The following is a 70,834-nucleotide window of genomic DNA, read 5'->3' as shown; positions in this document are numbered from 1 at the left end:
ACAATAATTGAAATGTCACCAGAATAGAATTTCTCCACCCTGCTCCCCAGTAAAACAGTACCATAATATATAGGCGATGATCTCAACCAAGAATCACAAGCAGTGACTTCCTGTCACATCCCTGACTCCATTTCCTGAGGCATCCCAGTGACCCTTACAGGGGTTCATGTCTACATGCTGGCCAAGCTTAATCTTTAGCACTAAAGATACTTAGCAAGCTCATGGCTCAGACTGCTATAATTTTTGAAACATATGGTCACAAAGAGCATTTACAGAGGGTGGTTTTTGTTTTCTTTTTTTTTGTTTTTATGCTCCTGAGCATAGTGGGATGCAGCAGTCTCATTGCCACTCCTGCCATGAATTGTTTCAGGTTTCCTCTTCTTTCCCTGTCACACAGAGAGTTTGTTCGTACTTCCTCTCACTTTCCTCATTGTTCTGGGAGCAGAGGAAATGCCATGCCTGGAATCCAGTGAGAGATGCTGAAGCACATCAGCATTTCCACTGAGAGCATGCCCAGCTGGCCTTCCCAGGTAGAGGGAGGTCTGCTCTGAAATGCAGACGTGAGTTTCATTCTGCAGCCAGCTCTGCTGTCCTTTTGAAGCCCAAACACATAACCCTAACATCTTGCATATGTTAGCCTTATTTTCCCTAAAACAAAGAAAGCTCACCTAGCTGCAAGGTTGCCCTGCTGCAGTCAGCATTGGGACTACAGATCAGAGATATTACACCCAGACCAGGTGGAAACAGTAACTCAGGAACTTTCATCACAATGATATTTTGATACTGCACTCCCTGAAATATCATTAAATGCATATCCATTTTCACCTCTCATGCACTTGCAGGCCTAAGTCACGAGAGCAGCAATCAAGAGAGCTGGCAGGGTGTTTGCATCTATTCTCATCCTGTACTCTCTTATTTCATGATGTGAGTTGACATGGTTTAGCTGATTTTGTATTTCTGACACTTCAAAAATTCATACTAGCAATTACCATAAACAGGAAAACAATGTGGGATAATGACAGTTCTTTTCCCTCTTCCCATCACTAATGCTTAAAAATGTTTCATACCAGCACTTCCGAAGCAGTTATTTTTTTCTTTCTACACATCATGTATGTAAGTTTATAAATATTCTTGTCTTTTTGTGCCTGGCCAGCTCATTTTGCCATGTTCTTTCACAGCTGTGGAAGGTATTGTTAGGAAAATTAATCCACAAGCACCAGAGGTTTATGTCCAAAACGGAGACAGAGGAGTCCCATAACTTTATTGATGAATAAAGGGAGAGGTCATGGGCATTTCCCATGGGGTCTCTCAAATTTATAGAGGATGCAGCCTCTTTTTTATCTCAATTTCCCGGCTGCAGTTCCCTCTGTCTTTCCCCATTGGCTGAGGTACTTGAGAGGTACAGGCTCCCCAAAACGCCTGATGAAACCCCCCTTCGATCATACATTGCTCCCTTTCAATATACATATCTGTATCTCCGCTCTTGTAGTCTATTAACGTAGTCTGGGATAAGTCAATCAAAGGAATTCCTATGGGAATTCTTCCCAATTGTTTCCTTCTATCTCCCAGTATTAGCCTTATCTTACCCCCAGAATCAGTCTGTTTGCAAAGACTCTCCCTTCTCATTCCTTCCAGTGTGAGCTGGGAACAGCATCACACACTGCCCAAGCACCGCAGCGCTGGGCTCAGCTGCAGGCGGGAGGTTCAGCCGCCCGGGGTTACCGCTGGGCAGGCAGGAAGGTTTTCTTTCCCCCAGCCAATTGTCCCAGGCTGCGGCTGTAGATCCGAATCCTCCCCTTCCCTGGGCACCCCTGGGACTCGAGGGAAAACCCACCCGCTYCGCTCGGCTCTTTCTCCGGAACTACAACTCCCATCGCACCCCAGGAGGACTACAGCTCCCAGAGTGCTCTGCGCCGCACCGGGAGGGGACGGCCTAAGATGGCGGCAGGAGAGGAGGAAGGGTCGGCATCGGAGCGGGAGCCGGAGCAGGACCAGGAGCMGGAGCCGGCGGTGGAGGAGCCACGGAGCTTCAAGGACTTGGTGAGGCTGGGCCGGAGCCGCTTGTGCCGCCGGTGCTCGCTGCCGTGTCCCCGGGAGCAGCGCCCCGCTCCCGCTGCGCACACCGGGCCGGTGGAGCCGAGCGCTCCGTGTGCCTGCGGGGACACGTGCGCCGCCGGGCCGGGCAGGAGCTGTGGGCACTCGGCCGCTGCCCCCCGGGTTTGCTGTTGCTGCTCCCATCGCCGCTCCGCTGCCGGCTGCCGGTGTCTTTAGTTGAGTTAACTCGCTATGGCGTGTTTTTTGTTTTCCATGGTCATGGGTCACCCCATGAGATGAACGGAGACAGCTGTGTCTGGGGGGAAGTTCCTTGTGTAAACTAGGGTAAAACCGACCATTTTCCTCCTGATGACAATCATCTCTAAAAGATGATTTTGAAAAAATCCTATGAAGTTACTSGTGGAGGTGGGGATTACTGTGAGCAGCCTGCCCTTTCAGAGTTGCATTGGTGGCCTGGTGGGGTTTGTCTCTGCCAGAGACAAGCTTGGGTCTGTTGCAGCATGTATTTAACTTAACTCTGATTTAATTTAGGTCTTCTTGGTGATGTCTGTTTCCCTTTTCTCTTGTCRCAAATGTTCAGGGAGTGACAGATGTCCTGTGTGAAGCTTGTGACCAGTTAGGATGGAAGGTGCCAACAAAGATCCAAATTGAGGCTATTCCGGTGGCTCTCCAAGGTGAGCAGTGTTTTTCCTTGATCCTGAATCGGGGAATGCGCCAGGAACTCTGTGTGAATAAGTTATGCCGACTGAGAAGGATCAGGGATGAGAATGTTCCAACTTCTTCATTGTTGAGGATCTCTGTCTAGAAGTAGTTTTTGTGTTCATTCTGTGTCCTTCCCAAGTGGAGCTTGAAATACGAGTTTATCCTATAACACTGCCTGCAATCAGAAATGTTAAAATGGATACAAATATTGTTCCTTGAGTGTTCACTAGTGTTGTGTAGTTCTGACACTCTGTGTTAAATAGAATTCTTATGAATCACTTGAACTGCTAGTCCACATGACCATTTTTTTCCTGAAATACCCAAGGATACACAGGAAGCTTCCAGTAGGTTTTGGCCTGTGCTGCTTCTGATGGAGACTTACAGACTGTGTGTGTGTGTGTGTGTGTCTGAAAGTGAAGATGCCTTGGCTGATTCAGTAGTGTGTATAATCTGCTTTGCTGTGAGCAGGTAACTCTTTGGAATTTGATTTCTGAAGTGGGTAATAACCAAACCACGATGCTTTTCTGTAAGCATCTTGGAATCACAAAAAAATAAATTACTGAATTCAGCTCATATTTCTGCCTCTAGAATTACTTATTTTAAACAAAACCTCCCGAAACACTGTCAAGGAAGAAAAGAGCAATGTAGTGATAGAATGGGAGCCAACTTTTATTATCTACTCTGTCCTAGTATTTAACTTTTGTGAGACTCTTTTRCTATGTGTATAAGATTGTCTTGGGGGAAAAAAGGCTAAACACAAAAGTAAGACTGCATTCCTGAAGAATTTTTTTCTAGTGTAAGGCCAGTTCATAGCACGTTCTTCTTGGGTGTATGAACTTAGGAGGTCATAATGGATTCTGCTCATGAATTCCACCCTGTTGCTTGCATTTCTTTTGGACAAAGGACTTGCTGTCCTACCCTTCCTGCTGCAAACTGGTTTAGATTACTCTCTTAATGGCACAATTGTGGTTTGTGAAATGTGAGTTTGGTAGTGCTGTTGTCTTGTAGATTGTGTGAATGAGGTCTGAAGCACTGCAGTCTATTTCCTTGTAAGCCTGGAAAYAGACAACATTTGGACTAGAATACTAAAATAGAGTCATTAAGCTGTAAACCGATGTCTGATTTCAGACATAATAAAGCTTATTTTTGAACCTAAAGTTTATATGAAGCCCTGTGTATTAGCAGAATTTTAACTAGAAAATTGGATATGGAGACTATAATCACTGTACAAATAAAATCGCAGTTTAAAAATGCTTCACAGAGATTCTGAAATTCTTTGGTTTATCCCTTCTTTTTACCTTCTGTGTGTCTGCTTTTTTATGCCCTCAGGGAATTCTTGTGTTTTACTGCACAGTGCTTTAAAGTGCTTTTTCTCTKTTCTAGCTATATAACAGTTTTTGCCCTCCTTGCTCCTTCTCATAGGCAGAGATGTCATTGGGCTGGCAGAAACAGGCTCTGGGAAAACAGGAGCCTTTGCTTTGCCAATTCTTCAAGCACTGCTGGAAACACCTCAGCGATTATTTGCCCTTGTCCTCACACCAACAAGGGAGCTGGCCTTTCAAATCTCAGAGCAGTTTGAAGCTCTTGGGTCCTCCATCGGTGTTCAAAGCAGTAAGTAGCTTTATGATACTGGACCAGTTTTTCTGAAGATCAGTTTGTCAGCTTGAGATTGCAAGGATAAGAACAGAGGATTTGTTGGGGGGGGTTGAACAAAATGTGAGAAAAGCTTATGATGCTGGAAGACAGAGATCTGGTATTAGGTTTGAGAAAGAAAGACTGTATGATGTTTCCTCATGGAGTAGTCTGCATTTTATTCTCTCCTGCATTTTATTCTAAACAGTTAAAGGTAGAAGTAGAAGAGAATGTTCTCAACAGTGGGTTTGTGTCCAGTAAAATTGCACAAGAGCTCCCTGTTATAGTGTGATGAAATTTAATCTTTCTTTCAGACTGTCTGTATTGATTCTTCAGATAATCTRTCAAAAAAAGCTTTGTGGGTATTTTTAGAATTCCTAGATTTTTGCAGCTGAGTTAAGCTGCAAGGAATAGACTCTGCCTGTAGCTCTTCARTTGTGAAAATAAACCACTTTTGGCCAGTAAGGAATTAACTGTATGCCTTAAGAAGCCTAGGAAGGCCAGATACGCTAAAATGAAGTGAATTCTCATAAAAGCAAGTAGCTTTTCAATTGTACAGAATTGCTGTGGGTGGCAGGCAGTAGGAGTAAAGGCTGCAATGCTAGGGGAAGGTTGGTGCTACACTGAGGGATTCACTCTGCTCTCTTTGTCCTGCAGCGGTTATTGTGGGCGGAATTGACACAATGTCTCAATCTTTGGCCTTAGCCAAGAAACCACATGTTATAATCGGTAAGTTAATATGCTGGGGTTATAGAGGATGAATATTATCAAACTGCAGTTAACCAAAGAAAGGAGGATACATCATTTGTTTTGTCCCATGTTCTGAGTTGTTTTTYAGAGATATTCACCAGTAACTGTTGCTTCAAGCTCACTCCAAAGCATTACTGCTAGACCTAGAGTGCCCTTGGCTTGTTTTTTCATACCCTTCAAGTATTTAAAACACTGGTCTCATCCTTCATAATACAGCTTTCTACAGTCTTTTTGGTGTCACGKTTTTTTAGGACATTCTTTAGAGAGTGTGACTCCATTAGTCTTATTTCAAAGCACTCTCTGAAGATATCCTTCAGTGAAAGAGTTATTTCTACAAAGAATCTTTACTTTTCTTGGGCAGAGTCCTGTTTCTGTAATGGACAACTCTCTTGTCTGTTTGGATCTTTTCCTTTGTTTTCATTCTGAATTTGCTCTCATGATGCTGTTGGTAGCAACCCCTGGCCGTCTGGTTGATCATCTGGAGAATACAAAAGGCTTCAACTTACGAGCTCTGAAGTTCCTGGTGATGGATGAGGCTGACCGGATTCTTAACATGGATTTCGAGACTGAGGTAAGAATCTGCCAAAAGAGGGGTTTGCAACACCAGATGAATCCTTTTAAAATGACTTCATATGGTCACATAGTAAACACTGAGTGTTTTTATAGAAATTAGTAGCAAATTTTAACTAAGATCTAATATTTACACAAAAGTCTGTGGTGGGATTAGAATATAACAGAGTTCCACAGAGCACTGCCAGGACAGTAGAAGGTACTTTGTCTCTGAAATCCACTGGCTCCTCTGAAGTGCCTGATGTAGAATGTAGTTAGTGTAGACCACAATCACACACACGTTCCTGCAGAAACATTGCCTGATATTTGTACTGTTGTTGGGCTTCTGGAGTTCACACTGCCTAATTATAAACAAGCTATCAGCCTACACGTTTCCTTTAGAAGAGAAAGAATTAATTCTTAGTGTATGTTTACATGTGCATTATTCTTCATGTGGATAATCATTCTGTTTGTGGGAGGCTTTTATCTTGCTTGCTTGTAGTATTTAGTATTTCCCTTTCCTTGCTATTTTTACAGGTGGATAAGATATTAAAAGTGATTCCTCGAGACAGGAAGACATTCCTGTTTTCTGCCACCATGACCAAGAAGGTAGGATAGACTAATCTGCCTTAGTTCTCCTTCCATCAGGCTATCCCTGTTGACTAGACTGTATTAATAGTTTTCTGACAAGATCTCTGTCCTAAATTTCATCAATCTTACCAGGTTCAAAAACTCCAGCGTGCTGCTCTGAAGAATCCTGTTAAATGTGCTGTTTCTTCCAAGTATCAGACAGTTGAAAAACTACAGCAGTACTACATTTTCATCCCCTCCAAATTCAAGGTAATGACACTTCTGTTTCTTCTCTCTTACTGTATCTTTTCTTATTCATACATCTGTCCAATATATTGTCATCTTCTGAGACCTACACTTGCTCTTTAATGTTGCATTATGTATAATGTAATTATTCCTGTTTTTTTTTTTAATTCTCTCTCTGTTTCTTTACAGGACAGCTACCTGGTTTATATTTTGAATGAACTGGCTGGTAACTCTTTCATGATATTCTGTAGTACATGTAACAATACTCAAAGGACTGCKCTACTGCTCCGCAATCTGGGTTTCACTGCCATTCCCCTCCATGGGCAGATGAGTCAGGTATGGGCATGACCCCACAGAATAGACAGGAGACCTGGGGCTTGGGAAATTGTAGGGAGTGTTAACAGCTTGCATGGGAGAAAAAYGCCAGGTCCTTGRCTGTCTTGAGAAAAGAGATTGGAATGTAGAATTGATAATGCAGGTGGCTTACAATTATAAACATTACTAATACTGTAGCTTTTGCAAACCTACCAATCCTATGCTGTTGAGTAGAAAGTGACAGCCTCACTGACCAGTGTATGTGTGACACAAATGTATGCACTGGTTACTAAAGTGGATAAAAGAGGCCTGTCTCAGAATAAAGGGGTTACTTTTTGTGTGTGTATATGTGTGTCTTTGTGTCTGTTATTTTGTGTTGGCTGTCTGGCCAACAGCGACAGGAAATGAGCTGCTGCATCATACTGAGTCACAGCTACCTTGCAGCAGTATTTCACACCTAGTGGACTGGATTGATCCACAGAAATTTAACTAATGTGAATGCTGCCACTGATTAAAAAAAAAAAACAAATCAGAGAAGTGAGGTTTTCAAATAGTTTTTCCCYCAGTTCTTTTGTACTAGTATTTCAACAAGAGAATATTAACTAGAATGAATGTTATTCTCTTACTCCCTTTTTGTCCTTTTCCAGAATAAACGTTTGGGCTCTCTGAATAAGTTCAAGGCAAAGGCACGCTCTATTCTGCTGGCTACTGATGTTGCAAGCAGAGGTCTGGACATCCCACATGTTGATGTGGTGATAAACTTTGATATTCCTACACACTCTAAGGTAAGCTGAGTGCCAGCTGAGCGCTTCTGGTCACTGGGAACAGATAGGTAAATAAACAAGGTAGACAAAGGAACAGAGACACCTCTTCTCTGTTCCGTTGACTGGAAGYCWAATTCACAATTCTGTATATTGAAARGTGTCGTTCAGCCTCTGCAATTGAGTTTGTATCTCARTTTGCTTGTATGGCCTCATGGCCTCATCTAGGTTGTAGAAGTGATCCTGTAAGTGAAGAGGGGAAGTGAGGAATGTTCTGTGTCTTTGTATTTCTGCTCAGACATGTTTTTTGCTATATTACATTAAAGAGCTTTGAAAACAGTTTTAACATATTCCTAGTTTTATGTAGTCATCTTTGTTCCTGTGATCCAGGTTTACCTTCATATTATAAACTGTGTTTAAAAAAAGGAAAAAAAWTAAATTCTCTCCTTATGATGTTCAGTGAACATTTTAAGAAAGGTGTCCTTAATATGTTTCACCTTCATATCACAAAAGTACAACAAAAGGTAAAGAGAGTTACTAACTGCTTTATGGAAAGTATGGGACTTCTCAGGGATGTAACTGTTTCCCAGCTTAGTTCCAGAAAGCAAACRTGTACTTCAGGAATTGCAATGATTAAAGATACTATGCCTTGCAAACAGAAGAAAGTTTGGTGGGTCTTTTGAAGACACTCCTTTTGGCATTGTAAAAGGACAAAAGTAAAGCAAAAAAATAGTGGGGGCAGCAGCTTGAATGGTGTTATTACAGTCTTTGTGTTCTTCTCTCTCATCTAACCGATAGAACACATCCTTTCTTATAATCCTTTCTCCACAAATCCTGTATGGAGAAGGAAGTTTTRATTTTCATAATGTAGTATAAAATCTGGAAAATAGCATAGAACCCTATTGACTGTAGACACCCAATAGATCCAACTCTCCTAAATTATTTTCAATCATCCTGYCTTTCACTTTGCTTACCAAATTTAAATCTACTTATCAGAGTTTGTSTGGTAAATGGACTATGCAGGACTAGATCCCAAGACTGAAAGTGCAGGCACGGGCTCACTGAATATTAGCTTTCCAAGGAAGTATTARTGAAGTCTTGACAAAGTCATGTATTGCACCTTATGTTCTGCAGTCTGGAATAGTTTGAGTTGGTCTTCTCCTTTCGAAAAAGGAGAATTCAAATGTTAAAACTGAAGTTATGCCTCCATTTATGCCTCTTCGCAGAATCTGATGCTGCACACCCTCCTGTCCTGAGCATTTAATCCTGGCTGTTGGTTCTCAACATTTCTTGTTCTTTCCTAAAGAGAAAATGTAGACTCATTTGTCGTAAAATCTGTTCTGTGTTAGGTGGACATATATTATTGCTTATCAAGAAAATTCTTTCTAGGATTACATTCATCGTGTTGGGAGAACAGCTCGAGCTGGCAGATCTGGCAAATCTATCACCTTTGTCACACAGTAAGTGATGAAATTTGACAGACTTATTTTTTCCAGCTGTGTTTCAGAGTAGAAAATATCTGACCTTATCCTCGGTGAGAAGAAAAAAGTGCTTTTCATTTTGATGTGCCAGTTGGTTTTATTTAGTTAAAAGGGAGAGATTTCAAAGCCCAGGGTGGGGAAGGAGGARGGTCTAGGTAAATTATAAAAGCAGGCATGTACTGAGCAGAACTGTTTATAACTGGACTCATAACACGGGTTAAGTGACTGTGGGGCTGTTTTATGAATACTAAAGTATTAGTCTAAAATGAAARTTTGCCAAATACTTCTGAGCAGAGTTGAGCTGAATAAATCAGAGAAGCCATGCCAAATGGTATCATTTGGATGCAGATGAGTTACCTGTGAGACCATGAGCACAAAYTAACAGTGTCTGTGGGCTGGAGATAAAGGTGAAGTCTGTGAGTGGTGACAGCTGAGGGCCTCTCAGGAGGGCTGATTCACGCTGGTGTCTTGGATTTTCTCAGGTATGATGTAGAGCTGTTCCAGCGTATTGAACACCTGATTGGCAAGAAGCTGCCAGCATTCCCCATGCAAGAGGAAGAAGTTATGATGCTGACAGAGCGTGTGGCTGAGGCCCAGAGATTTGCTCGAATGGTGAGTAATGGCTTTTTGACCCTGTACTTACTCTCATAATCTGAATTTTTTCMGGTGCCAGAACTCTGGGTCAATCTGTTAATTGCATTGTAGGAGCTGCGGGAGCAGGGAGAGAAGAAGCGATCTCGGAATGATGATGATGACACAGAAGAAGCTATTGGTGTCAGGAATAAGGTGGCAGGTGGGAAAAAGAAGAAAAGGAAAGCCTTTTAGTTTGGTATTTGAACAGACTTTCAAATTTTTCTCTTTATGGCTATATGAGCTGTCAGAAACAGTCTACCAAGACATCTCCAGTGGATTTTTTTTCAGAATTATGTATGAAATTGGGCAGTCCATGAGGAAAAAAACCTGCTTTTCTTCACCAGCTACAGACTGAGCTTGGCCTAAATTGGTGCCATGGTACCAGTTTTCCTTTCAAAGACCATCACTTCTGGACCTGGAAGCAGCTGTGATCTGGCCCTGCTCACTCACAGTGAAGTTGGTTCCAGTTTGCAGTGTGAGTGCAGCTTTTGCACTGCTGCAGCCTGTCTCACTATCAAATCTTACTGAGTGCATCTGGAGTCAGATCTGATGGAAGAAAGAGGAAAAAGTTTTTAAAAGTGACTTGAGTTTTCACAGCACAGCTGTGATGCCCTTGCCTTGGTGAAGGGATGTGTTACWTTGAGAACTTGAAATATATTTTGCTTAATTTTAAAGCTACCTGGTTTTCCCTGTCTTGTCACTGGCCTGTTCTGTTCACTTTGTGTATCAGCTCTGCCAGGTTTTCTTCTTGGGTCAATTTTAACAATTGAGCTATGATATCAGTACATTAGATTTGTCAGCTGAAGAATGGTCCAGCATAGTGAACCATTTTCAGCATGATGAAGCTATTCAGTGCCTGRAATTCGATCCAATGTCTGTTAATGATTGACACCGTCAAGGATAGGTCTGGGGTTTGGGTGGGGTTTTTGTGGCCGGTTCTTGTAGTACTTATAAATCAACACAAGAGGGGAGTGTTTACGTGGGAAAGCAGCTCACAATCTGGGAGGTGAATTAAAAACAGGTATCCTGGAAAAGCTCTTTGTTTTCCTAGACACGGAACTTTGTTACTCTTAGGCAGAGTTCCATGCTAGATCAGTAGACTTTTTGCAAAAATGAGATAAATGTACTTAGTTTCAAACAAGAAGGTTACTCCTAGTTCTCATTGACAATAAAAACTTTCACACTGGATGTTCATGCTGGTGAGCAGAGAAGAGTAGGAAGCTTCTGTATATGAAATTCACTCAATAGATGAAGATTTAATGCCCATCAGAACCATGCATAAACTGGATTTTGTGCTACATGAAGAACAATATTCAAAATAGTCTTTTTTAGATCTAAATGGAAAGTAGAAACTATTGTAGTAGTCCAGGTGAGCACAATGATTATTTCAGATTGTCAGCATAAATCTAATACATGCATGTATGCAAGTGAGAATGCTTTCACACTTTTGTAGCAGTTTACTTAAGTTCTCACATATCTTCAAGTTTGTTAGTTCTAAAAAGGTCTTAAGTCACTGGCAGATGGTAAGTGACATACACAAGTCTTGTGTATGTTGACTGCTAAGAGCATTCTTGTAAAGTAGAAAGATTGTGTATCTTCCCTGGGTCCTAGCACACAGAAGCAGGGGTGAAAGCCCAGAAATGAGAACRCGTTCCTTCTACAGGACACTTTGATAGCAAAGAACACGGGTGAGAGGAAACAGCCCTCGAAGGCACCAGAGAGAGAACAAAATTAGTGATAGCATGGGTGGGGATGCAAATGCTCATTTCCCATGGAGCAAGGGAACACTCTCAACTGCCCTGCTGGATGCTTGACCAAAATTTCTTATTCTTTGTAGCCAGGGTAGAGTTGGTTCCAGTATCAGCAAAGGAAGCTTAAATCTCTCTGAGGGTCCTGGATTCCTGGAAAACCTCTGGAGTGTTATTCCCAGCTATGTAATGGATGAGATGCAGAGTCAGTCCTGAACCAATCTTGTAAAGTGATGTGAAGGGCACTTTGCAGGAGGAGGTAGGGCAGAGTCATTCCTTTCAGTAGCAGTGACACTTGCTTTAATAGATTGTTGGAGTCTCTATCATCTCTTGTGTTCTTCCTGTGTGTAAGCCTGCAACAACAGAGGGGATGTTTTGCCCCTTGGTGGAGTCAAAGATTATCCCTCCTTTGCAGTTGCAAGAATATTGGAGGCGAGAAATAGAACTACTCCTTGCGAAATGGTGTAGAGCCTCCTTGAGAGGAGTGACTAGACAACTGGCCACCTCCCTGGATTTGGAATGACAAACCATAGAAGCACTTGCCATTAGAAAAGCAAAGGTCTCACCACACCCACATTCTCACTGGTGCCTCACCTGCCACAGGTATGTGCATTCAGTTTCAACTAAAAATATCTCAACAGGTTGGAGGGACGGAAATGAGTTTTTTATTGTGGCTCCTCCAAAAGGGCTGGGTCAGAGGGTGTTTGTATAACTGAAATGGAATAGGGAGTGTCCAGAGATATATGTGGGCAAAACAGAATTTGCAGYCAGCCTAAAACAGAATCTCTAGCTGATCTAATGAAACATGAGGAAAAAGAATGAAGTGAGACCTGTCTCTCTCTGAATAAATGTTCAGAAAATATGAGCACTGGTATGTGTGTGCCTGCATACTTTCGTACAGCAACAAACTGCTGTTTGTTCAGTCAGGAGGGCTTTTGAGGGGCAGTTCTGAAGCACATCCCTGCACGCTCTCAAGTTTCACACAGCAGGGAGCTGAGTGGAGTATTAACCTTAGAGTGATGTAAGGTATGATTRGGCTAACAAAATCTGTCATATTTTTATGGTTGAAACTCAGGTGAAGTTTCAGTGAAAGCTGTGTACTCAAAAATGTTCAGTGGTATGTCTGCAGTTTGAAACAATTCTGGACTTCCCAAGTCTGTAATGAGAAGGTGATTATGTATTTTTAATACATATTTAAAATTGTTTCTTATGGTTTTGATTTTGAGTACTGTRTAGGTGAGTACTTTGGGCAGTAAAAAAGAGGGAAGAAGTGTCTCATTTCCATGTTCTAGGGGTAACAGAAGTGGGTCAACCCTTATGAAGGGAGCAGTAAAATTAAACATTGATGTCAGTGTGGATAACTAACTTCAAGATAAGTGACAATAGCTGCAAAAATGTAACAATGCCTGCTGCACAGAAGTTGCACTGAACTGACCCATCTGRAAAGGATTTGGCCGTGTCAGTTCCCCAGTGCCATGCACCTCCTATCCAGGGATTGCAAGGGAAGGCAGGGGCCAGAAAGCACAGCTGGGAACAAAAGCAGGCAATCCAGGACCTTTTTCTGTGGTGGCAGCCTGAGCCTAAATCTTGTAGAAGTAATAAGGCACACATGAACTTGTTCATGGACCTGACAGCCTACCTGTCCTCCTGCTTCCAAAAAGATAGAGATAACTAGAGGGAGAGCTAAATGCCATGACTTTCTGGTAACACAGCTAGCTTCTACTGAGAAGATTCCCAATTTAGGAGGAATTCTCAGAAGTAATTGGCAATCTGGAAGGCCTTAGTTTACAAATCAGGACTGAAGTTAGTAAAAAYTCCCAGTTTAACCAAGAACAGAAGAAGGAAAATATCCAACATACTTTAAGAGCCCTTGGACATGCTCAAGAAGGAATGGAATTCATTGCATGTGAAAGACCCAGGCATGTTATGATCAGACCAAGCGTTCTGATGTTGTATAAATGTGAAGTTGTGGTTTGCCTGCAGTGACATATGAGGAGCTTCTGTAAACATTCAAGTGAGCAATTAATTATTGTAAATATTGCAGAGTAAATGCTGTAAAAATCTAGCTTCRATGAGAGACAGTTCATGTGGTCATTCTAAATTCATATTCCTCCTTCTTACGTACCTAGTAGATTTTGGAGGGGGGGGGGGGAACTCCCAACAATTGTAAACACAGAGAATCAGAAAATGAGTTTCGGGCAAAATCCCAAGCTTTGGGGCTAATTCCTGAACTTCAAAAAAAAAGGTTAAAAGATACTTTCTTAGTTTTCAGGCGGCTTTTTCTCCTGATCTGACTAGGAGAGCTCCTTCTGAATAACAACATTTAAAAGGCAGAACTAAGAATGTTTTGTTCCTCTGGCACCTAAGAAATGCAAATTGTTACTTGATCTCTGGCCCAAGGATGAATACAGCCGTGCCTCCAGTGCTGTATCTTTTCCTGAGGACCCTTCAGATACAGAAACTTAGGATAATGACAATAACACTTTCTCTCGGTTTCTAAAGCCCCCCTGGGGCAAGAGTGTTTGCCTTCCTGAATGCAGTAATCGAGGACACGTCACGTCTCATGGTAGGATGYGTGTTGGACTGTGCCAAGGTCATGCCTACTTGTGCAACAGAAAATAGTGGCACTGTGCAATTTTTAAATGTTGATACTGTAGGTCCTTAGGGAGGGGTGGATGCCTTTGGARCTTGTTCAACACTTTTTCAGGGAAGTACCTACAAGCCTGAAGCTGTTTCCTAGAGGTTAGCACTGGGCAATTTTGCACGCCCAAAGGGAAAAAAACTCTTTGCCTTCTCTTCTGGAGGATCCGCATCATTGCAGAAATGTACATGCTGGACATTTGCCTCTCTCTAGAATAAAGTTGGGGACAGGATTTGTGTAAAAACTTCTGCTTTCCTCTGGGCTTGGTGTTCACTAAARGTTCCTGGGAAAGGGAAATGTAATGTGGGCTTTCTATGCAAAAAGTGGGAAAAGCTTTTCTTGCATCTCAGACACCATTGCTTCTGTTCATCACTTCCTGCTCCTTTTATTTTCAAGGTAGGTGTTTTTTTTTAGCATGTATTCCCATTTGGACTGAAGTCCCCCTTAATCCTGCTCAAATTTTTCACTTGCTAACATGCCTCTATGTAAAGGAAAGGAAAAAAACACTTGCTCTGCAAGTTGTCTGTATGATGTAGAGGGAGGATTGTATGATAATATTGAACTGCTTTGGTTATGGTGGTTGTCCAGAGCAAAAATGAACTCCTTTGTGTGGTTTTCGTTGTACATTTGCTCCATCTCATGAACAAGGCTAAAGCATGAAAATTCTTGGCTTTGATTTAGGAGAAAGTCTTTTGCACAATAAGAGTTGGAGTCACAGAAGTACCTCCTTTCCTGCAGTAGCAATGTAAGGATCCATGGAGCAAGCCTGGGAGAGAATGTGTGGAGGCTCATTCAGTTTTATTTAAAATAACAGAAATTAAGGTACCCCAGTCATGCGTGTAATTGCATATACTCGGTCTTCTACTGTTTTTATTGTACCTCAGTTGAAGGGAATTAATAACAGGAGATACCCAGCCTGATCTGCCCTTGACAGCTTCTGTRCTTGGTGTATCATCAGCAGGGAAGTAATACTTCTTATCCTTCGATATGTATTCAGAATGATAGATTTGCCACAAGTGAGTGATTTCCCATTACCGCTGCTCATGTGCATGCTTACAGCTTGTTAAGCCTTTACCCTGGTGCCTGCCAGAGGCTGTCTTTGGTCGTTAAGGATTAGTCTTTCCAATAGGAAGAGCCAACAATATAAAGCAGACAGCCTAACAGACTCCTGACAAAGCAGCTTTCCATGCCTGCAGTTGCAGGTCTYGAGATGCTTCTTGGAGATCCTGCAGAGCTACCAGCTGTTTTGCACTAGATATACTCAAAGCATGTGTGTGTATCCTAGTCTTCTGAGCCTCCTTCCCACTTTTCAAAAAGAGTTCAGATAAAAATGTAAACCTTTAAAAATGAAAAAGGGTGTGCTCTCCAAAATGGATAACATAGTGAGGAATGGTTATAAAAGATCTATGGAAGAASTGCCAGGAACAGATTTGTTACTATGTTCTCTTTAAACTCAAATTTAGAGATAAACACAGGTAGATGTGAGGTTATCTGGGAGGCTGCAGCTAGGCCTGCTCATCTTGGCTAAGTTTGTYAGGGAGCTTTTCCTTGCAAAATACATGCTAGTGTTTTGTGACCTTTTGGTTCTTCCAAAGCTGCCACTCAGATATGACTTCTTTACTTGGACTATGCTGCCTCTATCTAGTTGAGAGGATGATCTTCTGAAGATCCATTCTCTGAATACCAGGCTATTCCCTCCTCTTTCAAATGCTGCCACCTGGTTTGTCTGATGAACAATTTGTCATTAGTGTGGAAATTMCCTCTCCATCAGGGTTGCATTAAGCTGGTAGGAGGGGAATCACTGTCACTAATCTTGCTCTTGTATGCATGGACTGTTTGTACATGACTGCTGTGGTCCTTTGAAAATCCTGTAGCAGAAAGTTGTGCCTCTTGGATTTAGTTGGAAGCAGCAGATGTAGGGGAAGACTTACTAGTGCAAGGSCCCTTGTTGGCCTTCTGTTGTTGATAAATCTGTTGTGCAGTGGGAAGGCAGCTTTCTGGAGGGCATGGTATCAATTAAATCTTTGGTGAGTGTCTTTATTCCTGTATCTTACACACGCAGCCAATAAGGATTCCTTTTTTCTTATTTCTTTTCTTTCTTTWAACACAAAGCTAATTGTTTTGTTCTTTGTTGAAAAGGAAGTTAGAGCCCCTGAACCAGTGTATCCTGTGCCAATCAGGATAAACAGATTAAAAATTTTGAGAGTTCTCCTCCTTTGTCATGTCCTTTAGCTTCCACCGCTTGGGCCCAGTCAGCCTCAGCTTGAAGTGTTGAGCTTTGTTRGCCATGTCAGCCCTTTGTTTCTCTGATCACCTGAGATCCACAGGACTGTGTGTTACCAATTTATATGGGCAGCACAGAAAATGTGCAGGTGGGGATGCTTTTGTGACTTAAACCGTTTGTGGATTAGTGTCCAAAAATAGGCTGAGGTCTGTGGAAAAGACAGTGCTCTACAATTTTTGACATGTAAAAATACAGGATAAAGAGRAGGGCTGATGAGTGGAGAGACCCTCTTTTTAGCAGGATGGTCAGTTTGCATGAAGCTGCTATYTCTCTTGGTGGGAAAAGACCTTTGACAAATAGAGATCTGAAACCAGCCATGGTTGGGTGACCTTGCCTTGAAGTGGCTTTTGTGATCTGGACACTAATTTCCTTTGCCTTCATGATTGCAGGACAAATATGTAAATTTCTTCTTGCTTTGCCAAAGTAAAGCCCTGAGCCTTAAAACCAGAAGCCATGAGTCTTAAAATTAATCCTGTATAGAGGGAAACAGCTTTTTAGCTTCTGTGCTGCCCCAGGTTCTGCTTCAGCTGGAAGGCTTTTCTCTGTGACTGAAGTGGGCGATGGGCTGAGCCACGTGGCAGAAACCAGAATTGCCTGATGTTCAAGATGCTGGAACACCAGAGCAGGTGAGCCCAACTGCTCTGCATGTCAGCAGAATCCCAGGGGCAGACTTTGCTTCTTTGTGCTCTCCTGAATTGTCTTACAGGGTTGCATCATTACCCAGTCCACTCCCATCATTTGATCAGATAAGGCTGACCAAGGGATTCCACTAACCTTTGGAAGCATTCAGTAACCGGTGTCTTGGGACAGTGATGCCTGCAGGTGCATGAAGTTGGGGAATCACCTCTCCTGTGACTGAGGGAGAGGGAATCTCCCTGCACAGGCTGGGAAAGGGAAGCCACTCCGCCCACCAGTGCCTGGGTGCAGCTACCCTCCCTGCCTTCAGGCCTTTCCACATGGACTAACTTACTCCTTTGGAAGAATTGGGCAAGGGTTCCCTTCCCATTATTAACTGACAATGCTGTGCTTTGTTTCTTCAGCTGGCATAGACCTGCTGAGTTCTGCTGGGATCCTTTCCAGGCAAAATTTCCTCTTGCTCATCATGTCCCAGAACGTGTTTCATTAGTAAGCTTCCATTATTTGATATGTTTTGGRGACCTCCCATCTTCTCACCCCACCTGTAGCCTCTCCTGCATGTTTGAATCCCTTCCTTCACCATGAAAGTCTCATGTATGCATCCTCTTTTTTAAGCACTTTCTGCACTCTCTCCTGGTTACTTTTCCCCAGCCTTTCCCCACCAAATAGCCTCCACCCAGGCCCCCCAGCAGGGCTGGTTTTTTGCTTTACTGTTCATTCTGCATACCAATACGGTCCTGCAGGCTGTTCTCCTGTCTAACAGGTATCTGCCCAAGCTGTGTGCTTTCAGTTCTCTTTTGCTTTTGTTTTCCARGATATAGGGAAGAAGGGAGCTGCCTCAGCATTTCCTTCATGGCTCTCCCCCTATTTATGGTATTTTAGGAAACACTTCTGTGCCTTGAAGCCTCTTGCCAGAGGAAGCTACTCTAACCCCTGTGCATGTAGAGGTTCCTCCACTGTGCATCTGCAGGCATATCCCACCCACCTCAGTTGTTGAGGGACTGGCTGGAAGCTGTGTTTCCAGGTGCTCTAGAAGATACAAAACAAGTAGGTACACGACAGAAAGTAACAGAGATCCTGTTGGGCTCCCTGGACAAGTCTCTTCTTAATTAATGTAGCACTGCTTGTTAGGAAAAGATGGTTTCTTTATATTCAACAACTTGTTTTAACACATTAATTGCAGTTGTGAACTCTTTTTGATAAGTAAATAGAAGGATGGTTACATTTAGGACAAACAATTAAAATTGTGTGCTGTCCTGCAAGGTTAGGATACATCTTAACCAATAATAGTCTCAACAGTGTCATTGTTCTGTTTGAAGATTATAAATGAGTAGTTAAGAAAGTCAGATTTCGATTGGCCAGCAGAGGTTTCAACCATGCATTCATCCAGATTAACCACTCCGGAGATTGGGGATTATCAACTGTTACATAATGGCAAACTTTTTTTTTTTTTTTTTTTAATTGGAACAGGACTGTTAACAGATGCTGTGTTTGCTAAAGAAACCAGATTGTCATGTAATACATGTAATCCAGCGTGTGTGCTTTGTTTGGCAGAATCATGTATGTGGATTGCTACTGTTCTTTGCCTTTACCTCTAGTGACAGCACACTGCTGATCAGATATGTGAATCATTAGAGGTTGGATCTAGTTCTTATTTGGGTTGTTAAGTAAGAATTGAAATTGTTTTGGTTTAATTCTGGTTCAACACAGCTTCAGATCTTCAGTGTATGTGTAGTTCTGACTGAGGGAAAGCTAACCCCATGTACTGTAAAATCTCACGGTAACTCGAATCCCATGTGTATCACAGCTCTGTAATTTGATAAAATCCTTGGAGCAATAATATTGCTCAAATCCATAGCACATTTGGGTGGGATCCCTTCATTCACATACATCACAGGCTTTTTTTTTTTTTCGAGAGTACATCCTAGTTCATCCCACATAATGGGATGTGTTGTGTGCCAAGCAGAAGGTCAGTGCTAAAATTTGGAGGGATTCTTTTTGCYTTTTAAAATGTAGGCACAATGGCACTGAATTTTCTGTGTGATCAAATAAACCTCCCCAAAGGTTCCAGAGACCGAATAATGTGTTCTTGCGGAAATGTAGCAGCTCTACCTGGTRCCCAAAAGCTGATAGGTCTTATCCTGGGTGAGGTCCCATCTGCAGTCAGGAATTTGTGGAAAAAGCAATACACAGCATTTTAAAGAGAGTTAGTTGAGTGCCAGTTGATATTTCATTACTGCAAACAAATGTTTGTTATAACAGTTTGTAGATAATGAGCAAGGAAGGGAATGTTGGGCAATATAACAGCCTTGCAAGATGAGAAGAACCTGCTGCAGAGAGGCTAAAGCTTCTCTCTGCCTTGTTGTGCACACACCAAGAGGCATCCCTCATCTCTGGTGCTTTCCTGGATTGCTCRTGCCATTAGCTGAAGCTGTGTTTGCATTTCTGAGGAGGTTAATTGGCAATTAAACCTCCACTCAACCCTTCCCTGGGGTATAGCTATCACTTACAGTGTGGCTTTTGTTTATCAAGCAAAACAGCCCGGGCTGCTAGATCTGGAGAGCAAGAGGGAGCCCAGGAGCTCTCACGGGAGTCTTGTCCATCACACTCAGCAGCCAGCTGAGTGGCCAGGAAAGAAGCACAGCAAGGCCAGAAAGGGGCTCCTTATGTTGAAGTTACTGATCCGAATGGATGCACAGGCTCTCTTCATACTGCAAACCAGAAGCTTGGTAAACCTTCTTTTTTTCAGCCATCCTCTCCATTTGGCTATTAATAGTGACTGCACACTGATATTCTTCTCCTAGCTTAGGGGAGCTCCTGGATTGTCAAGATGGYTGGAAAAAAATCATCAAGGTTAGAGACATGGCAGTTGTTCTATTTTCTGTCTATTTCAGACCTCTCCTTCTCCTAGCCCCGGGCACAGCATCTGGGCTGGGAGCTCACATTTAACAGTTTGATGCCCTTTTCTAATCCAATATTGCTGCTTGTTATTGTAAACATGGCAAGTTTTCAATATCTTTGGTGACTGTAGCAAATGTGAGATATAAAATATTCCCACAGGCTTACCTGAAATCAGGAGAGGTGTTCAATGAAGGCGTGAGGTGGTGAGACAAAAAAACTGTCCCAGCAATAGATCAAGACACACTTTTGAGTTCTGAGAGCTGGTCTGAATTATCTGTGAAATTTCCATCTGAGCTTTTGATAGAATAATGGGTTTTTGGTTAAATGAGTGAGGAAGAGTATCTGTGTATGTGTGACTGTTTAAGACTATATRTTTGTGGGATTCTTTTCTTTTTGCAGGAGTGAGAAGACTTAAAACAATAGGAGTAGGAATTTTATGCACAGACTGCATTTTCCAGTTAACTTTCCTTTTGAGAATTACACTCTTTATAMTGAAAGATTTAAAAGGAGAATAATTAAATGGATTACATTAGGCCCTCCACTTCAGTTCCCAAGTACTTAATCTCCCTGGYTAGGATTCAAATCTATGGCCTCAAATGCTCCATCTTTTAAAAGTGGAGCCACTGAACTAAGTAGCATTTAAAGAGTGCACATCTTTCAGATCTGGCATCACAAAACAAAGGAGACCTATTGCAGAGGAATAGATGGACATGCTAGATATCCTATGAATTTTCTGAGGAAAACAATTTTCAGTGATACTCCTGGCTTGCAATTGCCCATTATCTTTCCCAACCTGCCTGGCTGCCACTTCCACTCCTGGCCTTCTCTTGCTCTTCCCTCCCCTGGCGACCACTTCTACCAACAGCACCCTCACACCTTGCAAGTCCAGCATTTTTATCTATTTTAGCAGATATTGCAGCCACAGAGGCAGAAGCGTGGCAGGCAGCATGAGGTTGGGTGTGGTGGACAGCGGGGTGCGCGTGCTTGCTCACAGGTATGTGTGTGTTTGTGTGGGTATCTGCCTGCYGAGGTAGAAACTGCAGAAAGAGGCATCATTTTACAGAAGGCAGCAGGAATGCTATCAGGCCTCTGAAACACACCCATGTCACTGGTATGTCCCTTAGGGAGCTCAGTGTCTCTGGTGATACTTGGGAACTGGAGATTTCATAAAGCATCAGTTGTGGYTGGCAGGTGGGGCAAAAAGAAACCTGAGCCACCTTGATGCTGATGCAACAACTGGTCACTTCTGGCAAATATTGCATCAGGAGAATAATTTAAGAAAAGGATTTTGGTGGGAGGAGTAAAGAGCTGAAATGCAGTCCTGGGCCTCCAGTGAGGCACTATCCAGGGATGCTTCTGTGCTTGTGTTTTCCTCGAAATTAGAAGAGCACCAACTCTCCTTAATGTGCACCATGACAGAGGAAACAGTGGAAAGAGACCTGCGTGCCTGATCTTGTGCCCAGTGAAAAGAGGGTGCCCAGCAATGTGCTGGCCTTTTAAATGGAGGATACTGAGCTCTGTTGCCCAGCCAGCTCCATCCTYCACCCAGGATGAGGGTCCTAAGCACTCATCTGTGTTCTCCCAGCAGTGATGGGACGCACTGTCTCATCTGTGCATGAGATGTCCAGGTTTCCAGGGCATACCATCTACCTGTGCCAGAAACCAAGTGTCTCCCCATGCTCCTGGGTAGAAACCAAGTGTCTCCCCATGCTCCTGGGTTGCCACAGTGGCGGGGAGTCTTCAGGATTTGAGTGAAAAGGCATTCTGTGTGTGCTGAAAACATGGCCCTAGACCCACCCTGATAAAACTCTCTGCTTTTCTCCTATCTCATCTCTGAGCATTTGSAAGGCTGTATTGGTCTTTTTGGCACATGCACACTGAGCTGGGGAAGCATGGACCAAGTTGAAGTACTCCCCTGATGGATGCTGACATACGAGTGAGTGCTTGAGCCACCCTGGAAGATAAACTGAGGAGTTTTATGGTCATCTATAATCAGGGACAAGCAACAAACTTTATCTAGAGTGAACTATCAAGCAGAAGTGAGGCGTTGGCTTTATAAGTSATTTATATATAATCTGGTAACTATTACTCACTGGCATTTCTGCCAGGTAAGCACTGGCCTGGTGCTTCTAACAGTCTCCAGCTCTAACCCAGAGGAACACAAACCATCTCCCCTCAAATCCTGGGACCCATAGACTGTAATGCCTGTGTTTCCCGGGATATGGCTGTATCTGTGGAGCAGAGCAGAGCTAAAAGTCCCCAACTCCATCTGCCTCAGCTTTGCTGTCCAGCCCCTAGCACCCCAGAAGATGAAATGGCACAGAAGAGAAGCCCTTTCTCACACAAYTACATTCTGTGAGACATTCTTCAGMAGGGCTAGCACCAAAGCATTGTGTGTTATGTTCTTTGCTTGAATTTTCCTGAAGCCTGACTGTTGATTCCCACTGCGATTCCCTACATGGCTCCTCAGCAACTCTCTAGCTCCAGGAGGTGACACTCAGTGAATAAGAACTGCCTGCCCTGGAAACCTGCTCTAAAATGTAAGAAAATATTTGGGATCAATGGGCTGTRAATTCAATTACTTGACCTTATCTTACAATTTTTCTTTATATTTTTCTCCCCTGATGCTCATTTCCTTCAAGAAAAATCACTGCATTGTTTAAAGATTTGTCTGCACATACTGACCAAAACTGCTGGCTTCTTCCCAGGCCATGGTTCTGCAGTCAGTAGTAGATTTGTATGTAGCCATTTCATAGAATCAGTAAGCTTGTAAAAAATCCTCAAGATCATCAAGTCCARCCAGATGTGTTGGATTAAACACGTAAACACAACTGTATGTTTGATAATTTATCCAGGAGAAACAATACTGAGTTTATGCCAGCTTTTTTGCTGACTATGTGGGGACAAAAATCTGTACTTGCCTGAAGAAGCTTGTTGATAAAAAGTAAGCCAAATTATATCTTTTTTTTTTTTTTTTTTTTCCTGGTGCAGTCTAAAAGGGAGGAGTGATTTATGTTGGATCTCAGCAGCCTGATTCTCAGGAATGCTTTTTGCATGGAAGCAGTCTTCCACAGAACCTCTTACCCAAGACACTGCTGCCATTAGAAGTCAGATTCCAGGGCAGGATGGCTATCTCAGAATCTCTGTTGTCAACAGCCACCCATGAAAGAGGGAGCCGAATCCTTTCTCAGCAATAATCTCAGCCATTCTTTGCAACCACACAAGGGGGAGTGGACAAGGAGGGGAAAGGGGAAACTACTCCAGAYACAGTGGGCAAGGAATGCCAAAAGGAACACTTTCACTGGCTGCACAAGAGTACTAAAGCCAGGACTGGGACACAAGGAAAGCAAAGGCTGGCTCCTCCTGGTTATTTTGCTGAGAGTGTCTCTGTCTGCCTCAGTGGTTAAAGATGCCACCAGGCAMCCCCTCTCTCCTAAATCATTACAGCAGTCTTGGAGTCAGCCTTTCTGGGAGAGAGARAATGCAGGTCCTCCTGGATGTCCCTTGACACTTCTTCCTTTTTTGGGGTATGTTTTCAGATCCCTTGTTTACTGAGAGTTATGTTCTTCTCCCAAAATGTCTGTTTATATACAATAACCAGTCATCCATATCAGGGCAACGTGCTGCTTTGGGAATGCATCAGCATAAAAGCAGATGAGGTTAATGTGATAAAGGAGGACTGGAGTATTCCCTGCTGATTTAGTAAGTGGATGGGCCCAGGATATTTCCAGGAAAATAGATCTAGAGGAATGGCTCAGTTGTCAGGAGTGAAATATTTATCAGCATAGTGTTGAAAGTCCTAAAGGAGGKGATAAATCTAATTAAAGTTTTTAATTAGGCTTGTTTTTAGGCTTAATTTAAAGCTTGTTCACAGCCTTAAAAAGCACCAGTCTTGTATGAAAATGTTCTTCTTGGCCAAAGTGATCACAATCACAGTTTCAGCTGTTCTCCACTTATTTCTGCCATTCTTCATCAGCTTCCACACTTGTGGAATATGAGACTGTAATAGCTGCTCCTATGGGACAGGAGCAAGTCCAAGGCATGAATTCAGCACAGTTTCTGCAGGTCCTCCAGTAGCTTCCACCTGCCCCTGGGTTTCCAGGTACCAGGCTGTTCATACCTGGGATTGCATACAGAAGTAATCCTGTTAGCAGCATTGCAAAGCATCATATTCCTAGCAGAGGACCAGCCAATCCACTTCCATTACATATCCAGAAGCAAGGTCTTCTCACCAACTGGGATTGCTGTTGCAGTTAATTCACAAGTTTGAAAGTTTCTGTTTATAGGATATATTGATTTCAATATTTTAATGAGTCTCTTTGCCCTTTTCTTGACAAAATTTCTCCTTTTCCCAGTAAATGAAAGTCCAGTACCAGGAATCTGCATTTAGGAGCCAGGAAGAGAAAGGGGTTGGCCAAAACCTGCTCATTTAAAGRAGGGAACCTCTTTGGGAGGAGGCAGCAATCAACACAGAAAGCAAAGAATTGTTACATACCAGAATTTTTTTTTTCCTGAGACTGAAAATGGCAGGGAGCACAGAATGCAGTTGGGAAGAACTGATGACTGCAGAGAAAAGTAATGACTCTGAAGGACACCAGAATGTGTTTCTTTTGCAATTATTCAAGTAATATTTACTTTTTGGTGCAATACTCTTCATTTCCAGAGGAAAGCTATTTAACTTTTAGAGTCTTTGAGTTTTTGGTAATCCTTGGATACATGCTTCCAAAGCCAGAGCATGAGGGATTTGGGGACAGGACACCAGGAGAAAGCCCAGTATTATGCAAAGATCCAACATTTCCCTTTTCAGAAATGACACCCCCTCCCTTTGTCTTCTCTCCTGTGTAAGGCAAAGGTATCCTGGATTGGCTGGCTGAAGACCCATCATCTCTGTTCCAGGCTCTTTCCAAGGGTGTCAGTGTTTATACCTGAACTGATTTAAAGAYGAAGAAAATGGATGGAGCAGGATGGGGTGTAGGTTGCTGTAGCGTTAGCTCAAGATGACTGTGGTCAGTACTGGCAGGGGGGATGTTTTTCGGGGAGCAAGGCTGTTTTTATGCTGTTCAGCTCTCTGTTGTTCAGCTATCTTTTGTGCACAGGTAACCAAGCAGAAGGACTGACACGAGCATATTCACACCGCAGCCAACATCACTGCTCAAACATAAACATGTTATTTAGACACATTCCAGAGCACCATGCACCATCTCCCCCCAGGCATCWACTTTCTTTATTACTTGTCTTAATAAAAGATATTATCTCGGTCGCTGCACCTCCCAGACCTGCTGCCTTCCCCACTCCTGGCTGAGCTGAGGGGGCTGAAGCATTCTGCCATTTGCTGGCAGCTCAGCCCTGTGACMCTGCAGCCAGTGGAGAAGGGCTGGCCCAGGGCACTGTGGGCAGCACTGGGCACTCCCACCCCGCAGGAGGGAGCAGAGCCAGAGAATGCCAGCTGCAGGAAGGAGCAGGGAGCAGAGCTGACACAAGCAGGAGAGCGCATCCCTCATCCTGCCCTCATCCTGCTGCCTGAGAGCTGGGAATTGTGGGTGCCTGCTGCCCAAAGGAGCCAGGCCCTGCTGCTGTGCCTGACTCTCCTTGTCAGCCATAGTCACTCTACTCCCCGCTACCAGCAGTCAGCTTGCTTTGTCCAGGGCTGCAATATGGCCAAAACAAGCAGTTTTGCTACCAAAGCCTCCCACACAAAGGAACTTCCAACATTACCAGCATTTTGCTACTGGCCTGTGTTTAAATTGTTTTGGAGATTCGCTATGCAATTCAGCTGTCAAGTGTAAAGATCATTATCTTGTCTCCATCTCTGTTGGAAAGGCATGGGTATTTGTCAGGTGTGATTTGGTTTGTCTTGAAGCAGATGAACTGCAACTACCCTGGAAGTGCCCCCTTCTCTACACCRACTATAGTGGGATTCCACATGACTGCCTCATAAAGAATTCTGCTCTGTAGACACCTAGGAATCAATTTAATTGTCCATACTCTGGTACCTAGGGTCATTTGGAATCCCCTGTGTTGTTCAGTGTGAGCTAATGCTCCAGAAGGATTGACTCCCAGAGCTTTTGTTTCTTATGTGCCATTCCTATGCTGTTGACTGAGTCACAAGTAACAGAGCTAAAATGAACTATTTATCTATGCTGGTGAACCAGAATTAAGTCCATCCCATGGACTAGGTACCCAAACATATACCCAGGCTATATCCCAACTCTGAAATAGCCTGGGGGGATTGAGTGTGCAAAATCCATTTACTCTTAGAAAGGTGATTTGAAATGCCTAAGGGTATCCAAAATATCTGCACAGGCCTGCCAGATCTGATAGAGGAGGTGTGGGAAATGCATGTGCTTCTGTAGTGGTCACTGGAAGCTGAGCAGGAGACCCTGGGGCACCTGGAATGACACTATGGGCATGTGCAAGCCACTGAAGTGAGACCTCAGGCAAYCCAGGCAGCCACACCTGGGAGCATTTCGGTGTACACAGAAACAGGCACCTGCATCCAATCGGCTGGGACAGTCCTTCTGACCTTTTGGCTGTTTCTGAGCTGAGACACTCAGTTCACATTTAGGTAATAACCACGAGACATCTAAATTTAGGTGCCTCTACCTGCAGGTTACATCCTGTCCCTAAAGCGAGGTGACAGCCATCTCGCCTTTCTGGTGTGATCGCTGCACCATTTGTACCTGCCCATGTAGACCAGTGGTGCCTCTCCACCCTCCTTGGCTCAGCACAGGAGCCATGGCCACCATGCCTCACACTASCTACAGTGAGTCAGCAGCCCGTCAGGCTCATAAGTCGCTTGGGGTTGTTTTTAAATGTAGCCCCATTAGCCTTTTGAAAGTACAGGTTATGTCTGATGACTGATTCTCCCGGATTTCTCAGGCATTCTGAGAAGCATCTGTGTTACTTTTATATTTTCTTCTTTTTTTCGCCTGATACGATTTGACACAGTCTATTCCATGAGGTTTTGTGTGTCTGTGTAAATGTAGGGAAGTAGCTGGCAGTCCTTAATGTGCTCTGACAAGATGCAAATAGGCTGGCAGTGACCAGTGACCTTTGAAAGCTTCTTGGGATGCTTACCTTGACAAGTTGGGTCCACTGAGATGGTACTAAACTCCTCTCCATCACAGTTTATTTTCCCTTCTCATTYTCTTGAATGCTGCCTTCTTGGCTGGCTCCGTAAGCCCAGGATCTGCTTTAAAGTTTAGACTACTTTCATGYAGAGAAACCTGGTATGCCCTTTTCTAAGAGGCCTCAGACTTTTACACTGAAATAAAAATAGGAAGGAACGAAGAACTGTCTTAGGGCTCAACATGACCCACTCCACAGCGACTGCACTGAGTGTTGCCTTTCACTGGATGAGCCACCCACTCCTGCAGGTCTTCAGGTACTCCTTCAGGTACTTCTGTGGGGTGTGGAAGAGAGGACTCTCTCATACAGTTTTGTGGCCATCTCCACATGTGAAATTCAAAGAGGATCAGGACCCAGAAAAAAAGCCAAAAGCCCTAAAACAAACAAACAAAATTAACAAGCAGATGAGACACCTGTGGGCATTTAGACATGTGCAGCTGCTGCTCCCCCTGCCCCACACTCCTGGTACACAAACATCATGAAGTGCGGGGGGATTTTCAGGTTTGGGGCTATGTGTAGGGGCTGAGTGCTCAGTGAGGATAGGCCCTGAGGTCAATTCCTTAATCAGGATAATGAAATACTCCTTACTCCTAGTGAGTAATATTTGAAATAACAAATGGAGTCACAAACACATTGGAGATACTCGAGGATTTGGATGGGGTTGTGTTGATAGGTGTGTCGGGCCAGAGGCATAAAATGTAGAGCAAGGGGGAATTTGTCATTGCCTTTGTTCATTAACCTTTTGGGCCAGCAATTTGGACAAAGTGACTCAGAGCTCTCCAGCAGGTAGAACTGAGCCTTCAGAAAGAAAGGTCSGTCCCAGTGAGACACGAGGAAAGCCAACCTGCCCTTTCAGGAAAGAAGCTGGTGGCTCTCGCTGGCACGGGTGGAAGGGATACGCAGAGCAGACACGCAGAGCGACACGTCTCCACACGAAGATGCAGCAGCCATTGATAGCCCGGAGAAAACCATCTCTGGATCCAGGCTTTCCACCCTCCCTCTGGGCACTGTGGGAGCATTCACACTCCACAGCCTCCTCATCTCCTACTTTGCAGGCACTTATCTGGTGAGAAAGCAGGCAAAGAGACAAAAGGCTTGGAGCAGGGAGGGGACACACTGCTATTCATAGTCCCGGTCCCCACCCACGGGTGCCAGGAGCCAGACAGGGGAGCACCTTATCAGCTGCCTGACTGAGCAGCATTCAGCGCTGTCCCAGGGCTCCATCTCCACCCCGACGCAGGGGTGAGTGCCCCGCTGACGTCAGGAGCCCTTACTTCACTTCCTGGCACAGGCTCCGAATTTTCGTAGCCGTGTCCTGTGGGAGAGAGGCGGTGGAACTGGAATAGGCGTGCTCGGCCCCACCTCCTCASCCCCCAGCTGTTAAAGCTCGCAGCAAGGGCGAGCGGAGCTGCTGCTGGGCTGGGGCTGCAGGAGCGCAGGTGTCCCCTCTTTGGACGGAGCCTCCCTGCTGCCTTCGCCAGGCACCACACAGGTAATTCAAGGCAGTTTTTTACAGGGGCTGGGGTGGGATGGCGTGCGGGACCACGGCTCTGTGGAGTGGAAGAGCAGGGCCATGGGTGCCGCGGGGAGCTGACGGTGCCTCCCATCCGTGACTCTAAGATGGGATTGCCAGCTGGAGCTGGGAAGACACTCCCGCAAAACTATTAGAAATTTGGGGGTGAATGGATATATTTTATGTGCACGTATCAGTGGGAAAGGAGGGTCAGGGTGGAGGGAGAAGACTCAGCTTTCAAGTGAGAGCTATGATTTGGGGTGTGCAGGATAAGTTGCCACAGCACAGGCTCCCTTGCACAGACTACAGAGCCCCTTGGAATTCCCAGACACTTCTGTAGGTGCTGGATGAGCAGACTCAGCTTCTGGAGAGCAACAATTGCCCAGGAGACAGGGTAGAGGCTCTTCATGCCTCATCCTGCCTCATAGGACATCTACCCTGGAAAAAAAGAAAAAGGCAGTAAGAATGGTTGCAAGTGGCCCAGTTCTCCAAGTCAGCAAGGTTCTTTCCATCCCATTTGTTCCACTGGCTGGCTGTGGCAAGCACCACTTGCAGTCAGCACCAGCCAGGACTCAAAGCTATGGGTGTGCTCTGTGCTGTCATGAGGTYACTCACGCTGGTTCTCTGGGCTCTCCGCGTGCCTCGACATCGAGAACCAGTCTGTATCTGCCAGAGCTGTGAACAGATAAACTAATCTAATCAACAGTAAATGTCTGTGGATAAAAGTTTAGAATTTTCTCTTCAACTTTTCACWAACGTTCCATATTTATTACTCACAAATGCCCAGGTAATTCAGCTGTCTGTGCAAGAGGTCATAAACCCCCAAAATTTTGTGTGCAATGATTGTGAAAACTCCTGCATGTGCTATCCACTAATTCTGTTCTCTCCATGCAAGTCCAAAGTTCCTGCATATTTGAATAATTTGCATTTTACTGTAGCCAGCCTTTTGAAGAGCTGTATGTCTTTTACAGAGTGAAAATAAAAACTGGAAAAATATTTCCCCAGTACAGTTACAAGCAGGTCCCACTGAAGCATGTGTGGRGCTGAGAGTGAGTCAGTAATATTTTCACCTTTTGTTCATCCCTTGATTCGATCAACTGCCATTTATTAAAAACACTATCTGCACCCACTAAAATCTTCTGTAAGGGTTTGAGAACTAACTTCATAACTCCAGTAWGTTGTTCTGGAGTAGGAAAATCAAGGCAAAAAGCTCAGTGAGCACTGAAGTCTAAATTTTGCAAGGTTAATTTTTTTCTTTATCAGAAAACCCCTCATTTTCCAGTGTGGGTCACTGTTAAGGATGGGTTCACTCATGTTTCATTGTGATATTGTATCTAAACTCCTCTTATGATAGATTTTAGAAACTCAGGTCTAACTGAGGAATTGCTATCTAGAAATCAGTATCTGGCCCTTAGGATCTAAACTCACTCTGTGCCTGCATAATGGGCCACRAAGTGCCCAACACCGTCGGGGAGTGCCTTTCCCCACATGCTTCAAGCTCCCAAGAAAGTAGGGAGCTTAATTCCTCTAAAGAGCCCGCTTAGGCCCTCTTATCCTCTGGGAGACAGGTGTGCTCAGACAGCACTGAAATCCTTATGATGAGACAGCAGGAATGCGTTAGAGACCTTGACATCATTGACTTGTGGACTCCGCACGCAATAACTCGGTGGTTCCTTCTCATGCAATGAATAACATTAGCTCCATGTCCCTCCAGTCAGTGCAAGGCAATATCTTGGGGAGGAGACTGACGTCTKAGGCAGTTATTATTGCCTTATTGTTACGCTGCCTTGAAGAAGGAGGAATATGAGTTTAGGGCTAATGGTTGGTGTCTATATTTGCTATTAATTTTGGAGTAAGAAGAGCTATGCCGCAGGCATCCAGGTTAGTTATCTGCAAGGTAAAATGCATTAAAGTTCTCCATTCCTAACAGTAAACCAAAGCCACAAGTGCTTTAGAGAAATTRAAAGAGGGAAAACAAACAGAACAACGAATTTCCTTTCTGCATTGTTCGTCTCTGAATCTCCCTGGTACAGGGTACTGATGTTGTTTGAACTTGTCAAAAGAGCGTCAACTGAATTATGACTAACAGCTGCTCTTGTATCACAGGAGTGACAAGGCAGCTCAGTCTCTGCACTGCAGGGCACCAGGCAAATGCCTGCTGAAGCACCTCACCTTCTCCCTGCTCCGTACACTCCTAAAACATTGCACAATATCAGGCACAGTGGAGAGGACATGCAGGGTGAATTACCTCCTCCTGAGGGGCTTGGCTTGCCCTTGGTGGAGAGCCAGCACCAAGCAATGAGATGACTCTGCTCCCATTGTCCCATGTCCTGAGCACTGTGSTGTCCTTGCCCAGTGATACGGGGATGGAGATCTGTCCTGCCTCTCCTTCCCCAGGTGGGTGACCTTACAGCCTGTGTTTTTTCTTTCTCTACAGCTTCAGAGAGGTTGTTCAAAAAGGCGAGAGGATGACAACGTCGGCTCCCCACGGCTGCGGCAGCATCGATGCTGACTACTACCGGCTCTGTGACACAGAGGCAGCCTGGGGGATCGTCCTGGAGTCGCTGGCTGCAGCAGGCATCCTCATCACCATTTTCCTCATCTGCTCGCTCTTCTTCCTCATCTGCAAAGTCCAAGACAACAGCAAGCGGCACATGATCTCCGTCTATTTTTTCTTTCTTTTAGGCACACTCGGCGTTTTTGGTCTCACTTTTGCCTTCATCATTAAACTCAATGACAGGACTCGTCCCACTCGCTTCTTCCTATTTGGAGTCATCTTTGCTCTCTGCTTCTCATGCCTCCTCACCCATGCCTGCAACCTCACCAAACTAGTGAGAGGACGAAAACCCTTCTCCTGGCGGGTGCTGCTGCTCTTCATTGTTTCCTTTGCCCTGGTACAAGTTGTGATCAGCATTGAGTATTTAGTCACCATGTTAGTAAACCAGAGAGAAGAATTTCTGAATATGTCTCGGGAGAATACCAACAAGGACTTTGTCATGCTTTTGATCTACGTGCTCTTCTTGATGGCTCTGACCTTCCTGGTTTCCATGTTCACATTCTGTGGGTCATACAAAAGCTGGAAGAGGCATGGGGCGCACATCTTTGTCACCATCCTGTTCTCCATTGCCATTTGGGTAGTGTGGATCACTATGCTCATGAGAGGCAACACAGCTTTAAAGAAAGAAATTTGGGATGATCCTGTTGTGGCCATTGCTCTGGTGTCCAATGGCTGGATTTTYCTGATCATGTATATTGTCCCCGAAATTTGTTTCCTCACTGCTCCTCTGAAGCTGGAGGACTACCCTCCAGAAAATGAATTCTGCCAACCCAAGTTCATAAAGCAGGCAAGTGGAGTGGAAAACCGTGCCTACACCCAAGATGAGATCGTGCAAGGTATGATGAAGTGAATGACTCCCCTGTCCCCCTAGCCCTAAGCACRCAAGCACCACTCATGGGCTAAAAGAGGTAGGAGAGCTACAAGAAAAGATTTGAAGATGATAGATAAATTAGAGGTTAGGAAAAAGCTTCAGACTGATGAAATTTTGGAAATGCACATGTAAATTAATCTCCACACGAGGGAAATTAGTGAGGACCAATGCAAATGCTGAAGAGGTGTAGAAATAGACTGAGCAGAAGACTTGCTGCATGTCAGGGCTGAAACGTAACTCCTTATGACTCTGCTATACCTGGGAAGTCCATGTTAAAAATCAGGAAGGGTTTTGTGTCTCTTAGTGACATATCAGCTCTTCAGGCCTATCCAGGGTTTAACTTGGAGGTTATTTACCCCGGTTCTGATCTGRTTCCCATATCCATGTGAGAATGAATCCTTCATCCAAGGAGGTCTTCCTTTTCTGTATGAGTCTTCTGCCTACTTGGACAAAGCAAAATGTTTTAGCAGTTGAGGTTTCCCAAATCTGTGGGTAGGAGATGTGATTCCTCTCCCTGTGGATCTGTTACTGGTATCATATTTATCACCTGAAGTCAGACCCCTAGGTTTGTAAAAAAATAGCCAAGAAAAGCTGTGCTCACCCAGGGAATACCAGAAAGGGGGTCTTGTGCATACAGATGGGAGGGATTTGGCTGGTGATAGTGACAGTAATTGTGAGGCAACAGGAGGTGTCTAAACTCCAAGGCCACCTATATCCTGCTATTTGCAATACCATTCATTCCTGCTTTCAGAAGGAAATATTTAATGTCCTCCACCTATGGATTTTGGCCCATTCCTGCCTGCACACTGCATACTTAGACCAGTCTAAAAGCAGCTGCTAGTGTAGCCACAGACCCTTAGGATATCCCTTGTGATATTTCCAAGCTGCTATGTCTTGCTAATATGCTAACTTTCCCCTACTTTTGTCTTGTGACTCAGGAGACCTCAACTACTCTCCCTACGCCTCTCAGTTTCAGATGAAGGTAAGTTCATGCTCCCCATCACCCATGTCATGTTTCACCACATGCAGGCTGTAGGCTATGKTTCAGGTGCTGAAAGGAAGGGAAGAAGAAGGGGCAAAGGTAGATGGACCCTAGAGCAGGCTCTGTGAAGGCAGGCAGATGCTTTGCATGGAGCCAAGTGATACTCTGACATCATGGAGGTGCCTGTAACTGGGGAGAAAGAAAGAGCTGTGACATGTCCAGGGACATGGGAAGGCAAAAAGGGCCCAAGATATAGAGGCTGTGGTATTCAATATTTTGGGATTTGGTATCACATAAGAAGTCCTCTGTTGGAGCACAATTCCTACAATAGACTGTGCCCTTTCTTCAGGAAACTGTGCTTATTTCTTCAGCCCATGYCCTGAATGTATTCCCACCAGCAGACACTAGAATTTGCAATGCAGATCCAGAGTGAGCAGTCTGAATGTGCACCTGTCCATTTGCCAATCCTCCTTCAGACCACAGCCTAGCCAGTCTAGTAGCTCACATCCTATTCCCACATGTCCTCTGGTGACAGATCTCCATCATTTATTTGTTCTGCCAGGATCCTCTTCCAAAGCCTTATTGGTCACATTCTCAGGAAACCTTCACCTCTGTTTCTCCCTTCCTTTGTTTTCTCTGTAAGCCCTGTTTCATTACTTCTCTCCAGTTTTCAAAGGTGAAGACTTCTGTGCTTCCTTTTCAGGCCATTGAACCCCAGAATGATTTCTCCATCCCTCGCCCCAAGGCCCGGACAAGCCCATACCACGACTACACGGGTGGGAAAAGCCCCATGTAGCAGCTTCACAGTGAGCAGAGAGACTGAGTGCCCCTCAGCAGAGGCACGGGGAATGGGCCACATGGTGACAAGTGAGATGATCCTGCAGAAGAAAGTCAACCCACACCAGCAAAAGAGGAGGGGGATTCTCTTTCCCCACACAGGCACCCTTGTAGCTCCCTCTTACTCATCAAACTTAGCTGTCAGAMACAGCCCTGGCCACCCTGTCCCTGSTCTCTCTGTGTCTCCATGGAATGGAGCTTCTCTCTGCTAACAGAGGAGCATCCTGGCCTGTTTTCAGCTGGAATGCTAGAGAAGCAGGAAGATCATCAGCCAGGTCTGCAACTGGCTCTGCCCCAGACAGGACCTGCTTTAATCAGAAGGGGGTGCCTGCCCACCTCGTCYGATGGGAGAAGAGGAAGGACCAGGAGCATCAGTCCTACACATTCCTTCCTCCTGCCCACCAATGAAGACACCTCAGGTACTACTGAGGACATCTTTATCTGTCCACTGTTACTTTAGTGCCCACTCCCAGCCCTGCCTGGCTGTTCTCCAGAGATCAGTGGAGAAGAGACAGAGAAACAGAAAAGCGTATTCATTTTCTCATCTTCATATTTGCTTCCAATACATCCCTTATCATCTAGGAACCATGCTGGAGATGGGCAAGAAAACTTAAAGACATAAAACCAGCGACACCAATTTACTGACACATTTTCCAATTCATGTTGTAACAGCCTCCTTCCCAGCTCTGACTCCTGCCCATGTGCCCCAGCTGAGCTCCCCGAGGTGCCTGCCCAACCCCACAAACCCTCCCTCCCCACCCCTGCCACTCCAGGCTGTGCATCCCCAAAGACAAAGCCTCTTCCATGTGGCTCCTTGCAATTCTCTGGTGGGATATAATCCTGTGAACCTTGGATGTCGACCTCTTGCTGAGTGTGTCTGTGACATTACAACAAATRTTTCCTGAGCAGCCAGGTTACAGAGGGTGGTCAGCCTTCTTCCCAGGYGTGAGTGAGCAAAAGCACGTGTGTGATGTGTGTGTGTGTGTGGTGTGTGGACTGCACCCTGGTGATGAGCAATGAGTCTGCAGAGTTGAATCATTCTGTGTAACCTGCTTTGCATTGATAAACAGCTTTCCATGGAATATATATATAACTACAGCGAGCTCTCCGAGTGGGTGTGTATGGTACACTGGTGTCTGACATAGCTGTATATTTATTTAGGACTTTGTATATTGACTGTTTCATTAATAAAACTCCAAACAGCCTGACTATGAGAAACTAGTGTTCTTCCTTGGAAATGTGATTCCTGCAATRGCTGGTGGGGTGACAGCAGTAGCTCTCCAAGGGTTGGAGTGGGCCCCCTGGGAGGTTGTGCTTGGGGGAAAACAGCAAAGAGATGCTGGCTGCTTTGAAGCTGTCACTGTGACCTAAAGATCAGCTGCTTGAGGGTGCAGAAGAAGGGTTAGTAGCTTCTCCATSCTACTTTTCTTGAATGAAGTTGATTCAATGTTGGGAGTGCTTAAGAAATGATGAAATATAAGTCAAAGCCACAGCAAACAAATGCCAGAGGAAATATGTGAACTTTTCATCACTATATATGTCTGTTTCTGCTGTGTCAATACTCCTGTATTTAATTGCTTGTCTCTTGCTGGGTACTTGCATAATCAAGAATAGGAAAGGAGTTTGTAGGTATGTAATTCAGTTTGTAAAAGGATGTTTTTCTGGTGTTCTGGATACATGTAATATTTTTATTTGAAAATAGAAACAATATCAAAACAAAATAACATCAGTGAAGATGACAATGATAATGATAGTAATAATAATTTTTAAACCTCCTGATGGTATGAGGTTATAATTTCCCTGCCTAGAGCATACTCTCCCATGAGATTTTACATGTTCTATTATGCTACCACATATCCATATTCTCTTGGCAAATAAATGCCAAGAATGCCTTCCACAGGCATTCCCAGTGCTGTCTAGAAGAGGTCAACTTGTGCCTTCCCCACACTGCCTACCAGCACTGAAGGGCAACACAGGGACATCTGAGGCTTCTGAATCCCTTGGCAAGAGAGAGAGAGCCCTCCTAAGGACTGATTTTCAAATGTGTCATGGGATAACTTGCCTTTTTCCGGTAAATTTGAGGTGGAAATGATGCTAACCCTCCCTCYTCTTCTCCCTTCCACCTATACAGTCCACAGGTGTAACACAGAGGATGAGAGAGAATTATCAAGGATGTTAAGAAAACATTGGAGAGCAGGCTGGGAAAAGGGGTTTGTGAAGCTGTGATGCAGACTGAAGGTARGAGGGATATGCCTGAAACAGTACCAAACTCAAGAAATCAGCTTTTCGAGCAGATGTGGTGTCATTGATGGCTTAAATGTAGCTATAGTAYGTTCCAGGATGATTCAAAAATGTGTTAAAACTGAGCCAGCTCCTCTGCTTCAGAGGAGTGTGGTGGAGCAAATGCACAGGCTCACAGGAGAAAGAAGAGTGAGGTGTGCTCTTACTGTGTGTATGTTCCATATCCCAGACACCTACCAACTCCTTCACTGCCACAGATCATAGAGTGCCTCCAAAGCACCATGGCCCCAGAGGCAGCAGAACTAGGAGGGATGAGAGACATCATATGCACTCCTATTGATTCAGGGCATGGCGATTTTCTTGATTCCTTTCTTGTTACTGTGCATGCTGCTCTGCAGAGAATGAAAATCTCCTTCCACGGATTTACAGTGCCTTTCAGAGTAATTTTTTTAAACCTCTGTAATGACACAAATACTAATCTGCCCAGGGTTATTTTGCACTTGTTCGATATTAAGGCAGCTTTGTGTGAGAGCTCGTTTAAATGCCAAAATAAATATTAATTTCTGTGGAACTTGGCRCTGCTGGTTGAGGGGTGCTGCTGCACTGCAGGTTTCTCACACTTCAGAAGAGACTTTTGGGAAAGCACTTTCCTCTCTCCTTTTAATTGAGCTTAAACCAAACCAGCTGGCCACTTAGTCACACACACACATCCCAGGGAAATCCTAAACTGCTGGGGCCAGACTAGACCCGAACGGAACTAGTGAGCTGAGGAAACAGTAAGGTTACCTGATCCGTGTGCAGTTTTTTCTTAAAATCTGCTCTCTGGGAGGCCTGTGAACCCAGTGGTGCTCATCCTTACCCTCTTTCCTGCAAAGGGCTCCCATAGTGGTGGTGGTTGTTGCAGGTGTGCTGCCTTYGGGGCCCCCTGATTTCCGGTCCCTYCTCTCCCTGTTCAGGGAGACCAGAGAGCCAGGAATGTACACACAGAGAAGGGTTGGCACAGAGCACACCTGAGTTATGAAAGCAGCCAGGATTATCAGGAGGCAGGATAAACTCTGCTGAACTTCGGGTCAGGGGTATCATGGGAAAAGAGCAACGAAGGACGAAAACACTGCTCAATCCCAGGACCTTCAGGGTCACCATCCCATGGCCTTGCCAGAGCTGTGGGGYTCCACGTGCCTGGCCAGCAGTGAACATGAAGGGTGCAATAAACCCYTGGGACACGCGCCCAGGTCACTGGTGACACAACCTGGAATGAAAAGGAACCTTGCTGGGCTCACATCTCAAATACTCCCTTCTCCTTCTGGCAGCTGCTGCCAGTGCCATCCTCTTAAAACAAGAATATATTTTTTTTTCTTTTTGTGAGGGATTCACCCTCTTCCTACAAATCCTGTAGCACTTGCTGTGGCACACGGACCATGAGTCCCTCTCCCTCAGCTGGGGCCACTCTCTCCAGGCTCACAAGGCCGGGGAATCACTTCATTCAGATCCAGGAACAGAATTATGGGGCCACAATTTGGCAGCTTTTGGTCCGAGTTGTCCATGTTGCTCCTCTTCCAGAGGTGACCGACTGTTTTCACAGCAGGGYTCGCAGCACAAGTGGTGTGTCCACTGCCCAATTACAGCATCTTCTCCCATACAAACCCTACGCTGTAGGTTTCAGTGTGTCTCATCACACTGTTCCAGAGCCAGAGATAGCTGGAGGGGAGAAATGCTTCCCATTTTCCTGGCCCTGACAGGGAAAGTGACCTGCTGGGAGCAGTCTCCTTCAGCCATCCCTGGCAAATGCAGCATCTAGTGGGCAACAACACTTGTGAACAAGAGACAGCATTCAGTCCGCCCTACATTTCCACTTAAATACACTCTGCTCCTACACACACACACACAGTCCCCAGGGAGTGACTGATTTTGMAGCTTCTGAAAGACAAACATGAGATCTAAAAGCTGCCAGTGTGAAACTCATGTGTGGGTAACACGTGGGATGCTCCTTGCTTTATTCTGCCCCAAGCTCCCTTTCAAGTGTAAGCTCACACAACATGCAGGGAGCWGGTGGTTCCGAGAAGCTACAGAGCTCTTCCTTGTTTCCAGCTCTTTCCTACATTTGAGTAGGTTTAGCAGAACTACAGAGTCACTAAAAGGTTTTTGAGAGGAGAGTTCTGGAGAGGCCCAGCCCAGCTTCCACCCTGAACAAGGCTCATCTCAAAGTCTGAGGTAATCTTTGAATGTCTCCAAAGCTGGAGATCACACAGCCTTTCATGGTCCCAGTGCTGGTGTCTGACCACTCTMGTTGGGATTTTTTTTTAAACCTGTGTTTAAATCAGAATTTCCCTTCTTGTAACTTTGCTGTCATCCCTTGACCTTTCACGGTGCACCTCTGAGAGAAGTTTGGTCCCATCCTCTCTATAGCATCCATTTAATTAATAGACAAGAGCAACTGGATTGTCACCCTCAGCCTATCTCCTGACACCTAAGCAGGTCCCTCAGTCTTTCCCCCTAGTGACACTGTCCAAGCATCTCCCCACGGTCTCAGGGGCTCCCCTGCCAGACTTGTCCCACTTGATCAAGCCCTGTAGCAGTGAGAGACCCAAACGACACAGTACTCCAGGTACAGCCTCCTGAGCTGTACCTCCTCACCCTTCCTCAAACATGGCTGGGRTACATTGCCATAAGTGTGCCTCGCTGGACAATGCCTTCTTCAGAGTCATTCTCCCCAGCACTAGTTACTCCCTYTGCCCTGGGGGGACTTGTGTGGTTATAAATAGAAGTTCTGAGCTTCCCTTTGTAAGGCAGGTTTCTGACAGGAGCCAGAAGTAGCACCCAGGGCCACCCAGCTGAGGGCTGCAGTGGCAGCTTCCTCTCTTASGGGGAAGCCCTGGAGAAGAAAACCCAAGAGCCCCTGCTCAAAYTTGTCTGCTTTCAGGGGCTCTGAATGCAAAGTGGAGGTCAGCCTTAGCAGCAGCGAGCCCACCCCTGAGTACCACCAGGGGCTGGTGAGGTGTTGGTGACCAGCCATGCACTCTGGGGCACCCAAGCATGGGGACTCAGCTGCCTCTGCCCCAAGCAGTCTGTGACACTGCAGGACAGTGGACATGAGAATCTATACTGTGGGTGCTTACCCCACTCTTGCCATCTTGGTCCTTGTGGGCCTGGGACATGCCCTGTCCCCTCTCCCTCCCTGCAGCACACTCACCCTTCTGCACCCAGAACTTTCCTATTTAGGATTCTTTCCCTCCCTTAAAGTCAACATGCCCTGCCACATGCAGTTTCTAGGGAAACTGGTGTTTGCTTTGCTTTTGCTATGGTGACGAGTGAAGCACTGTGCTAGATGTAAGTGCCATTTTCTGCAAAAGACTTTCTGAAGTGTCAGGCGTGGAGCAGGAGCTGCCCTCCTGTCTGGCCAGGCTGATTTTGTCTGTATCTATCTCCAGAGACAGCCARGGCTCTGCCTGGCTGAGCAGTTGCTCCCATCAGACTGGTAACAGGTGCATTTAAGGAGAAAGCAAAGGCTGTGGCTCACAAAATGGGCATCTTGTTCTCTAACTAATTAGTCAAGAGCTGAAATAGAATGCTCTGTCTCCAACACATGTCACTGTCTGCTGTTTTTCTCTCAAAACAGTCTGCAGTGAAGATCAAATGCTTGCATACAGAGAAATGCTGACTTTTTTTATGAAATCTCTAATCGTGRAAAGAGACCCCAGTAGCATCGTGACTTTGCTACTGCTCCTTGCTCAGTGCTGTAAGAAACCGTGTTTTCATGCAMATCTTCTCTTTACTGGTTTTGCCACATGGAACAAACACATGTTTGAATCTCAGAAGTCAGTCACCGAGGTGCTGCTCAGTGTCACTTGGCCATCCCTGGACGCCCCTATAATTCAGAAATTAGGCTGCTCCTGTAGGCACTCTGTTTTTAGCAGTGCTGAACCGCCCTCTCTCACCGGCTGCTTGCCACGTCCTCAGCCCCTAACCCRGCCCCCTGAAACTGGTGCCAAGGGAGAAATGAATGAGGCACGCGGGATCCAGGATGATTCCAGCACCCGCCTGCTGCCCGCGGTGCTCTCCAGAGCAGTGGGGCACGTCCCACCACGCCAACTCTTGCAGGATTGAAAGCAACCTCCTCGAGAACAGGGAGGAGGCTGGGTTTGGGTTTCTGGTGCCTCAAAGCAAGCGGAGGCAGCGCTCGGAGAGCGTGTGCGAGGAGAGGAGGCGGCGGCAGCGCTGGAAGCCTGAGGGAGGCTCCTCCTGGCGTTCCGCCAGCGGCCGCGGGGCGGCGCCCTTGCCCCGCGGAGCTGCGGCTGAGAAGGAGGGAGAGAGGGAAGGAGGGAGGGAGGGAGGGAGGGAGGGGAAGCGCACTCTGCTCCGATAAAAACCCCACCCCAGATAGAAAAACCTGCATCTCGTCACAGCTTTAGTGTTAAAACGCTTCACAAAAATAATAATTTTTTTAAAAAAAAACCCCAGTTATTTCATGGCCTTACACTCAAGTTCAGTAAAAATTGCGATTTTGCTGCCATGAAATGACTTCTTTGAGTCAGCATGTTCCAATAATAATTTAAAAAAAAACAAAACAACAAAACGACAAAAACAACCAAACCCAAGCAACCGAAACTTTCCAGCTGAAAATAGAATGCTTTTCCACTGTGATGTTCTGTTTGTTCTATACAGCAGCACAAAGACCTTGTCTCTGAACTCACTTTATTTTAGGCACAGCTTAGTTTGATTTCAACTAGCCTCTTCCTGACTGTCTGCACTTTAACTGCTGGAGAGAAATGTCTGCCTGCAGAGGCTGCTGCCCATCTCTGGTGAGGTGGCTGCGATCAAGGAAGATCATTCAGCTCCCAGACCCTGCATTGCAGACTCCTGGTGCTTCACGAGGCCACTGGAGATGGGCAGTGGCTGGGGTGGGGAGCAAGCGGGCATGCTGCCAGCAGACTGACTGTSCAGGCAGAGCAAGACTCATCAGCTCTGCTCCCCCATCCTGTCCAGCCTCCCAAATGGAGGCCACCAGCTTCTGGGCTTGCTTAGGTGGGACYGTGCCAGTCAGAAAACCAGGAGATCCCCAGCGTCAAAGCCTGTGTTATCTGGCAGCAATGGGGACAGGACAAATTTATTACACAAAGAAGTGTCAGGTGTTTGTCCTTTCTCCTCCTCACCCATCACCCCTATCACTAACTATGTATCCGAGACTGTATTGTGGCTCTTTGTTACATCCAGACTTTTGGGTTAAAATCAGCAAATGGTTTGTGTGAGATGAGGGCCAAGATTAAATGCCCAGTGCTTAAGCACAAATCACCTCAGAGGCAGACAGAGTCACTGATGCAAAGACGTGTGTGCTGAGCCAAGGAGTGCTCAGTTCTCCAGAGCACAGGCTGATGGAAGGGCTGTGGGTCGATTGTAGTATTGCTTCAAATGGTCTGAGAGCTGTCTGCTCCATTCTTGCAGCAGTGCAGTGCCACTGGCACACTCTCTGTTACCCTGCTCCTCTCCTAGGAGGACATCAGTTCTACTGCCYGCTGTAGTGAACTCTCTGAAAGACGAACTAAAACCTCTCCTGTGTGAGCACACGAAATCTGGAACCGACTCTGTTTCACCGTGACATCGGATCTTCAGCAGCCAGGCGAGGGCACTGCGGTATCTGCATCCACCGTGAGCGCACGGTCCCGCTCCTGCAGTTATCCAGAACGCACGAAGATACGGCACGAACCATTTTTAACCTATTCAAAATGTTCGAGTGAGGTCACACAAATCAGTAATTCGTGTCTTGGTGGTGATTGCATTTTTCATCCGGCAGCAGAAGTTCTAAAGCCAGATTTACCGAGTGTCCAGCCCCGGTTCTAGCTACAAGTGCTTTTTCCAAATCCTGGGACAAGTGGGGTGGGAGGAGGGAAAAGTCCTCCCTCTGCAAGTTTCATTATAGATTTTACCGTTTTTAAAAACATAATTTGTCTTTATTGTCTGGCAATATTCTCTAAAAGTGCAATCAACTTATGGAATGAATGAGGAAATGCTGAGAGAAGYTGCATGCTCCTTCACAAGATACCAGAGATGAAACCCTTGCTAGTGTCTCTCCTGATTTCTCTTTCAAATGTAACCTCTTTGTCTTCGAATGTAATCAGCTTTTGGGGCATGCTCTGCCTCCAGCTGTGCATACAATGCTCACACTGAAATTAATAGAAGCATGATGATACATTTGAAGTGAGAATATTGRGGAAATAAAGTTAAATTCTTGGGGGTACAATCAAAGACAAAAGTTGCTTTGACTTTAGTTCTCACCTTAGAGACATCTATAGGTCTAAGTAAGTAAAGAATCATTTTTATGTGTATATGTGTCTTAGCACATCCTATGAAATAAAAAAAAAAAAAAAACCTGCATGAATTAGGACACACACAAGGATTTTAGAAACCTGTCTTTGTGGCATCCTTCTTAAAAGAGATTTGTTGCTGTGTTTAACCCCATTGTCTCAACCTCCGGGGAATAGGGAATTGTTTGTGTTTGATGGGATCATCACAACACATGTGGACAAGGTGCTGGTCACCAGTTTGCATTGGTGACCTTAGAGCTGCTATTTAGAAATTCTACTGTTTCATTTTTTGTGTCTTTTGAGTTGCTGAGAGTCCTTCAGGAGGTTTTCCACATGCTTCTCCTTCCATCATGTTAGCATGATGGGGAAATGATCCTTCCTACATTCAGGGCAGAAGGTTAAGGTCAAGTTTTCACCATATCTGGGTGATTGCTCACTCAYGCCCAGGTGGATTGCTCTGTGTCATTCAGAAAAGAATGACCACTGTCACAGCAGGTGAGCATTATCCTTGCCATGCCCCATCCCTGCAAATCTCTCTGCATGCAGAGAACTGAATAACTTCTTACACAAAGAGTCACTCCTTCTACTAGACCAACCTGAGCCCTGGCAGAGCTCCCACTAACACCTGGTTTACAGCACAGAGGGGACCAAACAGGTAGGACAGCCCTTCCGAGCAGCAGCGTCATTCAGAAGGAACGCTATTATCAAGTTGAAGGTTTAAGATCGCTTCCTGGAGGRGGATGCTCTCTCAGCTAGCATTGCCCTTCTGCTTAAATGGAAGCCTCTGCAGGAGGAAATGAGGAGGGTCAAAACATCTGGATGCTCTAAGGGCGTGAAGTAAGGGAATGTTTGGAATAGGTTTTCACATTCAGGCTRTCCTGTCTTCCCTGGCACTGACTGAATTGCAAACCAAGCACAGAAGGTGGGTGCAGCCCACACTGGCAGCTGGACTCCAGCATCTCTGTGGTCTCTCTACTCCAGTGCTAATAATTTGGCCTGTCCTGCCTTACCAGGTAGATGAAGCAAGTGCAGGTTTCCAGGAAAAAGCTGCATGCCTGCCACTTCTGCTGTAAAATCATCCAGCAGCAGCTTGCTGCAGAAGTTTCATAACAGGGAGGAAGTCATGGGTTAGTGGCACTTGGTCAAAGGTTTCTCTGGCTTCAGCTATGCCTGGGAGAAGCTCCCAATCCTTGTCTCATGAGCTGGACCAGACCTGCAATCATGAGCAAACAGCAGGGGGAATGGGAGCATCTCCCAGTCAGACAGAATGACCTCCTGTCTCCTGCAGGACAGCTGAGATGCAGCTCCCTGCACCCAGACCATCCATCCTCCCACTACACCATGGTCCCCCACTCAGTGTCCATCTGTTACCCTGGCCAAGGGGAGGAGAAAAGCAGGGGAAGAATGTAATCCTGCCTCGTTGTGCTGACAGCGAGCATTCATCCTTTGCAGCTTCCTCTGAGTAGCTGTAGCACTGCTTTTCCTGTCTCAGCTCCGTCCAGCTCTGCAGGTGAATTCATGAAAGGGCTGTGAACTAACTGTGCTTTCTAAAGACCTGAAGAATGAGGACATTATTTACTTTGGTTGTCCATGGGCATAAAATGGTGTGAAAGAAATGTATGCCTCAACTCCATCACTATCTGAGACCAAAATAACAGATAAAAGGAGAAAATCTGTGGGAGTTATCATTATATGGAGTTGCCATGGAAATAGCATGAGAGAAYTTGGAGGAGAGCTGACATACCATGTCTCCAGGAGGGCATAAATCTCCAGCTAGCCTCACTCCTTTTTATCACATTAACAGGCAATATTTTTTGCTTCAGCAAGAGGTGGGAAAACATCAAAGCACAGTTCTGACATTTTTGTCTCTCCCTTGATTTCTCTGATGAAGACCTCCCTGACCCCTCAAGAAATATAAAAGTGAATCCTAATGCTATTGGTAAGTTGCTCTAGAAACCATTTAATAATTTCAGTAAAATGGTAAGAGGGATGTAATTTTACCCAGAATATATTACTGACTTTTGTGAAATCAAATTCTTTAAAAAAAACCCTTTTAAAATGTACTATTCTAAGAGTTTTTAAAATTAAAAAAAATTATTCATTTCATTAAAAAGTTTTTTAAAATGATAATTTCTAAGGAAAAGCATTACAATTGGAAGGATCTCAGAATTTCAATGAAGTCTTGTGCACTGTTCTGGGAAAACTATTTTATTCTCTTCTCTCAGTTGCCAAATTCCCCTTTTAATCTATCTCATCCTCTCTGATCAGGAAAGGACAATCAAGTCTGCTTCAGCCATTTCAGATTGTGACTGAGCACCTTTAGAGACAAGAAGGACCCTCAGCCTGCAGCCAGGCTCTGCAGGGTAGGGGGTGGGCTGGAAAGCCTAGAGCAGAGCAGCAGCAAAGCCTTCATATTTGCACCTGCTCCCTTTCAGCAAAGCTAATAAGTGGAAAAGGAAAGATGCCCAGGATACTCCAACGAGACTTCATCCTCCTCATCCACCAGTACCAATGCTTTGGCCCTGCATCAGCCCTGCAAGGGCAGTGRGATGAAAGGAAGCCCAATAACAAGAGAGGAAGACAAAGACCATTGTCTCCAAAGGCTCCTYTAAGAGTCAATTCAGGTTAAGTTCCATCTATTGACTTAGTTATGTCTCAGAGCACCATCTCATCGACTGAATTTCTACCATATTTGTGACTCCACTTGCAAAACTTGGAATCCCAAGAGATACAAAGGCCTGCATTTGAATACSTCTCTCCTAAAGAACAGCTAAAGCCATTGAATTGATTTGTGTGGGGTGACAWCTTTGGGCCAGGCTTCTTCTTTGGCTTATAGTTACCACGTTTGCCATTATGGCAGTAATTTCAAGTTTTGTCCCTAAGCTGTCTTAAAGCAAGAAAGGAAGAAGGAAAGAAGGGAGAAAGGTCTCTTTTGTCACCCTCATTTCTAAAGCAAAAATCTCCAAATTATCTAAGAACAAAACTTGTGTTAAGTTCTTGTTGATTGTTTTGTCTCTTTGCTCAGCATCAATTTAAGACAAAATTACACACATAATTTTATAAATGCTATTTATAAWGCTGTGGATACATATTATGCATATTTTGTGCCAAAATGAATCCATTTTTACCCCTAAGAAATGACAAGTCCCAAACACTGAATAATTCCAAWGGGGCTATTTTTAAGGCACTTGGTGGTGCATTTGTTGCTGAGTAGCATCTCTCTGTCTATAGCCATGGGAATAGACATCATTTTTAGCTTCTCATCATTCAGGAGCTGGATTCTGTCCAGAAAAGTTTGTCACAGCAGATTGGAAGGCTATTTAGGATAAATGAATTTGTGGATTATGGGATTAAACACTTCAGAAAACAGTTGTGCTTACCTTCACATCAGGATTGTCTGGGTAGCTCATATTTATCCCCTTGCTAGATCTCCCAGGAGCAGGAATTGAGGTCACTGGGAAACTCTCTGACTGGGTGGCAGTTCCCAGGATATTTTCCTCATCTTCTGGTGTGCCTGGTTATATCTTCCTGCTTTCAGCAGAGATATCTGGAAGCAGCTGCCTCCAGTATTACTTCAGGATTGTTATTTTCTTATGTTCCTATCCAAGGAAAGGGAAAACATCCAGAGCCTTTTCAAATGCTTCTGCCTTACCATCAGGAGTGGGAGTAACTTGAAAGGTGAAACAAAAATCCCTGTCTGTATCTGCAATTTTTTTTGCTACATTATGTGCATTCTGGGCTTTCATTCAAAACAAACAAATTTTTAAAGGCCAAAAACTAAATCATACGCTTCAGAAATAAACCCTCATTTTTCTCTCTTGTTCAGAAATAGCATAATCGTGATGAAAAATAAATGAACTCCTATTGCCTGTTAACAAACCAGCTCTGTGGAAAGCTGTCTCCAGCCAAACGACTCCCCGGGATCAAGATCTGGCCTTCATTCTTGGATTTGGAGAGATGTCCTGTGCAGCCATCAGCATGGTTGATACAAACCATGCSTGCACCTCAGGAGCAAAGTGGGGAACAGTGCCACTGCCATGCCCAGTGAGATGGGAAAGGTGTGGCATGAGGCTACACAGAGATCAACAYATGGTCAGATTGACAAATAAACCTGGGAGGGACAAAACCACACCTGGGCACCCTGTGYGCTTGAGACTGCACCCATTTTTTCCATGTCTATTTGCTCCAGGCCCTGTCACCCCATTTGGATCAAAACCTGAAGGACTGCTTTCATCATCTTGAAGTCGGCTGGGGAGGTTTCCAACTGGAGGGTGTTTCAGACCAGGTTGCCAAGACACAGCACCTCATAAAACAGTCATTTCTGTTTCCCTCCCTGCCTTGGGACAGGGAGGAGTGCTCACAACAGTCTCAGCTGCATTTTGAGGCKCAGCATTTCACCCCTCCAGGGAAGCACCGCCAAAGATGTCCTCAGAGGAAGAGCATTGCTTTCCMCAAAGGCGTATGCCAGAGCCTTGTGCAAAGCAGATGGCAACACAGCGGGAGCAGAGTCATGCAGGGAATTTCCAGGGAGATCTTTTTTCCCTGAGCCCTGCTATGTGGAGGGCTGTCTCAAGGCAGGGCTGGAGAAGCTGGGAGGCACCTCTGGTTCCTCTCCTGTGTTTAGCTGTGCTGCAGCCATCACGGCACAAGCCCTGTTGGAAGGGGCTCATCAGCCTCCCCTGTCAACACCCACCGTGTGTGAGGAACAGGGCACCAAAGGCACTGAGTTCAAACAACACACCCTCACACCGTCTGCCCTGAGACAGCTCAGCCAAGGTATCAACCTACTCCTTCCCACACTTACACAGGCTTCCTTCTTCATCTCCAGCCTGGGTTTCCTTCACTCAGGTATCRGCATGCGGGTGTGTCACAGTTTAACCCCAGCCAGCCATGCAGCACCACACAGCTGCTCACTCATTTGCCCACCCTGGTGGGATGGGGAAGAGAATCAGAAGGATAAAAGGGAGAAAATTTGTGGGTTGAGATAGAGACAGTTTAATAGGTAAAGCAAAAGCCATGCATGCAAACGARGMAAAACAAGGAATCAATTCACCACTTTCCATGTGCAGGTAGTAGTTTCAGCCATCTCCAGAACACCAGGGCTCCATCACAGGTAACAGTTCCTTGTCATGACAAATGGCATCACTCTGAACATCCCCCTCCTCTCTTCTTCCCCCCAACTTATATGCTGTGTGGCGCTATATGGAATGGAATATTGGTTGGGGTCAGCTGTCCAGCTGGGTCCCTTCCCAGGCTCATGTGCACCCCTGGCCTACTCATGAGTGAGGGGGTACAAGTCTCTGTGTGAGCCCCGCCCAGCAACAGCAGAAACATCCCYGTGTTATCAACCCTGTGTTCAGCACAAATCCGAAACACAGCCCCACACCAGCTACTACAAAGAMATTCAACTCTATCCCAGCCAAAACATACACAAAGTGGAAGCAAGGTGCTGGAAAATTAGAGGCATGGTAATTACTCCTAAGAAACACCACTGCTGTAATCATCCCCTTCAAAGTGCCCTGTCTAAACAATACTACAGCTCATGAAAGATCCTTCAATGAGCCAGCACATGTTGATTTGGAAAGATGTTCCTTCACAAAGTTGAGTCATAAACAGAATTGAGAAACTCTACAATCAGTGATTAAACAGCTAGAAAGATCCACTGCAGGGAAGTGCCCAAAATTGTCATGCTGTATGCCACATTTTATTTCAATGCTTTGCTTTGGGGAAAATGCTTCATTAGTTCGTTTGTCTGGGTACAAGGCATTTCAAATTTCAGATCTCCTCTTACTCACAGCAACATTGAATTCTGTAGATCATGTATTTTATCAGTTGTGTGGGAAGGTGTCTGAACTTTTTGTCTAATCATAGAATTCAGTTCAATTGCTTTTTTGGACTCCAATTAGGAAAGGCCTTAAATTAAACACTAGGGATATAAGAAAAAATGAATAAGACTGGAAAACATTGGAAAAATGCTCAAGGAAGGAGAGTTACCATGGTAATCCTTCTCTRTTTTCATGTGCTAAAGAAGACACATCCCCAACAAACACAGCTCTCAGGACCCACCTAGCTTCCAAATCCAGGCACGGGCGGGGTGGGTGGTGCAGCTGCCCAAGCAGCACAGGCTGGGCTCTGCTGTCCCACCACAAGGAGACCCAGTGTCAGGTCACACTGCCACGTGAGTGTCACATTGCACAGTCCATGTCACTCGAGTCACAATGCAGGGCAGGGTGCTGCAGCACGTGCTGTATTTGAGGATGTGCTTTCTGAGATCTTTCACTTCCACTGGCACTTTTAAAACTTTGCACATTAGATTGAGGATCTTCAACCCAGTCTTCTCACTRGGGCTGCACAGAAGATGTGTCTGAGACTTCCCTGGGACCTTGGGCTGCTGATCAGTCAGACCTCACATTCAGTCTAAGAACAGTGCAGCTCCTTCCACCCCAGTCACTCAAATTTCTCTTCATGGGGGTGGGCAGCAGTGTGGGGTATGGGAGCAGCATTCACCAATTCTCACCTAGGTATAGGGTCTGGATGTGGAATTAAGCAGATTCTCAGGAATCAAGCAGCATTTGCACTGACCCATCTTCTGCAGCAGCTCCCACAGAGGACTAGAAAAAAAGCATCTGCCATGGCTGAAACCTGTCCTGTGCAACGGATTCTGCTGAGAGCAAAGCAGAGATTATGAATGAGCTGACAAAACCAGCCTGCTGTTGGCATAGGCACCAAGCAGAGGCAGAGTAGCTATGCTGGAAGTGTTTCATCCATTACTGTCAGAGAAGTCACTTTTACCACCGATCCCGCTCTAATAAATCATGTTGCCAAGCAGTTTTATGGAGGCTTTATACATCCAAAGCTACTTATGGTCCTGTTAAAAGAGATGCATTTCTTTTTTAGCTCAGTGTGGCTGAAATGCTGTCACAGAAGAAAGAGCTGCTGCTCAGAGCGTTATTGTGAAAGAGGCATTACTGTAATTACAATAGGGAGGGACGACGTGAGCTAGGAGACACCATCTTCCTCCTCTGACCCATCACCTTTGGGCAGCATTGCAAAACTGAAAATTTGTGACCATAAGCACAATAGCTGCTCACATACTCTTTGCCGCAGGGATTGATGAAAATGGGGAAATAATGATGTTACTTCCTCATTCACCATAAATCACCCATGCCCTCAAAGTGACTGGAGTATTAGAAGTCTGGCAAGATGTATATGGACAACTTAACCAACTAGCTCTTTTATAAAGGCTGTCATCTTCTTAATGCAGTGTTAGATATATTTAGGCATGTGTCTACAAAATAGAGTATTTCTTTCTGAAGCTAACAAAGCTCTCATTCTAGCAGACATTAAAACTTCAGTCTGCAAATATTCACCCTGTGGCTGCATTCACACTATTGAGTTATTCAGAGACTACTGAAGCCAAACAATAGATCAAAGTGGCTCATCTACATATGCACTACATATGCATACATTTATACCCATACGCACGCACATTTATATATAAATATATATGGTTTGCAGCCATTAATGCCCACGGCAAGTTTCCTCACTAAGCTGTGGAGTAGCTTAGGAAGGTTGTATATCCAGCATAGCTAAATCTACATGGCACATGTATAACCCCCATCAAGATTACACTTTCAAATTTGGCTCTGTTTAAACGCAGCCCTTCCCATGGCAGTTCTATCATCGTCACACCACTGCTTTACATAGCACTGGGAGGGTTCTGCCCAGCTCCTAATAAGCAGCACGGGCACTCCTGTCTCTGGAAGGCAGAGATAATTCCAAAGGCCACTCCCCTGCTGAGCCTTGTCCAGCCCAGCAGGCAGCACAGACAGCGGTGGTGCTGTTCCTCTGCATTGACAAGTGCAGCGATGGGAAAGGGGCCACAGGCAGCAAAAACCCACCACATCCCAACAACCCAGCAAGGCAACCTCCAGCAGTGCTGAGGAACCTTACCAATAAGAAATATTCACTTTTCAGTTCCTCCTACACTGTCTTCTTAAATCAGCACACTACAGACAATGTTGTGATGCCTGTTGAACAACTGGAAAGTACCAAAATCTCTCCTTGTCAGCATTCACTTAAGACAGAAAAGGACACTGCATAGGCACAGAAGAGAAGCAAGGAGATYTCTAGGCAATCTGCTGCACTCCTATCTCTCAGGAAACAAATACTACAGGGGATGGGCACAAATCTTTTGTTTTAACATCTGTTCAGGAGTAAGTTGCATGTAACTGCATGTGTCTGTGGCCATGCTGGCCTTGGGTCAAAATCCAGAACACACCTCTGACTTCTGGCCCTAGCACAAAGAGGTGGCTGGAAACCCTCCAATGTCAACAGCAACTCWGGCTGTCCAAACATTCATTTGCAGCAATGGAGACACATCAAAAAGTTGACTGCCTAAGGAGCAGAGACAGMCTGCAGGAAACCCTTAAATGAAGAGTATTTCTACCCTTCCATAACCAAGGAAGGACAAAACGATGCCATGGACAGTAACTTTACCTTATTTCTAGAAAGAAAATGCATAAAATCTACCTGGATCCACCAAGCACAATAGCAAAAAACCCTGAGCTACATTGTTCTAGAGAAAGGGAAGTATTTAGAGGAGGTCTGAGCACACAGTTGCACTGTCCCTGTAATCTTGTCTCAGGTGTCCACTACTGTCCATCACAGGGACAGGGCACTGAGCTAGAGGGACCTCAATGGGACAAAATGTCTAGCATTTCTGGATTGTAGATCATGTTGAAAATCAGTCATGAGTACTTGCCTGAACATTCATGAGTTCACTGCCTGTGAACCCCAGCCACATGAACACATAATTTTCCTCAGGTGAGCAGGTCCTTCATTTCTACATTAACACGAAGACATCACTCAGTGCCTCTAATTGGCTAGGACAAATGGAGGAGATTACTTCATCAACTCCTGTCTCACACAGTCAGATAATGCAGGGCCACACCAGGATACCTAAAATAGTGATTTATTGGAAAAAGCATTATGACYATTTATAAATGCTGTGACATGATTAGTACTTCAAAGAGAAAGATAAACTGGCAACATATAGTGTAGAGAATCAACAGCTCCTACTGAGCTCACAAAGTCAGTGATAAGCACAGAAGTTGTAAATCAAAATATTACTTTTTATTTATTTCAACACAGCAGAAAATGCAGACAAAACACAGGCATCTTTGTGTGCACAGAAAAAAACAATTCAGTTTGCATAAGGCTTTGACATAATTTAACGCTGTTTATGTAATTCTAACCTGCCTGCCTCATGCAAAAGGCCAGTAGCAGGGTTGCACAGGCAGATGTTTACTCTCACTGTTGGGTCTSAAGCTCYCACTCTCTGCTCAGAGTGTRTGTATTTTATWAAATTTTACCCRACCATGCTGCTGACATGTGCAGCTCTGTTTATACCAGGTTTATTATTGGCATCTCTAACATCTGAGATTTCACAATATAACTTTTGTGAAATTTCAAGGTTTGAAGGACATTCACTACCAGTCACCAGACTGTATCCACAGCCTAAACACAAATTCTGAAATGAACCYGGGAAGGCATAAACTGGACAGCACTGTGCTACTCCATTCCTCACCCACACAGGTTAAAATAATAAATGGTCCCTTCGGATTCAGGTACAAGCTTTTGCTGCTTCAGAAATTCCTTCAAAAGCCTAATTCTTTGCTTTTCTTGATTTCTCTTTTTATTCTTCCTCCCCTGCACTKCAATCACTAACCACAGCCAATAGCTTTCCCCTTGTCGTTGTTTTTTGTCTGTTTTTTTTCTTAACTGAATAATACCTGCTCTTTTTATCCATCCTGAACTAGCTGCTCTTGAACACAAGTGACTGAAAYTCTCATGAAGTCCACAACAAAGCTCTCATATGGCTCAGCAAGACAGAAAAGGAAAGCACATAAAACACTCAGGTTTTCTCCTTTTACTGCTGAGATGATTTGTTCTCAGAAAGAAGGCGCACATGAAACAGCTTGACCATCTAGAAGCCAAGATGCCATCTGACAAATGTCTCAGCTCCATGGGAAAATGGCTTTTGAAAAGCACCTGAACTATGGGGCACTTAACCACCAGAGGAGCACACCTCTTTCAGTGAAGATAATGAATTATACAGGCACCCACAGCAGCATGGTGTGTGAGTGTGTTCCCACTGGGGGCATTCTGCTGTCTCCCTGGCAGAGCCAACAGCTAAAATACTGGTATGATGCCTGACATTTCAACATTGCCACTCTTCCTGAAACAAGACCCACACTTGTTATTGCATTTGAAGTTTCCAAAAGGCTACTTATTATTTCACCCAAGTCCCTGTTTTCCTGAACGGCCACGTTTTCCTTTTCCTTCTCTAAAGAAAACAGCTGGTCTGAGTAACCTGTCACACAGTGACAACCCTTAAGAAGTTTTTTCAAGATTTGCACCCATGGTAGTTTCACTATATGTTCACCATTCTTCAAATGCAGCCTCAGATCACAAGTAATAAGCACCTGCTTTCTTCCCAGCCTTGCACTTCTCCAATTCAATTAGATTGCCACGTACATTTCTGCTTTGGCCCTTGCATAGGCTACTTTTAAAGAAATGTTACCCCAAAGTAATTGGAAGGTCAGGAAATGATCTTGGATTCTCCAGGTCCCATTGTCCAGCTGCTAGCTGAGATCAAGGCACAGCACACCCTGAAACATTTCTCCTCAAACAGAATAAAGCTGCAAACAGAACCTGGATCTTTCTCTAAATGACATTTCTCAGACAGATGACAGAAGCGTTGGTCTCCTGCACACTCTGAATTAATGGAAAGGATGTTTATTTTCACTATGCTGTGTTGGCAGTGATGCCCGTGTCCCTTTAGACTTTGTGGAATGGCAAAGATAAAAGCAGCCTTTTACAGCTGCAGCAAACTGAAGGAGATAAAAAAGTCTCTGTATGCACTTTTGTCCTGCTCCCTTGCCATCTCAGGTGAGACTATTAGTCTGCCTACACTTGGACGTGACTCCTGTCAGGCACCAGCCAATTAAGTACTTTTGGCTTTCTCAGCACTGAACTCTGGATGCACAAAGCAGATAAAAGCCAGCCACGGCGAGATCAAGAGACTCTGTTTGGCTGAGGATGTCGTCTGGAATGAGGGAGCAGGACCATCAGGAGGGTCAGCAAGTGTTCTTCTAAAATGGCTAGTCCTTAAAAAAACTAAGGCATAGGCACGGAGAAAGGCAATGGTATATTTTTTTGCCTCTGCTGAATTATTAGTTTATTTTAAAGAGGACAGGGAAATAGCGTGGGGAGGTTTTCAGTGCAAGGCAGCACCACAGGGTGCCAGATGTTCACTCTTTCACAAACCAGACCTCATTGCGACGTCCGTAAGGCTTCATTGGGGGGTCATAACCATTGCACAAGTAGAAATCCTTGCRGTATGCAGCCTCACTCCCCAGAGCAGCCTTCAGCTTAGCAGCATGGTTCACATAATCTGCCTCTTTGGCATAGCCACCAAACTGCCTGCAAATAAACCAGACAGGTGTTGAGTGCTTCTGGCAAAGCACAGAAAGAGAGAGAGAACAATATAGAGCTGCAGTATATTTACACATGCATTTTGATCCAGGTCCTGCCAATATGCATTCATGTATGCACTGCCCACTGTGAACCAGCACACTTCATCTGTGACAGACGAACTCGCTTGGGTGACACAGCCAAGGTGCAGTCATCCATTGGCAGACCCCAAAGGGATCCCCCCAAACAGCCCCATGTACGTTAGGCAGCAGAATGGCCCTGCCCTGTGAATCAACACCATATCACCAAATAACTTTCTAAAACACAAGGTTATCTCCAAGTCAGCTCAGCCCACAGTCCTCACCAATGCTGTCAACAACCATGTTCACTGTGATATTAACAACCATCTGCTGGAAGCCAGATCAAGAGGAGAGCCAAACTCTAGCTAGCCCAAGAAAAAGGAGAGGTAGGAACAGACAATTGGCAATTACAGCACATGATGCTATTTAAAAGGGTGGGCTGAAATGGGTCTGGCTTATGTCGACCTCCCACCAACAGGAACTGTTTCCACATCAGCTTGCACCTCACCACCATCCCTCAGGGCTGACTTTTGAGACAAAACAGGCTGATATCGCAGAAGTGGCCCACGCCCAGAGCAAAGGCCAAGCAGCAGTCAGAGGGAAGGGAGAAGCCAGTTCAGAATCAGCCAAAATAATTCAAGCAAGTAGGCAGGGGAGCCTCCGAGGGGTTAAAGTCAAGGTGAACAGCTGATTGCTATTGTGATGCTAGTTTGAGTTCAGGCTGCCAGTCAGCAGCCGAAGACACTCAAAGGTGATTTGAAGCACTGCAATGGCTGCTTGTTTCCATGGTGGAGTYTGGTGTTAGTCCATCTCAATGAGGCTTCTGCTGACACTTTACTTTGATGTGAACAACACCAGAGCACATTCTTAATGACTATAAACAATCTGAAACCCAGAAAGTGGGAAAAACAACAGTTTCACAAAAAAACATCTGTCTTCAGTCTAGACATACCCTCCATCTCCTTCTACCACATGCACCCATTGTTCAGCAAGGTAAAACAAACACTGCTCTTCAGAGCGCCCTAAAGACCTCAGCACATGGGACTGGAGAACTAGGATGCATTCCTTACGTGGAATAAATGGTCATCCCCTGTCTTTCTTCAATTTTAATGCTTTCATCTGTAGGAGAAGGAGGGTTGTCTTGAAACTTGCTTGGGATCCGCACAGAGACCTTCACATTCTGCTGAAAGGAGCCATCTTCAGCAGGAAAAGCAGTGATGGAGACAGGRGCAGTCATGCCCATTGCAACCCCTGAAACAGACACACAGACATTACTAAAGAAGTCTAGAATCTCAGGAACTCACAAAATTAATAGGGAATTTACACAAGCTAATATTAGTTTTGGGAAACTCCTCATACAGAATTTGTTGTCAGGAGTGGGCTCCTCTGCAGAACAGCCATCATCAGGCTTCTGCTTGGGCCAAGCTCTCTCTCCACACAAGGACCCTGGGAGACAAGTGTCCCAAGTGACCACTGGAATGTTTTTTATTAATGGTGCTGCTTTTGTGGTTCTCTGAGACACTCCATTCTTCTGACAAGTCAGCTGTAATTCAGCAGGGTCTGTAGCTCTAGGGCAGGAACATATAAATATCCATCAGCATTTAAATTAATACTATCTGCACTTAGTCATGAGCCCAAAGCCAATACTGGGTGACAGGGGCTTTCTCTTAAGCCCCTCCAAATGCTTCCAGACATCCTACAAGTTCCAGTGCCCCAAAACTCAGTGCTTTTATGGCTTTCAGCAGGACTGTCCATGCTGTCCACACTCCAGAAGCAGCATGTTTTTTTCCCACTCATTACCACCAAGAAGTACCACATGGTACTGAAGATGATTTTTCTTGACTCTTCTTGCAACAGTTGGGAACCTCTAAACCTCAGGAGCAGGTAGCCACAAAAGCAGTTGAGATCAAGCCATCCTTCTCATTTATTTTCCTCTGACATCATACCTTTGTTTGTGTCACGTGTTATAGAAGGCACCCTTCCTACTACAGCAACAGCAATCATCACTTTTCCAAAACATGCTGCTGCAAATTACATTTCCCACCGCATCAACCTCCTACTCCCATAGAGACTACACCAATCTCTCTACTAGATGATGGAGAAAGGTGTGCAAAAACATGTATATGCCTCAGAACCACTCTGTAGTCTTCTCCTCCTATGGAATTAAATTCAACCTGAATGGTTAAAATGTGAACACTTTAGTAAAATGAGAATTAGAAGCAATCACCTGGAAGCACCACCATAAAACGTTATGAAATTATCATTAAAAATGAAGCTCATTGTTCATTACCCTTTCATGAACAAAAATAGCCAGATAAAATATCAAGGTCATAGCAGTTATTTCACTGCCCTCAAGGGCACATTATAGAACCAAAGTGTCCCAGATTCCCTGGATTTCATGAGTTACAGCTCACCCAGGGAACTGTGATAGATACATGTCTGTCTGTCCTCATCTTATTCCAGCTGCAAGATAAGTTATTCCTGTTTAAACGAATAATTTTTGAGATTTCACCCTGGAACAGAGATGGGTTAAAAGTGGACTCAAAGCATGAATTGGCTGGGCATGCCTTTATGCGTAGTAAGTTCACTCTTTCCAGTGAAACTATCCCCATCAAAGACCCCCAGCGCCAGGAGCCACAAGCCAGGCAGGCCTGCAGTGCCATCGCCTCCATCCATCCTGCTTTCACCAAGCTTCAACCACAAATATCCGCCAAGCCCCGCGGGCCCGGCAGCATCTCTCACCCCTGTCGTTGCTTCCTCCGACGTACTTAAGGAGCTTGACTGCCCCTTCCTTGGAGGCTTCGTCGAACGGCTTCCCCACCAGCTCCACCGCCGCAAACCGCCCGCCCTCGCACGCCCTCTCCTCGTAGCTGACCTGCTCCTGGGGAAGGAGATGGGGATGGAGGMGCTGCCAGGAGGGATGCGCTGCCCGGGAGTGACACTCGCTGTCCCTTGCAGCGCCTTAGCCGGCCCCGCGGGAGCAGAAGCGCCGGGGAACAGCGCCGGCCGCTCGCCCGACACAAACCTTCTCGCCCTTGCCCAGCAGGCGATAGGGCCATGGCTCCACCGTGCTCAGCAGCGAGTTCTTCACCATGCCCAGCATGGTGCCGCTCGGCTCGGCTCGGCTCTGCCCCGCTCAGCTCGTCTCGGCTCTGCCCCTCCCGGCTCGGCTCTGCCCTTCTTGGCTCGGCTCGGCTCTGCCCCTCCCGGCTCGGCACGGCCCCGTTCGGAGCAAGGAGGGAGGGCCGGGGCCGCCTCGCAGTGGCCGTCACCCCCAGGGCGCGCCCGAGGGCACCGGGAGCGGCGGGACCGCGGAGCCGCAGGGTGCCAGCCCCACGGGGTGAAGTAACGGAGGGCGCCGAGAAGTGTGAGGAGTCATGAAGTGCGGGAACAGATGGTATTCATCTCTGGGAGACAGGAAATACGAAGGGAATGAAATACCGGGGAAGCGAAGTACTAGAAAAGTGTGTCATGCATAGTGTGGAAGGGCACTGTGCTCTTGGAACTGCAAAACCATAACCTCTTTTCTTTTTTTTTTTTTTTTTTTTTTTTTTTTTTTTTTTTTTTTTTTTTTTTTATTTTTTTATTTTTTTTTAACAGAACTAAAGGAGAGCATCACTGTTTTTTCAGGGATATGGTCTGTGTTGCTGGATGTTGTAAGCTTTAGGTGAAGAGTATATTTTATAAGCCCCTATTGATATCTGATCTCCCTCCACTGACAACCCAGCTGATCGCCTCTGTTTAAAAGTTCCATCCAGACCCCTTCCCAGAAATACATGTAAATGAAAGCAACAGAGAGCTCAGATGGCTTAGGCAGCTGGATACATTTATATGTATAGAAGACTTAGACACTTTGTGACCACAAGTGGTTTTTTGTTGTATAACCCAAAAGGACAAGCGCCACTTAGAGAAAGTGCCTTACCCACCATCTTCTAAGAAGAGGCAGGAATCAAATACCAGCCCCTGTGAATCAGTCCCATGCAGCTGGGCCAGCTTCCCCAAGCAGATGAGACAGAGGCACCTCAACGTGGTTGCTCAGGTGGGCTCCTGCCTCTTCAAATAGAAGGTGAGCAGTGCAGRAGTAGGGTGGCACATAACCTTCCTACACTCTTAAAGAGCAAAAAGAAAATTATAAAAGAAATAGGACATTAAAACTTTCCCATCTCGGGAGAGGGTCGTGCAAAGGCAAAAAATCTAAAGAAGCTGGCTGTTATCATCTGATCAAACAGGCCGTGTTCAGGTCAGGGAGCTGGGCTGGAACCTGGCATGGGCTTTCACAGGGTGAATGACAGAGACTGCGATCAGTGGTGGCAAGGTCACAGGCTAGTAATTTATTAACCTTTTATATTACTTGGTTTATTCACCATTATGCAAGAAGTTGCAGAATTGTAATATACATTGCATGCTGCAGCTCATTTGTTCTCTTTAAAGCAAATGGTGAGTTTCTCCATTGTGCTGAGGAGYTTTTGCTAAGAATACAAACTTGTACTTATCAGCATAGGAATACCCGGACTGGGTTAGAGTGGGGGTCCATCTTGCCCTCTCCTCTGTCTCTGGCAGAAGCTGGTGGTGATCATTTAGGTATAAAGAAGAAGTATGCTATGATCTGGTCGGGCCTCCCACCACCAGCTATCTGTGACCTGAGGGATTTAGGCAAGTAACATCTTTTTGTTTCAAGCAATCTTTGATTTATATAACTTCAGGTTGCTTGATAAAATGGTCATGTCTAAAATACGACCATGAAAGCTAACATTCGTGTTATATTCTTCCTCCAGAGAGGCCAAAAAAAACCAGCAGTCCTCACAGCCCCGAGCAAAGCATCCCTTGGAGGAATCAGCAGTCTGTGCAAGCATGCAGCTGTTGCTACAGCACAGCCTAGAAACTCTGAATGCAGAATAACAAGAAGTTAGAGGCCTTTCTCTCCTGTTATTCCTTGTAATTTATGTTAATATATTCTAGGATCAAAATACATTTCCTGAGAAATTATGATGACAAGTTCAACAAAGGCACAACTGTATCCTTTTATCAGCGTTTTCACAGTCTTGATTTTTCCCTTCTCTAGCTAAGCTGTGTTTCAAATTCCCAAGCAAAAGCCAAGGAGAGCCAAGTTACAGTTTTGTTATTTTCTCAAAACCTGAACTCAGAGAATTTACATCTGGGAAATATTTATCAGATTGTCTCATACACTGCTCATACCCCCTCCACTCAACTGACTCCCAGGTTGCAGCCAAAATTCCTACTGTGTTAATTCTTCTGGTCCATTCTGAAAGATTTCATATAAAACTAGTTTTTCCCCTTTCCTTTTGGAGGTTATTGTAATGTCACTGAATTTCTTTTCATAAACTCAGGCTTTGGGAATCCTTAAATAGCTAGTCAGCATCCTCACTGTGACTGGAGAGTGTTTTCAAAACAACTGTCATGCCAGACACCCCCACACTCATTTAGATATAATCCATTCTTTATTTGTGTTCTCATAAATTGCTTCATCCAGACCTTTAATAAAACCAGTTTCTTTTCCTCTCWGGCTCTCCTTCTTACGTTTCAACACATTTCATGTACACAGTTGACTGCAATGCTGAATGGAAATCTCTGTGTTGGATTTATCTTTAGAGACCTGAAGGGCAAACCCACTCTATCTTCTGTTCAGCGCATAATTTGATTTATGCACTCTTTTTTATCACCAGCTTTATTGTCAGGAAGACAGAGGCAAAGACAAGCTGTAGGCAGGGTATTCTGGGTAATCCCCAAGGGACCAAAGTCTTTGGAGAGCACGGCTGTTAATTTTCTACAGATCTTAATTGTGCCAAAGGATGTTGGGAAATGTCTRGAGGTCAGTACTTGATGTAGAGAAAATACTCTGTGAATTAGACACCAGTTGAATTATTATCTGTGATTTTAAGGACTGAAGAATCTCTTAAGCTATTTTGGAAAATCCTTCTGGACACCTATCTTTGCTATTAGGTATCTAAATAGTTCTGAAAAAACAATCCCCTGCTTTCCATGGGTCTTGGCAGAAATCAGTTTCAGATTAGTGGAAATTCTGAATATATCTACTGAATAACACCATTCTGAGTGCACACTTCCAAGTAGCTAGAAAAACACTCTCTGCAGAAAGTGGATGTTCAAATTTGGTCCCTAGAAAGTGACCTATCTTCGGTATTGAAGCATGATGTACAGACTAAGCTTATCCAGCCCTACCCACCCTCTGAACACAGAACATGGACAATAGGTTAAGGCTACTTAAGGTTACTTATATTTTGAAACATAACTTCCTCTCTCTGCCCAGCTGGAATTGCCAAGCACTAATCCATCTTCCTGCATTCATCAGTTGTTTAGTACATTTGAAATTCAAATTCCCCAGCTGTTTCAGAYGGGGTGCTTTAAAAATAGAGCAGAGAGAGAAATTCACCTGATCTTTATAGAAAGAGCTTCCTCTGGTAAGCAGAAAAGTGCCTGTATAGACTAAAGGTATTCACACTCAGATAGACTGAGCTTGTCAACTTTTTTTGCTCGGGACGCAAAGCAGGTTTCACCTACTGACCTAGGTTTGGAAGGTAGCCACAAAATACRAAAGTTCTGGTTTCTTAGCAAAGCTGACTTGTGCGTGCTTTACTTTTTTCTCTCCAGCAGCGTCCCATTGAGAAAGGCTTAAGCTGATGAAAAAAAAAAAATCCTGTTTTTTTCTGGTAGAGAATTAAGTACTCTGTGGTCTCCTGCGAGCATACAACCTTCTCCTATGCACCGGGAGTCTCCGCAGCTGAGTATTTCCACGCCTCTGGCTTTGCAGAGCATTCAGTCGAAGGGGAAGGACAGTTCTGCTGATGAYATTGAGGCGCTCATTCAGCTCTTCCAGCCTTTTCCTTATCGACTGGACTTCTCTCACAAGATTGTCCACAGCTGCAGAGACAGGGCGGAGACTACAAAGAGAATAACACAGAAGAATAACTCAGTTTAGGGAGTGTTTCTGAGCATGAAAAGTAATTTATCACAACCTTTGTTTCTTGGTGGGTAAGGCTGTGGATGATGAAAGAGTTTCGAGCAACTATTAAAAGGTACTTCAAAGCTAACCTGCCCCTTTGGCGATGGGAATTTGTTGTGGTGCCCTGTCTGAACGCTGGAAAACACAAGCTTCAGGACCACAGTGGGCAACATATCCTTCCACCACCTGATTTTAATTAGCATTAATTAACTAGGAGTGCACATGGAGGCTTGGCCAGCGATTCCCATGGAGTACTGTTAGTCCTCAACATTTCTGATGAACCAGTCTGTGTCCTTGCCAGCAAACTCTTAATTCAAAGCCCAGTACAGGAAATATGGYTGGATAGCCTCATTACATCTTCCTGGACCAAAGTTAGAACTTTACAAATACAAGACATAATATCATCCCTGATAATCTGAGGCACCAATAAATTTCAGCACTGTCAGTGTGAAAGTTGTGATGAATTCTGTGCAAGTAACAACAGTCACTTTGCAGCCAGGGAGAAATCCACTTTATGCCAAAGGCCAATATAWAATCTACCAAGTATATCCTCCTGAAACCCTGATTTATACAGATATGTGTGACCACGTGACTAGTGCCTTTTTTATTCTTCTAGTCTTTTCTCTTCAGCTGGTGCAATGCATAGCATTTGCAAACWTTTTTTTTWTCTTGTTCATAAWGAGAACAATGASTTATGGAAGACAACATTTTTATTTGCTTTATGAACAGTTTTACTTGCTGCAATGAACAATTCTGATTTACATTATATTATTATTAACCCTCTCCTCTCTTTCTTTCACTGCCTTTTCTACTCTCTTTCTGGAAATACAAGATTGAAGTTTGCAAATTTTGTAAGTTWGCTCAACAGTTAATATTTCATGCAATTCAAAGGGGGAATATGATAACATGAACTAGTGAATAGCTTTTTTCAGATCYGGGAGTTGAAGACTGAAATGAAAAAAAAAAATCACAGGGCAAATCAGCTTCTTTTCCCTGACCTGTGGCCAAGCCCTTGTGTGAATTTGTAGAACAATTCACTTTTTCCAGCCTGTTCTCACAAGTGTGAGGTATCAAGGACATTATCGTTAGGATGATCATTGTAATACAGTGRTGGCAATTGAGAATGTTTTACAATAGTCAGCAGAGCTACTAGCACAACAGATACCAGAACAGTGTGTTTTATTTCATCCCAACTGAGAAATATGAAAATTTATCTTGAAGAAGATGAATCCTGCTCAATGAARGGGAACCCAGGGGAAGACTGAATCCCACCTTCAGATGAGAGGAATTACCTAGAGAACTCAGGCAGTAGAGCATTTGGGTTGTTCAGCAGGGTATGCTTCATTTGCCAGAAGATTTCATTTCCCCATTTCTCAAGGGTTTGAGTAATGCTGTTAACACCTTCTATGTTGACCTTGTCAGCTAGGTTAGCAGGATGCCCATGGAAGAGAGGAAAACAAATGTGTCAGAACAAGAAAACATGAGCCAGTGCTCTGAGTTTGATTYCATTTCCCATCACAGCTCAGTTGCAATGAAATGCCAAATATTAAATACATGGAGGATCTAAATTTGAAAGCAGATAACTCTCCCTCATAGTGTAATTCTCTGCCTCCAGGCACCCAAGTTTTTTGCTTTCACTGGATACCCCAGCTGATTATTTCTAAAACCATTTTTTTTTCTCCAGAAGCCTCAGCAGCTACCCAGGAATCAAGAAAGAGCAGTCATGAATGAGCATTGTCTACCTCACTCCAAGGACAAAATAAGTGAATCTGCAGCTCTGAGCTACTGAACACCTCGCATGCTGACCCACCACTGTGACCTCCTACCGCCTTCTCTGTAGTTCCATTTTTGATGCTGGTCCAGAAAGTCCTCCTGAGATTTACTGCAGGGCAAAAGGATGAAGAGGAGGAAAAGAGGAAGAGTCACCATGATGGCCCTTTAGGATCTCGACTTCCCTCTGCTCTGTGGAAACAAAATGCTAAGTGTTTTATTTCATTTTACTTCTCTTTCTCCATTTCCTATTTGTCACCACAACACCAAATTTCTCTTTGGTATTTTAAGTGTTGTTCATGTTGCTTAGTCAGGTTTTACAGAAGCACAGTTTATACTTTTCACAAGTATAAACTTTACTTCTTTTCCAGACAATAGAATGGTGCTGAGATGCTTCAGCAACTGGCAGGAGCTGGGGAGTAGCTTTGCTTCCATACGTAGCCATGTTGGGATAGCACTTACAGCTGTAATTTTTCTGTCAGTGTCAGGAAGAGGTACTACAAGCTATGAAAAGAGCTGCATCCCTACTTTGTATGTGGGAGAAACAAGGCAAAAAAACAATGAAACAATTTATCAAGTGTCTCATAGTGGCCAGAATAAAAAAATGTTCTTTTTCATCTGATCCACTAGTGGCAATATCTGCCCAGTGTTGGAGTCTCAAAAGCAACCCCAACCCCCATGCTTTATCTGCACCTTGCCCCGGTGTCAGGGGGTCAGGTCCTCTTGAGCAAAGYTTCAGAGTCAACAAGACAAGTATTTGAACTGATGTGAACAGTTACCTAACTGTACTGATGGTACTAATGGTACCATCATTCCCAAGCCAAGAAAGTGAACCCTAACCTGAAAGCCCTCCTGGGCAAGTACCATCTCTAAATGTAAGAGGATAGATCAGTTTCTCCACAGTTTACTCATGCTAATTTGTTATTCTGTCCTAATAARTTAGTCCCTTGGTGTTGAATCTGTTTTTATTTTTTTTTTTAGATGCCATGAACAGATGTTTTGRTAGAAACAGGTTGAAAATATCCATTATGCACATATTGCACATAGCAAACAGAAAAAATGCATTGCCAGGTTCATGGGGTTTAGTGATGATTTCAGTCATCTGTAGTCACAGTGATAGAGGGGCTCATGTGAGAAGTAGGCACATCCAGAAAATCCAAATTATTTTCCTGTTCAGGTACATGCATCAAAAGCCTAAGACCTCACTGCAAAATATGAGGACATTAAATTTCTTTTTGAATATAATAAAATCCTCATCTCCTAACCATCTGGGAAGAATTCAGTCACCTCAAAACCTACCAGGAGCTGTAGCAGATAAAGCAGTTAATAAATAATTCCTTTCACTTTGTGCCTTCCTTACACTTGATCACTAGTTCATTTTAATTGCAACTGCATTTATTTTTCCACTATTTAAGGTAGCAGTATGAATATAGCCATACTAATGGAAAATGTCATGATACTTTAAAAATAATACTTTCCACCTGTCAGGATGTAATTTGTGCTTCGTATTCTTCATCTAATTGGAGTATTCATTTAAAGGAAAAATAAATTACCTTCTTCCTATCTCACACATGCATACACCTTTTTTTCCCCCTTACTCAGTTGCCAAAATGAAGATCTTTAAGAAGGTCTGACAGTATCACCAAGGCTCATAATAGAAAGGTCTTCTYGGACCTTCTTGTAACTATTTGCATTGACACCATACTTCCTCCTCCTCTCAGCTTTTCCAAATAAATGCTCCAGCCTTTACAGCTTTCTTTTTTTTCTCTCTTTCTTTGAATGATAATGCCCTGCATAAGCCTTCTTAATCTTCCCTGATGGGAAAGGACTTACCAGACACCAATGGGTCTAATTGCAAGTGATTTAAAAATGCTGCCAACATCAAGGAGGCAGGGTGGCTTCCAAGCTAATTGGAAAACTTCCTGAAGAGATTGTCCATTCCTTATTCTTTCTATCTCCCACTCATTTCAATACTCCACAGCTGGGATACTTTGATCTTTATTTGTTAAAAGTAGGGTGATAATAAATTYCACCTACATCTGCTAGTGAAAATCCACCCTACTTGAGCTCAAACTTTTAAAAACATCAGGTGTCCAAATGAATCACAATACCCACATGCTCTATTTGCAGGGCCCCTTACAGACCAGTTTCTTTGTAGCTTTGTTCCCTTCATTCCTGAGGGTCTACTGTAATTTATTATCACAGTAAACATCAGGTTGTAATCATCTTTGAAGTAGATTMTTGTACCTCAGACACACAGAAAATGAGCAATCTTYCCTCTCTTAGGTGGAATTGTAGATGGCAAATGGATATTCACTAACAAAGTTCCTAGCTGAAAAATCTGCAGGGTCATCTCTAATTGGAACCAGATCCCCAGCTGATTCAAATATGTCTTCTGATCTGTTGCAGAGTTGCACTGGAAAGTACTATCAGGGTAGAACACAGATTGACGAGCAAGGAGATCTCTCACACATCCTTGGATGGAAACTCTTTCCTAAATGCAGGGAATAACAACAGCAACATATTAGCTTTGTAATTGTTACTAGTAATTCCAATAATATGAAGTGCTGTCAGAAAATTACATCACATTCTGCCCTTGGAGCAGGGAAGGCTCAGTGATTCACTGGACAGTCCCTTCATCTGCAGGCAATGAAGACCAACATATTTGTCTCATTATTACACAGTATTTTTTTCATATTTTAACCTTTTGATTCCTCATTTCAACATAATAAAAGAGCTCAGCCAGCTTAATACCCAGAGCACAGCCCTGCTGGGATCAGCAGTTGTGCCATCCAAGCCAGAATCCCTGCCCCAAAGCAAAGGAGTGCTGCCAGTATTTGAACTCCTGACACTGTCCCTCTCCTGTTAACCCCTTCGGTTTCTTGTTGCTCCATTTCCAGTGCCCTGGGTAATCACAACAGAGCACTGGGGTTTCACTGGTACCCACCCCAAACTTTGATAGGTCAACAGTGATGACTGAAGTTCACTACTGCTTATGGGTTGTGCTGGATATGCTAGGATATGGGGGAATAGCCCAGGTCACCTGCTTCTGGTACCAAACACAGCTTCATTTCAGAGAGCCCTCCCTCCCCTGAAGCCGAGGAGAGCTCATCCTATCGCAGACATGTGAGGTTTTGCTTTACAATGCAGGGCTTGCCTGCTGCTTTTACATCAAGAGGCTTGAAACCTTCCCCTGTATTTCTGACTGCCCTGAACACATGCCCTCTTCTGAGTGCATGAGCATCCCAGTGTATTAGCTCAAGCCCATGCTTGCTTTGAGAAGAGGATGTTGCTGATTAGAGTTATCAATCACTGCAGTGACACCTAAAATGAAGTATTTTTTTCTATATTTGAACATTGAACTGCAAGTGAATTACATTTGTTCTTTTCATTTGAGGTCTGTTCTCCTCTCATAACTTTTCCAYGCTCCTTTCGAGCTACTTTCAGACTAAAGCTGAAGAGTGATTCTGGATTTTGGGTTGTTTGCAGAGAAATAAAATATACTTTTAAGTGAATCAGGAAGTTTGATTTCAGGTAAATCATAAACACATAAAGTGTATCTCTCACTCCAATGATAATGGATATTTAAACATCAAAGTATGTTTAAGATTCTCAATTTTGTAAAGAATCTCTATAGATAATAAAGCTATTTTCACAGACTGTTGGAATTCCTCTATCTCTTTTTCCTTCTATCTCTTTTTTTTTCCATTGCAATATTTGAAGAATATTTTATAGTTTTATTACTTATAAACACCCAACTAAAATGTTCTGGCTTATGTATCAGATTCAAGAACCGTATAAGTTGTATAAACSAAACAGATTCATATTAAAAAAAAAAAAAAAAGAAGTATCTTGTATCTGCATACAATTTCTAATGCCAATTCTGTGATAGCTCCCAGTCTAGGATATTGAAAAAAGTCTCTGAGCTTTTAGATGAGAAAGCTGCCAAGTCTTGAGTCCAGAACAATCAAAGTATTTGCAAGCTCTACTTGCAAAACGGATGGCATTTGTTAGCTCTCCAAGAAAAAAAAAAAAAAAAAAAAATAAAAAAAAAAAAAAAAAAAAAAAAAAAAAAAAAAAAAAAAAAAAAAAAAGGAAGAAAAAAGAAAAAAAAGCATTAGCATATGCTTGTAGAATTATGTAATAGTGGAAAAATCATAAAAAAGGCCAAAAATAATTTTAAAAATTGAATCCTACAATGTTAACCCAGCCACAGTGGTATAGCTAGAATAGCACCTGTTTCAAAGTCTTTGTTATAAATCCGTTGTATTGGAATATTCTTCAGTATACATATGTATAACACTATATGTTGGTGCACACACAGACTCTCACACACTCAGTTTGAGTTTATAATAACAATATGTAGGAATAGCAATATCTTGAATTCTTCAAGTTTGGCTTCCTGACAAATTTGAGTTAAATGGTRCTTTTTCACCTAAGAGTTACACAGCTCATTTTCTACCTGGATATTGTGTGAAAGTGAAGAGCATCTGAATCCCTGAAATAGCTTGACCATGCTGTTAAACAAAGAGATCTGATGGACAGCCCCAACGACAGATAGTGAGGGTGATGCTCTTGCCAGCAGGCAGCGGTAATGGTGATAAAGAAGGAAAAAAAGCCATCCAGGTGCAAAGCCCACATCTACTGCAATACATCTACTGCAATACATCTGCTGCAATTCACAATCTTAGTAAAGTACTGTTTTGAGGAGGTAATATTCACCTTTTGTCTCTTCTCCAGGTGTGCCTGCTTTTTCAGGATATGTCTTATCTTCAACTCTCTCACGCAGCGCTTGGTCCTTCCTCTTAGGAAGTTTCCTCTCTCTCTTTGGATAGGCACTCATAAATCTTGCCCTCTCCTTGTCTGCYTGTCTGACTGTCTGCCTGATACCAAGGATTTGCTTTTTCTTTCTTTCTCCCTACTTCTCTCACTGCAACACCCCTGTTCTCTGGAAATGTAGGTAGCAATCCTACAGCCTCTGTGTCCATGCCAGACTGCACATATTCCCTCCTCCCCAGGCTCTTCCCACAGGTGCCTTTAGAGTCCTTCAAAGCAATAAACCTCTTTCTGAGATGTATGGATATGTTTCCTCCAGAGAAAGAAACAAAACATTCCTGGGAAAGAAGGCAGAGAATTGTATACAAGCATTACCTTTGCTCTTGAGGCCAGTCCTCCAGATATGAAGCTTCCAAATCTCTGCCTCCCTGCTCCTTTCTTCTCCTTACTACCCTCTCTGCATTTCAGCTTGCGAGTGACGTGTGCCTCTTCATTTCCCTGCTTTCCACATTTCCACAGTCTTTCCGTGGAGCCTCCTCCAGCTGTACCTCTCTTACCCCTCCCTCCCACTCCTGCAAACTAGCCATCTCTCCCCACACGTGTGAGCCTTATGGGACAGAAAGCCTGGGCAATGGAGCCCTTCTCAAAAACTGCTCTGGCTGCAAGGACAGCCATGTATCTTTGCCCCGGTTCTTTTGGGCAGCTCTCAACCGCTGGCTCTCTGGCACAGCTGTATGACTTCTCAAACCAGTCACAGTTTCCACTATGCAGTGCTTCTCTCTGGCTGCTTGAACCCTCCAGCCATCCAGTCATGAATTTGTTCACTGCGTTCTTCCTGCCTTTTAACTAACATGCCAATTAATTCCCTGCTGATTAGTTCATTCCTGATGCATTCTGCCAAATCTATTTCTAGTGGAACAAACAAGGAGGGATGAATCGGCTGCAATGTTGTTGTTTTTTTCCCTTGACCCCCTCCCCCAGGTTTCGACTTGCCAAATCAAACAGTCTTTGGTCTGGTCAGTACTCATTAAAGAAATTTCCAAACAAATGCAAAGCGTTAAAGGGATGAATTTTGTGAAGCAGGGGGTGAACCCCGGACTCTGGACCCATGTCCCTGTCAAACTGATATTTTGCTGTGATTTGAGAGGATGTGCAGCCGACACAGCCCGAAGCTGTAGACTTGTTGCACACATTGGCTCATGACTAGACCCATGGCACTGCTTGCAAATGCCTTGGCCAAATCTGCATTCTTCTTGATATTACTTCTCCAGTATCAACTGGCAAGAACACCCTCTCTGTTTCCTGACCAGCCTATTCTTACTTAACTCAATTTTCCACAGCCAAGACACTGTATTCTACAGTGAGAAGAAAGATGTTTTTCTCACAGGTCGAAGGACTGCCCAGCCACTCAGAATAAAAGCAAACACCAAAAAGTACGGAACCAGAAGATATGTGCAAGTGATATAGACAGAGCAGTCACAAATGCAGTGTTGTGATTGCAACAGAGTGATGTGGTGTAAACCAGTTGAGGAGCTGATTGTGAGGGAAGCTGAGTGGCTTTTAAGCACAGTCCATAAACATCAGTCAGCACCATCATTTAGTCAGACGCTTAAATCCAGTCAAGAGGAGAGAGGCTGCACTGGAACGAGACTAAGGGATATCTGCTCCTCTGACAACAGAAGCGTGTGGTTTTGGCTGCTCCTGCTCCCCCAGTCCCACTGGCTCTGTAGCAGGGAAATTTCTGAGAAGACTGTCTTGTTTATGGAGACTTGCCACTGAAACAGCAGGACACTCATTTGCAAAGTTATAAAACACCAGTTTTTAAAATCAGCACACAATATACAGGCTTAACACAGATCAGCCTCCGTAGGAACTGGAAACATATTTTTTCAATGCTCAAACAAGCAAACAAAATGTCCAGGCAACAGGAAAATAACCCAAACAGTCATCTGCCTCCAGCTGTTCCCCATTCAGCATGTGGAAAACACAGTCCTGTTATGCTTTAGCATCTCCCTGCTAGGAGGAAGYGATCTGCTGATGGTCAGTATGAGATGGAGACAGGAGCCTGAGGAATGCTCCGAGCAAGAACAGCTCCACGGGGGCATGACACAGAGACACYGACTGAGCAAACCTGACAGGGAAACACACTCCCAAAATCCAAACCGTGCTGGTGAAGGGTCACACACAATGGTCTTATGCTGAGAGCTCAGAACAGCTCTCAGCAGGTAGGAGGGTATCAGAGAAATGTCCCATTCCCTTTGCCTTCTTGGGGATTGGCAGGACAGGAAGGAGATGTATAATTTCCTGTCTCTGTCTCCTTTCAGCTACCATTCCCATTCCTGGTGATGTGAAAGGACCACTGCTCAGCACACGGTCACCACCATGGCTGCATTCAGTGATACCCAGCCATGTGCCTGCACTGTACCACACTAAGCAGAGACTGGGGAGCAATCAAGCAACAAGAAACTTCTTTTATTTTTTGTTGTCAGATTTCAGTGATAGTGTTGAAAGCAATAGCAGGGTGATCAATCTGTTCTCCTGCATGACGACCACCCAGAACCTGGTTCAGCCTGCAGCCTTTGGGCAAAACAAAAGAGATTCCAACACTCCCTGTAAAGCCCTATGCCTTGCAGGGTGTTTGTGCTCTGGGCCATGTGGGAGAGCAGGGTCTGAGGGTTTTTCCAACACTACCGCTTGTGTTCAGCCCGGGCTGCCACACACACACACTTAGCCAAAATACCCCCAGTGCAAAAACTGGGCATCCTGAGTAAGATGAAATCACAGAGGAATTYCTGACACGACACAGGGAACAGAGGGCAGGTTGGCTCCGAGATRGCAACATTTGTAGGCCTTTTAAAAGTCCATACATGAGCTACCAGGAATTTTAATAAAGATTYGAGGGGTCACAGATGATCTTGCGCAGTTTCTAGGAGCATCCATGTTTGGAGCTGCCCCAGGGCCAGCCAGCCAGCCAGCCTCTGCTGTACTTGTTTCAACCCTGCACAAAAGCTGGAAGGCAATCTGTGTAAAATAACTCATCTTTCCCCAGCCTGGCTTATGAGGCTCGTCACCTGCATCACTCCTGGGCCCATTCACCTGCCTGTTCCTGCACAAACTACCACTGCTTTGAGATCTCACTCACTCAGCTGCAGCCGTTTCTCTGTCACTCTAGATCAGGGCAAGTGCTGAGCACTTGTGAAGCATTGCATTCTTCTCCAGGTACCATGTCATACCTGCTTTGGACTGCTGCAAGTGAGCAAAATGTCTCCACTGCGTGATTTTTCCTCCCTTGCCTAGCTGGGATGGCTGCATGTCACTGCTCCACTCACAGGCACCTGCAGCTGGATTCATGCAGGGAGGCAAGGCTGTCGGAGGAAGCCACAAAGAACAACCCCTTTTGTGTGCAGTAATGGTGACAA

At 44.5% G+C, this 70,834-nt stretch overlaps 3 protein-coding genes and 1 long non-coding RNA gene across 7 annotated transcripts; 2 read left to right on the top strand and 2 right to left on the bottom strand.

Moving 5' to 3' along the window:
- Window positions 1-1,922: 1,922 nt before the first annotated feature.
- Window positions 1,923-10,372, top strand: DDX47 (DEAD-box helicase 47). Its single transcript, XM_057380259.1, has 12 exons — window positions 1,923-2,040; window positions 2,636-2,729; window positions 4,180-4,368; window positions 5,047-5,118; window positions 5,592-5,710; window positions 6,226-6,297; window positions 6,412-6,528; window positions 6,694-6,840; window positions 7,467-7,604; window positions 8,970-9,040; window positions 9,544-9,673; window positions 9,767-10,372. Exons 1-12 carry the CDS (start codon window positions 1,939-1,941, stop codon window positions 9,884-9,886), a joined length of 1,371 nt encoding a protein of 456 aa, XP_057236242.1. The 5' UTR covers window positions 1,923-1,938; the 3' UTR covers window positions 9,887-10,372.
- A 17,993-nt stretch (window positions 10,373-28,365) lies between these two features.
- On the top strand, window positions 28,366-35,483 carry LOC130581870 (retinoic acid-induced protein 3-like). Of its 2 annotated transcripts, none has more exons than XM_057380261.1 (4): window positions 28,366-28,513; window positions 30,983-31,938; window positions 32,912-32,955; window positions 33,659-35,483. In XM_057380261.1, the coding sequence occupies exons 2-4, from the start codon at window positions 31,014-31,016 to the stop codon at window positions 33,749-33,751; spliced, it is 1,062 nt and encodes a 353-aa protein (XP_057236244.1). In that variant the 5' UTR covers window positions 28,366-28,513; window positions 30,983-31,013; the 3' UTR covers window positions 33,752-35,483. The 2 variants fall into 2 exon arrangements, with proteins under 2 accessions (XP_057236244.1, XP_057236243.1); XM_057380260.1 differs by having other exon boundaries at window positions 28,367-28,524.
- An 18,063-nt stretch (window positions 35,484-53,546) lies between these two features.
- On the bottom strand, window positions 53,547-57,151 carry HEBP1 (heme binding protein 1). Its single transcript, XM_057380262.1, has 4 exons — window positions 56,916-57,151; window positions 56,633-56,771; window positions 54,961-55,141; window positions 53,547-53,819 (listed from the first exon to the last, which is right to left on the bottom strand). Exons 1-4 carry the CDS (start codon window positions 56,991-56,993, stop codon window positions 53,648-53,650), a joined length of 570 nt encoding a protein of 189 aa, XP_057236245.1. The 5' UTR covers window positions 56,994-57,151; the 3' UTR covers window positions 53,547-53,647.
- A 1,497-nt stretch (window positions 57,152-58,648) lies between these two features.
- LOC130581875 (uncharacterized) lies at window positions 58,649-67,953 on the bottom strand. Of its 3 annotated transcripts, none has more exons than XR_008966275.1 (4): window positions 67,791-67,953; window positions 62,696-65,133; window positions 62,162-62,291; window positions 58,649-60,807 (listed from the first exon to the last, which is right to left on the bottom strand). It is a non-coding gene; the product is annotated as an uncharacterized LOC130581875 (long non-coding RNA). The 3 variants fall into 3 exon arrangements; XR_008966274.1 differs by having other exon boundaries at window positions 62,162-62,831; window positions 64,887-65,133; XR_008966273.1 differs by having other exon boundaries at window positions 62,162-65,133.
- Window positions 67,954-70,834: the final 2,881 nt, after the last annotated feature.

The sequence above is a fragment of the Malurus melanocephalus genome, unplaced genomic scaffold, assembly GCF_030028575.1.
Source record: "Malurus melanocephalus ecotype Western Australia unplaced genomic scaffold, MMel_1.1 scaffold_441, whole genome shotgun sequence".
In the NCBI taxonomy this organism is placed as follows: Eukaryota; Metazoa; Chordata; class Aves; order Passeriformes; family Maluridae; genus Malurus; species Malurus melanocephalus.
The sequence above is the reverse complement of the archived record's forward strand: the minus strand, read 5'-3'. Positions and strand labels throughout refer to the sequence as shown.